Raw genomic sequence first — 72,089 nt, 5'->3', positions numbered from 1 at the left:
CTACAATTACTCATACTTACTAGTCTAGTATTAAATCCTCAAATCTCCAATTAGTTGTGCCGGTGCGACTTTCGAGAAACTTTCAACGCGCGCGCGATAAAAGCTTAATTTAAGAAAAATTCATGCAAAAATAGTAAAATTAAATAACACTAGGGCAAAATAATTATAAAATAAACTAAATTAAGAATAAAAACATGAGTCCTCACATTCATGATTTGGGTTTAGAGCCCCAAGTATTCAAGTATTCATGAGTGGAATCGTTGGCTGTGACCCAACGCTCACGCAAGTAAAGATTGGAGACGTTGCTGTCACCTAACGCTCCGTATTCAAGCATGTCGCAAGTTCAAGTCATGAATTCAAGTCACGAGTAAACAGGTTAGGAACTTCGTCCTTTACCCGAGGTTGCCCAACTTACTCGACCGCTCTAAGGCTGATCTCAAGCAAGAGGTCCAATGAGGGCTCAGTTTAACCGTTACCAACCTATATTCACGCATACGCATGAGTAACCCGAGTTCCCACTTACCCAACGTCTCGAATAAGGGTCCAAGGGCCCGGTTCAACCGCTGCAAGAAGAGATACAGCTGGCCTACATTCATGCACATGTACATGCAAGTCTGCACGCAAGATCAAATATTTTAAGTCAAGATACAGGTCACTTGTAAATCAAATTGCTTATACATGCATGAACAAGATACAAAAGTTTAGTCGAGTAAGGTCAACTGTGATAAAGTACACACTCGTCTAAGAAATGACAAATCAAGTGCTTAGCAATTTTAGCAATAAGTAGTATGGAATATGCAGTTGGAACACTAACCGGCTCAAAGTAGAGCAACGTTAAACATTCGCCTCCGAGTTATGCTTGTGGTTACCGTCAAACCCTAAGAGCAACCAGGACAAAAATATTATGGTCCAACCATCCAAAACTTAGGTGAACCGAGTTCACATTTTAGACTCAACTATGAGCCATACACCTATCCAAGTAGGCCTCCCAAAATCACAAGGGTTCAAAGACAAATTTGAAGGTACAAATCAAGGAAAAATCCAAGTACATATTAGGGCAATGATTCAAATATGGTTTTGGAGTGAAAAGAGAGCATTTAGACCCAAGAAACATGAGTAACCAAATAGTTCCTCATTCTATATCATGGTTGGAAAATTCCAGCAACAAAATAGTGAAGAAAAACAAGGTAGTTCACCTCTTTAAGTTATGATATTCGCTCCAATTCAACTAAAGTTTTAGCAAGTGAAATGAGCAAGATTGAGTCCAAAAGACCACCAAACCAAAGGACTTTAAGGCTAAAAGACAGCAGGGTATACAACTGCCTTGCCTACCAGAAATTTCCAGCAATGAAACAAGCACAATCATGAGATTTTCACCTTCCAAAATACATGGTTTTCACCCAAGTTTAACATACAAAAGTCTTAATCAGTGTTTGGAACAAGATTTGGCGACACTCATCATGAAAAGGTTGAGTAAAAATAAGGTAAAATGCATCACTATCAACTCGGCCAACAAGCAAAATCGCAGCCCTAAAAATTAGAGAAAATCACCAACAAAAGTCCTCCGTTTCATCTAAAATTCAACACATAAGTAAAGCTTAAAGGTTTACCAAGTATCTTGGGCAAATTTACCAAAAAATCACTCCACAATCAAAGGAAACCAAGATGATTCCAAATTGGACAGCATTTCCCGTATTTCTCCTTAAATTTTCCTCCAAATTCAACACTTAACTTCATGGCAAATCCACCTTAACAAGACCTCAAGTTATAAGCTATAGGAGGTACTTATTTTAGGCCACAAAGCTAACCAAATTGGACATAAAACTAGCTCTTATACCATCATACCAAGGCTGGAAAAACATAAACCCTAAGCTGAAATTCATAACCACAAGTTGGAAATTTCTATAATGAAGCTAAAAGAGCATATAAAAGCTAAAAAACCACATGACAAGGCTAATAGGTCATAGCAAAGCTGAAATTAGCATAACAAAGCTGGAATTCCTCAATCAAAACTGGAAATTTTAATTTGCTACACAAACTATGAAATTTTTCATAGAATCTACCATAATCATTTCTTAAATCTACTCAAGTGCAAGATAAAAGAGAAAAGTTAGTTTCTAGACATAAATACCTTTAAACCCTATGAAGAAATGAAGAAATGCAACCAAGAGCTTCTTATCTCCCCAAATCTCTCCACAAAAGCCCTTCTTTCCACCTTAATACAACTTTCTATGGATTGGATTTGGATTGTAGGATGAATTTCTCAAGGATTCAAGTAAGGAATCAAGGTGAAATTTGGAGTTTCTTTTCTCTCTTTTCTTGCTAAGAATTTCGGCCAAGAGTAGGAAGAAAGTGAAGGAGTTTGTCCAACTTTTCAAGATATAGACCAAGACTAGTCTTGGTCAAAGGATAGTTGGACAGCCGACAAGTGTCAGCTTAGGGTTTAAAACTTATCCCTTTGTCTTTCCTTTGTCTCTAGTGGCTAATCTATATTGTTTTCCTCTAATTCACTCTTAGGACTTCTAATCACATAAACTATCTTGTAAAAATACCCGTTTGTCTACTAAATTTAATACACACCTCACTAGTGGGTCCCACTTTCAAAACGCAATACGAACTTAACATGCACTAACATATAGATGAAAAATGATAAAAATCTTGACTCATTTATAAAAATATCTAAGAAATTAAGACAATAAAATAAAGTAAAGAAAATGTATTCAAAGAAACAAAATAAAATATAAAATAATTTTCGAGTCCTCACATAAAGCAACTGAGGAGAGAAGGTAAAAAATGAAGGAAAGATGACACCAAAAGACACACAAGGGAAAAACCATTCCAGCCAACTAAAACGCAAAGAAAAGAAATTGTAGGGCCAAAACACAAAACTAATGAAATTTATGAGAAAAAAACAAAGATATCAGAGGTTGAAACCACTGAAAGTATTGGAAGAAACCGTTGCTGGGACAACTACAAGCCTATACACATTTAGTTACAAGTCGAAATTATAGATCCCGTTACACTTTTCGGATTAAAGTGTTAAAATCGATCATACAAAATCATTAGAAAAGTAATGGAAATACAAGAAAGGGCAAACTATCGGACTTGGCAGAGTTATTGCAGTAATGGTCACTTGAATGCTAATTAGCCTCATTCAATAATAGAGAACAAAACTACCAAAAGGCCAACCAACTTTTATAGTTTGAACATCGGAAGGGTTAACAATTTCATTTCACTAAAACTTGAAGTATCAATAACTTGTAACCCATGCAAGAAACATATGTCAACCTCATACTCAAACAACTAACTTGCTCCAAAAGGAGGCAGTCAAATTTCAAGCAACCGAAACCCAGACTGGTTCTTATATAGTATAAGGATTTACCTACCATCAGGATTTGTTACTTTATTTGTACAATTAGTATGGTGTGGTTTCTGAAAATAAATTCAGTAAAAGATCAGATTATAGAGTTGTTCTTACACATTTTTTGCTTAAAAGTGTTTACGGCTATTTGGTTTAAGACACATAAAATCATTTTTTTTTATGTTTTCTTAACATAATATCTATTTTAGTGTGTTCAAACTACAGTCTACATGTACAACTTAACTAGTTAAATTAAAAATCCAAGAGGTGTTTTCATTTTTTTGGTGAGAATCAAGATGGTGGTCAAGATTGAGATCTCAATTTTTAGGGATCCTAATTCTTAATTAGTTTTTGTTCTACCAAAATATATTGAGTGTTCATCCATCATGTATGGATTAGATTTAGTCTGAAGGTCTGTTCTCAACTAATTCTGATTTTGTAAAATTGATCCTTGAAAATAAGACTTTTCAAAATAATTCATGTGTTCTCATTTACTATTTAAAATGTTAGTTCAACAAATTCATAGTTGTTCTCGAACAAAGTTAAAAAATTGATTTTGATAAAAAATATGACCTAATTACCTTTTGTATGCTACATAATACATTTTTTGCTAATTAAATAATTTTTTATTTAACTAATTACTTTTCTTGTGAAAATTAAATATTGGATGAAAAAAAGAAATAGGAATATAAACGAATGTAGAAGTGGGATGAGAGGAGGAGGAAGATAGAGAGGCATGCAACATAAAAAGTTATCTAAATTTTAGGTGGTTTAGTAATTATGTTGAGATTTGAAGAGTATTTTTGTTTGCATAAGAAAGAAGGCCAGAGTCAGCTAGTTAGTCAGAATCCAAAATCATCGCAACACATGTTTCTAGTTTTCAGCTTTATCTAAAATTAGATTTTCAAAATCAATTGAGAACACAATAAAATAGCTTTTCAAAAATCAAATTTCTCAAATTAGTTGAAAATTGGGCTAAGCTTGGGATGAGTTGTATCGGTCTAGATTGGAAAGAAAAAAGATATAAAAAGGAGTATAACTGTACCATTCTCTGTGTATTTAATTAAAAAAGTTTGAAAAACTAACTAATAATAGGGCTGACCAATAAGAGGACCATACTTTATTCGCAAAACTACCTATCAGTGTTAGGTAAGTTTTTAGGTGGTCTATTTGTTACTTTATTTGTAAAATTAGCATGATTTTTTCCTGAAAAATTCAGTAAAAGATCGTATCTTGAATTATAAATTTGTTATCACACATTTTCTCTAAAATGTTTAGGGATTTTTTTCCCACAAAAATTTGCAATTCTACAATTGCTAATACATTTATCCACCCCACAAATAACATTGACAATATCATTCATCCATCAAGTATGGAATAGGTGTAGTCTAACTACATGATGAGTTGTATCAAAAAAATATATAAAAGAGATATATCTGTACAGTTATCGATATAATTCTTCAGGTATTGGTCCTACAAATTTTAAAGAATGCCTATAATGTTGAGATTGAACTACAGCCAAGCGCTAGTCTAGCAGCAGCAGTGCAACGAATGCCTAAAATAGCACATTTTACGTTGCAATCCATTTGTTTAATATGCATCCACTGCTTTATTACAATTACAATAGCTCTTCGTTATAGATGCAAACTTGATGCATATGATATGAACACCAGTCATTACTCCAGAAAATGGTCCAAATCTTTATGCCCAAAGGCGATTATGGTACCAGGACTGGGAAATAAACTCAGCTTCAGTTCCGAACATATATAAAGTTCAAAACGGCAGCAAATTTCATCTGGCTGCATTGTGAAGTCATTCACTGATGTTTTGACTAGTACGATGAGTGCTCTTTGTCAAGTACCAGATGTGGGCTCTATTGGTACTCATAGAGGTGAACCTGCTGTGGTTGTGTCGCAGGAGGAACTCTCAAAATTGGCTGAGCCTTTCCAAAATGTTCTGATTGGAAGGTTTGCATTTGGTAGGCCTTCTATGGAGGATATTCGATAGTTTTTCGTTTCGCTAGGGTTCAAGGACGTTTGTTCGGTTGGATTTTTGGACTCCAACCATGTTCTAATCAGTCCAACCAGGGAAGATGATTATACGCGTCTATTTATGAGGCGTGCATGGTTTGTCCATGTAACGACCCCATTTTCCCCAAAGGCGAACCAGAGGGGTCAACGGGCCGTCTGCCCAGCTCTCGCCGGGACTCAGTCGATCACTACAGTCCTCAAGCAAATACAAGATAAAATCTCACATTTACCTCCAAAGTCAAACCCAAATATCAAGGCAAGCCCAAACTTTATAACAAATTACATCAAAACTCAATGTGTACAAGAGATATCCGTCCATCCCAATTCAAACAATCACCCTAGCTCAATTATTACACAAACGAATCCAAATCTAAACTATACAAGTTACATGCCTTCCGGCACACAAATAATGAAATACAGGCGCTTCCTTTGCCTCGATTCCTGTGGGGAGAAGAAAACATTTGGGGGTGAGCTAGAAGCTCAGCGAGTGAACAGTAAAATCAATAATCAAATAAACTTTACAGTAGTGCATGTAAATGATGTCATGATTCAGTGATCAAAGATGCGTATATTGCTCTTTGGAGCCAGTGAAATCCTTGTACTTAAATATCCAACGTTCCCTTAAATCAAGTAACAGGTAAACAGACATAAAGAGCCATCGTGCTCCAAAAGATGCATAAACAGTAGTGGAGACGTTAGTTCTAAGCACAAGATTTTCCCAAGATCTCATCGGAGCCAAAATGCGATGGCACACACACATACACAATGAGGTGCAATCGTGTAATCAATGCAAGATTGAGTTCAAAAGTAACTTTCAAAGAAATAGTTAAGGTTCACTCACCAACCACGGCACACGAACCTTTTCCAGCATACATCATGACCTTGCTCAAGTTAGCATCCTAGATTACAATATCAAGTCAAATAAGAGGAATTCTAAACTTAACGAGTTCCTGCCACCTGTTGGCATTTTAATCATAAGTAAAGCTACACTTATCCGATCGAAACAAATCTTATGGCGTTACGAAGCTAAGACATATGCCAACATTTCTTATGAAGACTTCCAAAGTCAAAACGTACAATTTCAGGGTCAAATATCGAAATCTAGGAGAAAGAACGAAAACTGTCATAAAACAGGGGTTACGGGGCAGTCATGGGTATTTCGGTCAATGCACAAGCCACAGTACTCCAATAAATCTGAAATTTTGCAGGCAAGTAGTCAACTCATATATCTACAAGTTCCATGTTTTAAGCAAAAGTTGATTCGGTCTACAGGACAGAGAAAATGACAGTCCAAGTTCAGTCCAGAAACAGGGAAAAACTGAAATTACCCTTCTTGACCCAACCGTTGCATATAACCATCACGAATCACAATTAAGGACTAGAATCCCCACTTAACATGAGACTAGCCTATACAAATCATGTACAAGCCAAAACAAGAATGAAGTAATATAGAACTTAATCCTCCCAATTGCCAACTCACAAGAATTTCCATAAAATGAATCAAGATCAATTCAAAGTCAAAACAAACACATACTCTCAAAAATTGGGCGGCATAACCCCTAGATTTTACACATTTCCAACCTACCATTCAAATACCAATTCTCATAACAATTAACCATAGTCACCCATGTGGTTCATACACAATACCATACATTCAATTAAGCCATAACTTCCTTCAATCAAAGCCAATCAAAAGCTTATAAGTCATCCTTGGAAAAATCCCCAATTTGAAACCCTAGAAACCGGAAATCACACTACAAACATAAATTTTCTGCAATCGATCACAATTAACGCATAAGAGCTTCATTTATCACCAATTCAAACCATCAATCCAACATTAATCATGCCTATTATATAAAATCAGAAAATGCTCAATACATTAGAAATTCACCATAATTTCCTTAAACCCACAAAATACTCCACAAAATGATACACATGGCCACCACAAATCATTAATTAACCAATATTAAAACCAAAGGAAACTTGCATATCCAATCTTACCTCAAATTCAAGAGAACTATCAACTTATAGCTTCCCCTTGAAAACCAATCCATCAAAAGCTTTGAACCACCCTAGTGAGCCCTTGTGTGAAATATTTTCCAAAACCATCGGTGAAATCACAAGATTTTGGTAGAAATTGCAACTAGAAAATTGAAGAGGTTTTTCCTTTAAAAGCTCACGGAAGAACCAGGGAAGAAAAATGAGATATTTTGGTTGTAAAAGTGGAATAAAAAGGGAGCAAACAGCCGGTCAAAGCTTCTGACCGGCTGTGCCACGTCAGAATCCGGCCGGAATCTGGCCGGATTTCCGACCGGATTCTTGGCCGGATTCAAGGCAGTGGCTGATCAAAAATTTTTTCAAAACGGCTGGGCAATCCGGCCAGCTATCCGGCCAGAAACTGGCCGGATTTCCGGCCGGATTTGGTCCCCTTCACATTTCCAAAATTTTTTCTTCTTTTCCAAGTTTAAAAGCTGCGCTCCTCCGCTCGTCCAACAAAAGATCCATAAAATGAAAACCCTAATTTTCGGGGCGTCACAATCTTCCCTCCTTAAAAGAATGTCGTCCTCGACATTCCAACCCATATACATCCGGTCAAGATATTGCTCAGTAACCAGTCAAGCATTAGAATTCAATCTAATCCAACTTGTATTCACCAGGTGCAATTTATTTTTCCCCAAGGTCAGTCAAATACTAGGAATCATTTTAATCTCACTTATCGTAATTCATGATCCAGTAAAGCATGGCTTATATAATAATCACTTATCAAATTCAAGTACCAAATATCACGCCAATCCAACTTATCCAATAGTCATGATCCAATAGGGAGTTAAACGCGTAACCAGATAAAACAGGCAAAAGGCTTGATGCCGGACGTAAAGTCCCAGAGATTTGGAAGAAATTCTGGATACAACGAAGCTTCAAATCAAAATGCATCTCTGGTGGTGCTGGACAACACAACAAGCTAGCACAACGGCTAAGCTTCACCAAAGAATTTCAATTCAGTACGTTGGCCCTGGTGGTGATGGACAACACAACAAGCTAGCACAACGGCTATACTTCACCAAAAGCCTCAGTTCAAGTATTTGTCCCTGGCGGTGCTGGACAACACAACAAGTTAGCACATCGGCTAAACTTCGCCAGAGAGCCTCAGTTCAAGTATTTGTCCCTGGCGGTGCTGGACAACACAACAAGTTAGCACATCGGCTAAACTTCGCCAGAGAACCTCAGTTCAAGTATTTGTCCCTGGCGGTGCTGGACAACACAACAAGTTAGCACATCGGCTAAACTTCGCCAGAGAACCTCAGTTCAAGTATTCCATCTCTGGTGGTGATGGACAACACAACAGGCATGCCTCGCCATACGAATGGTGGTGCTGGACAACACAACAGGCAATGCCCCACCAGAGAGGTTCAGTTCAACCGCTACAAAAGAGTAGTAGCCGGTCTACAACCACACCAGTACGAATGAGTTCAAGAGCAGGGTCAAAGCAGAGTCAAACACTTCAGGTTCATGGTGCATGAGTACGAATAAGAGTATAAGTTCAAGTTCAAGTGCAAGTTCAAGTTCAAATCCCAGGATCATGAGTAAGAGCAAGAACACACTGGCCTAACCTCTGTCCAGCAATTCACATTCGTAAGCAGTCACAAAATTAAGTCCACATTCAGGTCACATACTGATCACATTCCGTATATTCAGTCAAATTAAGTCCATTAAGGTACGTAAGAGCACACTAGCCTAAACAGGTTCAAGTCTCAAGTAAGCTCAGTCCAATCGGTTCCAGACAGTTCGAGTTCTCCTATCAACCCAATACAATGCTTTCGGAGTTCAACTTACTAAGGTTGAAGTATTGGCATAGAACCAACTATAACATATGTTGCGCACAAGAAAATCTCACCAAGTTTTCAATTCATATTCAGTCCTAGGGACCTATTAAATTACCAGACCATCCATCAATTTCTCCCATGAACACGGAGTTGGCTAAACCCTCGGTCATAACCCTTTACTCCCAGTCCTGCTACCATACTTAATAGAAGTCTATAATCATAGGAAAACGGGCATAACTAAGCATAAAAGAGCTTAACGCGTATACAAGTTGCAAAACATTAAAAATCAGGTCATGATTCATTACATGTATCAAAAGTTATAGCATGGTTTAGAAGTTACAAAACAAAACCAATATGTCCAATATTGCACATAGGAAATTAGGTGCCACCAAGATAGAAAGTATATATAAGCAGGATATAAATGGCCTCCCAGCGTGCACTACCCTTTCTAAGTCCATAGTTAAACCAAAGGGTTCAACTATTGCTAATTTCAATCAAATCATACACCCTTACGCAATTAGATCCAATAAAGCCATAACGCAAGCGGAAACCAAAGGGTATCCCTTCAAAATTCAAAATCTTTAATAAGCAAGCCACCAGCCAGAGCACTCTCATCCCCAAAACAACCAGGCTCCAAGTTAGAGTCTCAGCTCCAAGTTCAACCCAAGAGTAAGTACAACTTGCCAACTTACGTGTCAAATGGAAACCAAATCAATTCACACTAACTTGTACTCTTGGATACAGTCACTCTATATCTTGAAGTTCCTCAGTCCGTACATTTTAAAAATTGGCTCGCTCTTCTTGAAAGTCAAGAATTTTAGTACATAAGAAGAGTATTCAAGTAACCAGAAATCTTATCAAGTTCAAGATTCACATTATTAAACATAAGCTTGCCATTCTTTCAAACATTCGGGATAGATATATATATGTTTTTTTCCTTCGTGTAAAGCGTGGACAAATTCAAGTGTGAGACTATACAATCAAGGGGAAAAACTTAGTTTAGAAATTGTTATCCTTGTTTTAACCCATCATATGTCAAATTAAGCAAGTCATCAGTTATTCACAAATTTTCAAATTTGAACTTCAAGTAAAATTCACATTTTTACTAAAATCGGCAAATTACACATACTTAAAGCGTATATATCTTATTTCCAATCATCGCTTGCAAATAAAACTAGTACATCCTAGTTTTTCTTTAAAATCCAAAGCATAATTCCTTTAAAAGGTATGTGGGCGGAACAATACATTTTATTTCTTTGGTACCTTTTTATCTTGGTTCAAAATCATCATACAGGAAGTTTGACTATCGAATCTCGGTCTCTTATTCTCCATAGCCCGTACTACCCAGTACCTCAACTCTTTCCACAATTAGAAGTATACGGAGAATTCAAATTCGTCTAATCCCATATTTTCCTTCCATAGAAATTCCAAGTAAGAAACTCCCAAATATTCCATTTCTTTAACCCCTAGGAGACGATAGATCCTCGTTCACATACTATTCAAATGAATCTCACAGTCAGGCATCCTAATCATTCACTCTAGGATACGCTACAAAGATCTGAAGCCTAAGCTCTGATACCAACTGTAACGACCCCATTTTCCCCAAAGGCGAACCAGAGGGGTCAACGGGCCGTCTGCCCAGCTCTCGCCGGGACTCAGTCGATCACTACAGTCCTCAAGCAAATACAAGATAAAATCTCACATTTACCTCCAAAGTCAAACCCAAATATCAAGGCAAGCCCAAACTTTATAACAAATTACATCAAAACTCAATGTGTACAAGAGATATCCGTCCATCCCAATTCAAACAATCACCCTAGCTCAATTATTACACAAACGAATCCAAATCTAAACTATACAAGTTACATGCCTTCCGGCACACAAATAATGAAATACAGGCGCTTCCTTTGCCTCGATTCCTGTGGGGAGAAGAAAACATTTGGGGGTGAGCTAGAAGCTCAGCGAGTGAACAGTAAAATCAATAATCAAATAAACTTTACAGTAGTGCATGTAAATGATGTCATGATTCAGTGATCAAAGATGCGTATATTGCTCTTTGGAGCCAGTGAAATCCTTGTACTTAAATATCCAACGTTCCCTTAAATCAAGTAACAGGTAAACAGACATAAAGAGCCATCGTGCTCCAAAAGATGCATAAACAGTAGTGGAGACGTTAGTTCTAAGCACAAGATTTTCCCAAGATCTCATCGGAGCCAAAATGCGATGGCACACACACATACACAATGAGGTGCAATCGTGTAATCAATGCAAGATTGAGTTCAAAAGTAACTTTCAAAGAAATAGTTAAGGTTCACTCACCAACCACGGCACACGAACCTTTTCCAGCATACATCATGACCTTGCTCAAGTTAGCATCCTAGATTACAATATCAAGTCAAATAAGAGGAATTCTAAACTTAACGAGTTCCTGCCACCTGTTGGCATTTTAATCATAAGTAAAGCTACACTTATCCGATCGAAACAAATCTTATGGCGTTACGAAGCTAAGACATATGCCAACATTTCTTATGAAGACTTCCAAAGTCAAAACGTACAATTTCAGGGTCAAATATCGAAATCTAGGAGAAAGAACGAAAACTGTCATAAAACAGGGGTTACGGGGCAGTCATGGGTATTTCGGTCAATGCACAAGCCACAGTACTCCAATAAATCTGAAATTTTGCAGGCAAGTAGTCAACTCATATATCTACAAGTTCCATGTTTTAAGCAAAAGTTGATTCGGTCTACAGGACAGAGAAAATGACAGTCCAAGTTCAGTCCAGAAACAGGGAAAAACTGAAATTACCCTTCTTGACCCAACCGTTGCATATAACCATCACGAATCACAATTAAGGACTAGAATCCCCACTTAACATGAGACTAGCCTATACAAATCATGTACAAGCCAAAACAAGAATGAAGTAATATAGAACTTAATCCTCCCAATTGCCAACTCACAAGAATTTCCATAAAATGAATCAAGATCAATTCAAAGTCAAAACAAACACATACTCTCAAAAATTGGGCGGCATAACCCCTAGATTTTACACATTTCCAACCTACCATTCAAATACCAATTCTCATAACAATTAACCATAGTCACCCATGTGGTTCATACACAATACCATACATTCAATTAAGCCATAACTTCCTTCAATCAAAGCCAATCAAAAGCTTATAAGTCATCCTTGGAAAAATCCCCAATTTGAAACCCTAGAAACCGGAAATCACACTACAAACATAAATTTTCTGCAATCGATCACAATTAACGCATAAGAGCTTCATTTATCACCAATTCAAACCATCAATCCAACATTAATCATGCCTATTATATAAAATCAGAAAATGCTCAATACATTAGAAATTCACCATAATTTCCTTAAACCCACAAAATACTCCACAAAATGATACACATGGCCACCACAAATCATTAATTAACCAATATTAAAACCAAAGGAAACTTGCATATCCAATCTTACCTCAAATTCAAGAGAACTATCAACTTATAGCTTCCCCTTGAAAACCAATCCATCAAAAGCTTTGAACCACCCTAGTGAGCCCTTGTGTGAAATATTTTCCAAAACCATCGGTGAAATCACAAGATTTTGGTAGAAATTGCAACTAGAAAATTGAAGAGGTTTTTCCTTTAAAAGCTCACGGAAGAACCAGGGAAGAAAAATGAGATATTTTGGTTGTAAAAGTGGAATAAAAAGGGAGCAAACAGCCGGTCAAAGCTTCTGACCGGCTGTGCCACGTCAGAATCCGGCCGGAATCTGGCCGGATTTCCGACCGGATTCTTGGCCGGATTCAAGGCAGTGGCTGATCAAAAATTTTTTCAAAACGGCTGGGCAATCCGGCCAGCTATCCGGCCAGAAACTGGCCGGATTTCCGGCCGGATTTGGTCCCCTTCACATTTCCAAAATTTTTTCTTCTTTTCCAAGTTTAAAAGCTGCGCTCCTCCGCTCGTCCAACAAAAGATCCATAAAATGAAAACCCTAATTTTCGGGGCGTCACAATCTTCCCTCCTTAAAAGAATGTCGTCCTCGACATTCCAACCCATATACATCCGGTCAAGATATTGCTCAGTAACCAGTCAAGCATTAGAATTCAATCTAATCCAACTTGTATTCACCAGGTGCAATTTATTTTTCCCCAAGGTCAGTCAAATACTAGGAATCATTTTAATCTCACTTATCGTAATTCATGATCCAGTAAAGCATGGCTTATATAATAATCACTTATCAAATTCAAGTACCAAATATCACGCCAATCTAACTTATCCAATAGTCATGATCCAATAGGGAGTTAAACGCGTAACCAGATAAAACAGGCAAAAGGCTTGATGCCGGACGTAAAGTCCCAGAGATTTGGAAGAAATTCTGGATACAACGAAGCTTCAAATCAAAATGCATCTCTGGTGGTGCTGGACAACACAACAAGCTAGCACAACGGCTAAGCTTCACCAAAGAATTTCAATTCAGTACGTTGGCCCTGGTGGTGATGGACAACACAACAAGCTAGCACAACGGCTATACTTCACCAAAAGCCTCAGTTCAAGTATTTGTCCCTGGCGGTGCTGGACAACACAACAAGTTAGCACATCGGCTAAACTTCGCCAGAGAGCCTCAGTTCAAGTATTTGTCCCTGGCGGTGCTGGACAACACAACAAGTTAGCACATCGGCTAAACTTCGCCAGAGAACCTCAGTTCAAGTATTTGTCCCTGGCGGTGCTGGACAACACAACAAGTTAGCACATCGGCTAAACTTCGCCAGAGAACCTCAGTTCAAGTATTCCATCTCTGGTGGTGATGGACAACACAACAGGCATGCCTCGCCATACGAATGGTGGTGCTGGACAACACAACAGGCAATGCCCCACCAGAGAGGTTCAGTTCAACCGCTACAAAAGAGTAGTAGCCGGTCTACAACCACACCAGTACGAATGAGTTCAAGAGCAGGGTCAAAGCAGAGTCAAACACTTCAGGTTCATGGTGCATGAGTACGAATAAGAGTATAAGTTCAAGTTCAAGTGCAAGTTCAAGTTCAAATCCCAGGATCATGAGTAAGAGCAAGAACACACTGGCCTAACCTCTGTCCAGCAATTCACATTCGTAAGCAGTCACAAAATTAAGTCCACATTCAGGTCACATACTGATCACATTCCGTATATTCAGTCAAATTAAGTCCATTAAGGTACGTAAGAGCACACTAGCCTAAACAGGTTCAAGTCTCAAGTAAGCTCAGTCCAATCGGTTCCAGACAGTTCGAGTTCTCCTATCAACCCAATACAATGCTTTCGGAGTTCAACTTACTAAGGTTGAAGTATTGGCATAGAACCAACTATAACATATGTTGCGCACAAGAAAATCTCACCAAGTTTTCAATTCATATTCAGTCCTAGGGACCTATTAAATTACCAGACCATCCATCAATTTCTCCCATGAACACGGAGTTGGCTAAACCCTCGGTCATAACCCTTTACTCCCAGTCCTGCTACCATACTTAATAGAAGTCTATAATCATAGGAAAACGGGCATAACTAAGCATAAAAGAGCTTAACGCGTATACAAGTTGCAAAACATTAAAAATCAGGTCATGATTCATTACATGTATCAAAAGTTATAGCATGGTTTAGAAGTTACAAAACAAAACCAATATGTCCAATATTGCACATAGGCAATTAGGTGCCACCAAGATAGAAAGTATATATAAGCAGGATATAAATGGCCTCCCAGCGTGCACTACCCTTTCTAAGTCCATAGTTAAACCAAAGGGTTCAACTATTGCTAATTTCAATCAAATCATACACCCTTACGCAATTAGATCCAATAAAGCCATAACGCAAGCGGAAACCAAAGGGTATCCCTTCAAAATTCAAAATCTTTAATAAGCAAGCCACCAGCCAGAGCACTCTCATCCCCAAAACAACCAGGCTCCAAGTTAGAGTCTCAGCTCCAAGTTCAACCCAAGAGTAAGTACAACTTGCCAACTTACGTGTCAAATGGAAACCAAATCAATTCACACTAACTTGTACTCTTGGATACAGTCACTCTATATCTTGAAGTTCCTCAGTCCGTACATTTTAAAAATTGGCTCGCTCTTCTTGAAAGTCAAGAATTTTAGTACATAAGAAGAGTATTCAAGTAACCAGAAATCTTATCAAGTTCAAGATTCACATTATTAAACATAAGCTTGCCATTCTTTCAAACATTCGGGATAGATATATATATGTTTTTTTCCTTCGTGTAAAGCGTGGACAAATTCAAGTGTGAGACTATACAATCAAGGGGAAAAACTTAGTTTAGAAATTGTTATCCTTGTTTTAACCCATCATATGTCAAATTAAGCAAGTCATCAGTTATTCACAAATTTTCAAATTTGAACTTCAAGTAAAATTCACATTTTTACTAAAATCGGCAAATTACACATACTTAAAGCGTATATATCTTATTTCCAATCATCGCTTGCAAATAAAACTAGTACATCCTAGTTTTTCTTTAAAATCCAAAGCATAATTCCTTTAAAAGGTATGTGGGCGGAACAATACATTTTATTTCTTTGGTACCTTTTTATCTTGGTTCAAAATCATCATACAGGAAGTTTGACTATCGAATCTCGGTCTCTTATTCTCCATAGCCCGTACTACCCAGTACCTCAACTCTTTCCACAATTAGAAGTATACGGAGAATTCAAATTCGTCTAATCCCATATTTTCCTTCCATAGAAATTCCAAGTAAGAAACTCCCAAATATTCCATTTCTTTAACCCCTAGGAGACGATAGATCCTCGTTCACATACTATTCAAATGAATCTCACAGTCAGGCATCCTAATCATTCACTCTAGGATACGCTACAAAGATCTGAAGCCTAAGCTCTGATACCAACTGTAACGACCCCATTTTCCCCAAAGGCGAACCAGAGGGGTCAACGGGCCGTCTGCCCAGCTCTCGCCGGGACTCAGTCGATCACTACAGTCCTCAAGCAAATACAAGATAAAATCTCACATTTACCTCCAAAGTCAAACCCAAATATCAAGGCAAGCCCAAACTTTATAACAAATTACATCAAAACTCAATGTGTACAAGAGATATCCGTCCATCCCAATTCAAACAATCACCCTAGCTCAATTATTACACAAACGAATCCAAATCTAAACTATACAAGTTACATGCCTTCCGGCACACAAATAATGAAATACAGGCGCTTCCTTTGCCTCGATTCCTGTGGGGAGAAGAAAACATTTGGGGATGAGCTAGAAGCTCAGCGAGTGAACAGTAAAATCAATAATCAAATAAACTTTACAGTAGTGCATGTAAATGATGTCATGATTCAGTGATCAAAGATGCGTATATTGCTCTTTGGAGCCAGTGAAATCCTTGTACTTAAATATCCAACGTTCCCTTAAATCAAGTAACAGGTAAACAGACATAAAGAGCCATCGTGCTCCAAAAGATGCATAAACAGTAGTGGAGACGTTAGTTCTAAGCACAAGATTTTCCCAAGATCTCATCGGAGCCAAAATGCGATGGCACACACACATACACAATGAGGTGCAATCGTGTAATCAATGCAAGATTGAGTTCAAAAGTAACTTTCAAAGAAATAGTTAAGGTTCACTCACCAACCACGGCACACGAACCTTTTCCAGCATACATCATGACCTTGCTCAAGTTAGCATCCTAGATTACAATATCAAGTCAAATAAGAGGAATTCTAAACTTAACGAGTTCCTGCCACCTGTTGGCATTTTAATCATAAGTAAAGCTACACTTATCCGATCGAAACAAATCTTATGGCGTTACGAAGCTAAGACATATGCCAACATTTCTTATGAAGACTTCCAAAGTCAAAACGTACAATTTCAGGGTCAAATATCGAAATCTAGGAGAAAGAACGAAAACTGTCATAAAACAGGGGTTACGGGGCAGTCATGGGTATTTCGGTCAATGCACAAGCCACAGTACTCCAATAAATCTGAAATTTTGCAGGCAAGTAGTCAACTCATATATCTACAAGTTCCATGTTTTAAGCAAAAGTTGATTCGGTCTACAGGACAGAGAAAATGACAGTCCAAGTTCAGTCCAGAAACAGGGAAAAACTGAAATTACCCTTCTTGACCCAACCGTTGCATATAACCATCACGAATCACAATTAAGGACTAGAATCCCCACTTAACATGAGACTAGCCTATACAAATCATGTACAAGCCAAAACAAGAATGAAGTAATATAGAACTTAATCCTCCCAATTGCCAACTCACAAGAATTTCCATAAAATGAATCAAGATCAATTCAAAGTCAAAACAAACACATACTCTCAAAAATTGGGCGGCATAACCCCTAGATTTTACACATTTCCAACCTACCATTCAAATACCAATTCTCATAACAATTAACCATAGTCACCCATGTGGTTCATACACAATACCATACATTCAATTAAGCCATAACTTCCTTCAATCAAAGCCAATCAAAAGCTTATAAGTCATCCTTGGAAAAATCCCCAATTTGAAACCCTAGAAACCGGAAATCACACTACAAACATAAATTTTCTGCAATCGATCACAATTAACGCATAAGAGCTTCATTTATCACCAATTCAAACCATCAATCCAACATTAATCATGCCTATTATATAAAATCAGAAAATGCTCAATACATTAGAAATTCACCATAATTTCCTTAAACCCACAAAATACTCCACAAAATGATACACATGGCCACCACAAATCATTAATTAACCAATATTAAAACCAAAGGAAACTTGCATATCCAATCTTACCTCAAATTCAAGAGAACTATCAACTTATAGCTTCCCCTTGAAAACCAATCCATCAAAAGCTTTGAACCACCCTAGTGAGCCCTTGTGTGAAATATTTTCCAAAACCATCGGTGAAATCACAAGATTTTGGTAGAAATTGCAACTAGAAAATTGAAGAGGTTTTTCCTTTAAAAGCTCACGGAAGAACCAGGGAAGAAAAATGAGATATTTTGGTTGTAAAAGTGGAATAAAAAGGGAGCAAACAGCCGGTCAAAGCTTCTGACCGGCTGTGCCACGTCAGAATCCGGCCGGAATCTGGCTGGATTTCCGGCCGGATTCTTGGCCGGATTCAAGGCAGTGGCTGATCAAAAATTTTTTCAAAACGGCTGGGCAATCCGGCCAGCTATCCGGCCAGAAACTGGCCGGATTTCCGGCCGGATTTGGTCCCCTTCACATTTCCAAAATTTTTTCTTCTTTTCCAAGTTTAAAAGCTGCGCTCCTCCGCTCGTCCAACAAAAGATCCATAAAATGAAAACCCTAATTTTCGGGGCGTCACAGTCCACAATAGCCCCATGATAATTTTGAAGTGGACAATTGATTTTAATGCTCATCCAGAGTCCTCAATCGCCCCTCTTTGGGTTAATTTTCCTGGACTGCCACTGCCTTCTTCGACATGAAGTTATTACACAAGTTGGGATCCCTACTTGGTAGACTGTTTCAAGTAGATTCTGCTTCGTCCAGTTTGAAGTGGCTATCAGTTGCTCGAATTCTAGTTGTGGTAGATGTTGCAAAGCCTCTTGTTCAACGACTTTACGTTGGTGATGAAGTCCAAGGACAATGGCAGAATGTGACATATGAGAATTGGCCATCATACTGCCCTTTTTGCAAGCTCATAGGTCACTTGGAGGATGAGTGCTTCAAGAAAAATCCCTCCCTCAAGCCTGCTTGGATGTCGACGGCTGTTAATGTCAGGAAGCAAGCAAAGCAGATTTATATGCCATTTTCTAAGGAGGATAAAGGAAAAGACAAGGTGTTAGATAGTGAACATGTTGAACAACAAACTTTAAGATTAGGGGAGTTACAATTGCGTGAGCTCAGGCCAAATCAGTTTGAAAACAACTTGGTGGATACTGATGCAAGTGAGTCGAAAAAATGGCTCACAGATTCAGATAATGGCCCCATTGAGCATGTTGGGACATTAGAGAGGAAGAAGTAGGTTTTTGGGCCGGTCCCTAAGGAAGACAAAGGAAAAGAGGAGAAGTTAGATGGTAACTGTAGTGGGGCCAATATATGGATGACACGTGTCAGCTCAGCTAAACCATGCCTGAGCTCGGCCACAGATAACCGACAGCTCAGATACATTAGTTCGGGAAAGGGAGAGGGCCAGCTCGGCTGAGGCCGCCGCCTTTCCATGAAGTGGGCCTTGTGGGCCGCCGCCTCCGGACCTTTAGGGGTCATCATACGAAACCCTAGAAAGATTCCGAACCCTAAGGGGACTCTGACTCATATATGAAAACTACCACCCACAAGCCTATAAATATGGCATCACGCGACAACACAAGGTACGCTATCTACAGTGTTGTATACTGTTACCCTACTCATAAGCTCTATTGACTTGACCGTCGGAGTTGTTCCGGGGAACTAGCTCCGCCGTTTGTCTATTTGCAGGTCGGTTAGCTCACCTCGCCTGCTCGCTCCCTCTCAGCTCGTTTAGCCGTTTTAGCTTAACTTGGATCGTGTTTTTGGCAGTCACATCAATTGGCGCTGTCTGTAGGAAACATGTAATTCTTCTCTTGCGAATCATGCCCAGGACTAGGTCTCAGAGGAACGCTGAAGGATCCAAGGGGAATGAGCGAAGTGGCCCCCAAAATCCCCCTCGGGGTCCGACTCTTGGAGACGAGGGGACAGGCTCTCACGAATCCCGCCTAAACAGCTGGTTCAGATGGTGGCGGAAAACCTACCTACCTTCGAGGCAATCATGAACTACCTCAAAGGGCAGACGGGAGGTCATCATGACCAGGAGCCTTAGGTCCAAGGAGTGGAAGGAGTTGGGCTGTCAGAATCCCGAATGGGGAGTCCTAATCCCCGGCCGAAGCGGGCGCGCAGGGAGCTCACGCTGGAACAGATCGAGGTCATGGAGCCTTTCCACAAGAACTCCCGAACTGAGTACCCGGAGCCCTTCCAAAGGTTATCAAGGGGAGAGCTCTCCCCACGAAAAGAGCAACACCAAGTGCAGGACGAGTTGGACCTACTCTTAGACCCTGAGGCGGATAGGTACATTGCTTCCCCCTTCGTGCCCGATATTGAGGACTACCCGGTGCCTGCGAAGTTGAAAATACCGAGCATGAAATCTTACGATGCAACCACGGATCCGGAGGATCACTTGTTCGCATTCCTGACGCAAATGCGCCTGCAAACAGCCGCGGATGCAGTCAGATGCATGACCTTCCCAATGTTCCTGGAGGGAAAGACACGTCAGTGGTTCCAGGGACTTCTTCCCAGGTCGATCCGATCTTTCAGCCAGCTCGCGCGACTGTTCTTAGCACAGTTCGTTTCGTCGCGAGCCTTATCCAAAAGCACTGCTCATCTGATGACTATCCAGCAAAGGCCCGAGGAGTCACTGCGCGAGTACATGGTACGCTTCAACAATGAATCCCTCCAGATCCGGGACCGGGATGACAAGGTGGTCATGGCCGCTTTCATCAATGGCCTGCGTAAGCAGAAGTTATACACCGAGCTCGTGGAAAGACCTCCCAAGTCCGTTCTGGAGATGCCAGACCGAGCTCACGAGAAGGCCAATGCTGAGGAGGCTAATCGCCTGAAGAGCGCGCAGGAAAGACAGAGGGATGACAAACGCAGAAGGAGTGCCGATCAGGAAGACGGGCGGCACAACCAGGGGCGAAAGAATACCTACGACCACCTGCCTAAGAGGCAGCCCTTGGGAGGTGATAAGCCCTGGACCTCTCTCACAGCGTCCTGAGCTCGGGTCCTCGCTGTGATGGAACAAGAAGGGCTCTCCCGGCCTCCCCGACCCTTGGCCGGGGATAAAAGTAGATGGGATCAGGGTTTTTACTGTGTATATCATCGTGATATGGGACATGATATAGAGGATTGCCGCCACCTCAAGAAAGACATTGAAAAGTTAATCAGACGAGGCCATTTCGGACAGTTCATACGTGACAAACGAGCCGACCAGAGGCAGGGGAGGCATAAGCAGGAGCGCCTGGGCTACTCCCGGGACCGACCTCAGAGGCCCCGTGGCCGAACTCCTGAGCAAGAAGTTCAGAACTTAGCTGGGATGATTAATACCATTACAGGAGGACCAGTTGGAGGAGATAGTCACACTGCTCGACGGCACAACCGACCTCCACCCAGCTGAGAAAGCTCGAGCAAACGACTGAAAATGTACAAGAAGATCATCTATGGACCAGAAGATGCAGTACCCCTGGCCTCTAATAACCACGAGGCCATCGTGATAGAGGTCATCACATGCAACTATAAGGTGAAAAAGGTATACATCGACAATGGAAGTGCCATCGACGTGCTGTACTACAAAACCTTCAAAGAGCTGCAGTTGGAGGACAAATAGCTCGTCCCTGTCCGAACTCCATTGGTCGGCTTCGCAAGCCCCCCGATAAGGATAGAGGGAATGATAACCCTCATGGTCACAGTAGGGGCATCACCAAAGTGCCAAATTGTTCCCGTGAATTTCGCGGTGGTAAAAGAGCCTTTATCGTACAACATGATTTTGGAACGGCCCACCCTGAACGCCCTCCGAGCTGTCTGCTCGACCTTGCATCTCAGCATGAAGTTCCTTATGCCTGCGGGGGGGGTGGCAGAAGTGCTCGAAGATCCGGAGGTAGTTAGAGCCTGCTATATCGCGACTCTCAAGGGCAAGGAAAAACTAGTTACTCAAACAACTTGTTTAGAGCCCTGGGAGCCCGAGGAGAAAAGGGAGAGATTGGAGACAGATGAGGGGTTGATCGAGCTGCCGGTTCGCCCAGAACGACCGGAGCGCACAGTCAAGGTCGATACCTGCCTAAGCGAGCTGACTCGAAACTCGCTAGAATCCCTTTTAGAAGAATACGCGGAGATCTTCGCCTGGAATGCGGAGGACATGCCAGGGATCCCCTCCGAGCCAGCGGTTCACAAGCTACACATGGACCCCAACGCCCAACGTGTGAAGCAGAAAAAGAGGAATTTTGCGCCAGAGCGAAATAAGGTCGTCAAAAGCGAGGTAGGCAAGATGTTAGAGGCCAAGATCGTGAAAGAGGTCTATTACCTGACCTGGCTGGCCAACTCAGTGCTAGTCAAGAAAGAAGAAAGAGCTTGGAGGATGTGCGTCGATTTCACTGACCTAAACAAGACTTGCCCTAAGGACTGCTACCCCCTTCCGCGGATTGACCAGCTTGTGGACTCAATCTTGGAATACGAGAGTTTTTGCTTTTTGGACGCCTTCAAAGGGTATCATCAAATAGGCCTGGATGAGGAGGATCAGAAAAAGACCTCGTTTATCACCGAATACCGCACCTATTGCTATGTCACCATGGCATTTGGGCTGAAGAATGCAGGTGTGACCTACCAGAGGCTGGTCAATAAACTGTTCAAGGGCCAGATCGGTCGAAATATGGAGGTCTACGTGGATGACATGTTGGTAAAGAGCCGGACTCAGGAGTAGTTCATCGCTGACCTTAGGGAAATCTTCGATGTCCTTCGGAGTTCACGGATCCGGTTAAACCCCAAGAAGTGCACATTTAGGGTCAGGTCAGAAAAATTCCTAGGCTACATGATTTCCAACGAGGGGGTAAGAGCTAATCTGGATAAAATCAAAGTTATCATGGACATGGCTCCTCCCCGAACTATTAAGGAGGTACAACACCTGGTTCGGAGGATGGCCGCTTTGAATAGGTTCTTGTCCAAATCGGCGGTTCGGGATTCTCCTTTCTTCAAAACCCTGAGAAGAGGTCCGCAATTCGAATGGAATCTGGAGTGCCAGAAAGTATTTGATGAGCTGAAGGTCCACCTTGCCCGGCTGTCGACCCTAACCTCTCCCGAACAAGGTGAAACCCTGTTAATCTACTTAGCTGTAGGAGAGGAGGCCGTTAGCGTGGTGCTGGTACGGGAGGAAGACAAGGTCCAGAAGCCCGTATACTATGTTAGTCGCACCCTACAAGGGGCGGAGGCGAGGTATTCTGCAGTAGAGCGGTACGTCCTGGTGTTAGTTCATGCAGTTCGAAAGCTCAGGTCGTACTTCCAAACTCACCCAATTGTGGTAGTGACGGACCAGCCCTTAAAACAGATTCTCTCTAACCCCGACGTCTCAGGGCAGATGGTGAAGTGGGCTGTAGAGCTGTCGGAGTACGATCTGGGGTACCAGGTGAGGACGGCCATCAAGGCACAAGCACTGGTAGACTTCATAGCGGAAGGCGTTTTCTTCGGGTCACACGGGACAAAAGTCGACCAGGCCAGAGAAACAGCTGAGGCCGGGAGGGCCAGAGAAGCTGTCGAGGTCACACCTACCAGACAAGCAACCGAAGCCCGACGACGCGAAGAAACTACCAAGGCCACGCAGATCCAAGAAGCCATAGAGGCCTTGCAAGTTGAAGATGCTGCCGAGGTCACCCAGGTTAATAAGGTAGCAGAGGTCGAACAGGCCGGTGAAGCAGCTAAAGCCGAGCAGGCCAGAGAGGATGTCGAGGTCAAGCTGGCCGGAGAAGCAGCTAAGACCGAACAGGCCATAGAGACTGCCGAGGTCGTGCATGCTGAAGGAGCAGTCAAGGCCGAGCAGGCCAGAGAGGCTGCCCAGGCAAAAAAGGCTGTAGAGCCTGCAGGACGAACTGGTCCGGTCTGGATGTTGTACGTGGATGGCGCGTCAAGCAAAGAAGGATGTGGGGCCGGCCTCTTTCTAATCAGCCCTACAGGAGAAGAGCTGGCCTACACCTTGAGGTTCGACTTCAGAGCCTCTAATAACGAATCTGAGTATGAGGCCCTGATTGTGGGGTTGGTGATGGCTCGAAAATTGGGGGTTGAATCAATAAACGTCTACAGCGATTCGTAACTAATAGTAAATCAGGTGTGGGGAAGTTACGAGGTCAAAGAAGAGCCACTAAGGAAGTACGTCGCCAAGGCACATGAGCTGAGGGACCAATTCAAGTAGTTCATGCTCGAGCAGATCCCGCGGAGCCAGAATAAGTGAGCTAATGCCCTGTCCAAGCTGGCCTCTACCTCGTTTAGCACCCTAAACCGAGAGATACTGGTAGAGGTCGTTAAAAATCGGGCGTATGAACAGTTAGACACCACAGTCATTCAGATAGTCATCTCCTGGATGGACCCCATTATCCAGTACCTAGCCAACAGAGAGTTTTCCCCAAGAAGAACAGAGGCCCGCAAAATCCTTCTCAAGTCACAGAAGTACGTGCTCACGGAGGGAGTGCTATATAGGAAGTGCTACCCCAGCCTTGGCTAAAGTGTGTAACACCAGAAGAAGGGAACTATGTCTTGCGCGAGTTGCATGAGGGCATCTGTGGTAATCACGTCGGCCCGAAAGTCCTGGCCAAGAAAGGGATGTTGTCTAGATACTATTGGCCCACCATCTTTCGGGACTCGACAGAATTGGTGGCAAGGTGTAGGTCATGCCAGCTGCACGCTCCAGTTCACCACGCCCCGACTCGAGAGATGGTTCCCCTCCATAGCCCGTGGTCGTTCTTTCAATGGGGAATCGACCTGCTAGGCCTCTTTCCCCGAGCTCCAGGAGGTTACGAGCATTTGGTGGTGGCAATTGACTACTTCACTAAATGGGTAGAGGTCGAGCCACTTAGCACAATTAATAGCATGGCGATCCAGAAGTTCCTTTAGAAAAACATAGTTTGTCGATTCGGCATATTACAGGTCCTAGTCTCGAAAAATGGCCGACAGTTCGCTGACAGTTCCCTGCAGGAGTGGTGTTCCGAGCTCGGTATTCGGCAGCACTTTACCTCCGTGGGGCACCCGCAAGCCAACGAACAGGTCGAGAATGCCAATAGAACCATTTTGCACGGCTTGAAGACAAGAATAGAGTCTGCCCGAATTGGGTGGATAGATGAGTTGCCTACCATACTGTGGGCTTACCGAACTACACCCCGGACGGCCACCCAGGAAACTCCGTTCGTCTTGACGTATGGAGCTGAAGTAGTAATTTTGGTAGCAATCGGAGTACCTTCGAACAGAGTGCAGCATTTCGTGGCCCAGAATAATGAGGAGGAGATGCGGTTTAACCTAGACTTGCTCGAGCATCGGAGAGAAGAAGCGGTCAATATAATGGCTAAGTACAAAGGGCAGGTCAAGCGATACTACAATGCTAAAGTAAGACATCTGGCCTTCAAACCAGGAGACCTGGTGCTGCGGAGGAATTCAGTAAGCTGAGCTAGGGGCACGGGTAAGTTGGACCCAAACTGGGAAGGTCCCTACGTGGTGAGAGAGGCTGATCGCGCAGGGTACTGTAAATTAGCTCATCTCAATGGGGATGGAGTCCCACGCACTTGGCACAATTCGAATTTGAGGTTTTTTCCATAAAGTTTGTGCGTGGCTCGAGCTGACCAGGAGTAAGTTAGAAGAATTATCACGCGATGTTTAGGTAATAGCTATAAATGTCAGCTCGGTGATTTGTTGGCTCGGTGCTTGGGCTCATAAGAATGTATTCAGGATTCTATGAAGAAACAAAGAATTTTTACTAAGTGTTGAATGAAAAAATTATCTATTCCATTTCAAAAAGATGTACATAAGGGGGGCCATACAAAAAATGAGCTGGCCAACTCGGATCCTACCCTATCTACACCAATGCTAGGCACTACCTAATTTTCTCCCTGCTGCTCGTGCTCGTGCTCGGGAGAAGTCGTAGGCAGGGTGGGATCTGGCACCAGCGCGGCCAGGTCGGGTCCATGAGCGTAGCCCTCCATGAGCCTGTCGATCTGGTGAACTGCTTGGGGGTTGTACTCAAGCCATCTGCTCAGGTCGAACCCAAGCAAGTTCAGAGATTGCACATTGTGCATAGCCTGGGTATATCCGACCTGAAGGATTGGCCCGTTAAGAATGGCCAGGTCCTTCATGAAGTCCTCAGACTTCTTGAAGTCCCTGACGCCCAGCTGACGACCCTCCTCGCGAGCCACTTCAATCTGACCAGGCAGCTCAGCGGACTTCTTCTGCTCAGTCTCTAATTGCGAGGTCAGTTCCGCGACTTTTTTCTTCTCCAGCTCGCAGGCGGACTGGGCATCAGCAAGCTGCTTCTGCAAGGCTTCAAGCTCTGCTTCAGCTGCCTTAAGCTGGCTGGACAGCTTGTTCTTGGCTGCATCAGCCTGGGAAAGGTTCTCCCCCATGTTTTCGTACCGCTGCGACTGCCCGACACCCGCGACGTTAAGCTGCAGGTTAAGCACAGATTGAGTACAAAGTAAGAACCAACAAATCAAGGAAATCTCAACAAAACACAACTAGTTGAGGAGTTACCTGAGCTGCGTTAAGGTAGTAATGCTCTAGAAGCTCGGAGTTGGACGCGAGCTGGATGAAGTGGTGGTCGCGCAGAAGTACCGTGCCCCTAAGGAGCTTCTGAGCTGCTTCTGGGAACTGAGCTCGGTCATTCACCGACAGCCCCCACTTTGGACAGAAGTGCAGGGGGTGCAGATGTGCGCTCAACTCGGCAAGAGGCTTCAGAGGAGTCACGTAGAGAAAATGAGGAAGGAAGCTTGAAAGCGACGTTTGGGGGGGCCTATTTATAGGTTCCCCAGGCGGGAAGATAAAGAGTCCCGAATTGAAATTTCAAATTTATTACTTGAAAACCGTCGCCTCAGGAGACGGTTGAGTTGACAACCTCCATTATGGGGGAACGTGACCCCTGGAGTGCCGGTTACGCCAGCGGACGTGGCAGGTACGCGAATAAGGGCCACGACCAGGGGATTGTGGGTCCCATGCTGAACCAACCCGCCGCCTCGAAATTTGGTCCATATTCACGCGACCTTTCGGTGACTCTAGACTCAAAGGGGGGCTAGTGTATTGGGGCCAACATACGGATGACACGTGTCAGCTCGGCTAAACCACGTCTGAGCTCAGCCACAGATAACCGACAGTTCAGGTACATCAGATCGGGAAAGGGAGAGGGCCAGCTCGGCTGGGGCCGCCGCCTTTCCATGAAGTGGGCCTTATGGGCCGCCACCTCCGGACCTTTAGGGGTCGTCATACGAAACCCTAGAAAGACTCCGAACCCTAAGGGGACTCTGACTCCTATATGGAAACTACTACCCACAAGCCTATAAATATGACACCACGCGACAACATAAAGTACGCTATCTACAGTGTTCTATACTGTTACCCTACTCATAAGCTCTATTGACTTGACCGTCGAAGTTGCTCCGGGGAACTAACCCCGTCGTTTGTCTATTTGCAGGTCGGTTAGCTCACCTCACCAGCTCGCTCCCTCTCAGCTCGTTCAACCGTCTTAACTCAGCTCGGATCTTGTTTTTGGCAGTCGTATCAGTGACTATGCTAAGGAACAAGAATTTTCAAAATCAGGGGAGCTGCAATTGCATGAGCTCGAGTAAAGTCTGACTGCAAATAACGTGGTGGATGTTACTACTAGTGAGTCAAATAAACTTACCACTGAATCCGATAAATGGTACGTCTTGGGACAGTAGAGCAGTTGACGCTTCACTATAACGGGTGTGCTGCTACCATAGTTGGGTTGAAGGTTGTTACAGAACAATCGACGCAGGAGCTACGGTCGATTGAGGTGATAAACAAATTGGGAGAGGAACTAACTTCAGCAGCTCTAACTGATGCGAATTGTCAGTGACTTGCGGTGCTAGATCTTGGGCAGGTGGAGCTCTGGCAACAAAGTGCAGTGGAGGCTATAGATTTGGCCTTAGATGATGGAGAGCTACGGACCTCTAATCCTTTTTCTGTTCTGGGCAATCTAGAGAGCTCAGACTTGCAGCTTTCGAGTCTAGGAGGTTGTGGTAGCAGATCTATGGGATCTTCACCAGCTCACTGCTCTCAAGAGCAAAAACTTTCAGGTTTAAAGTGGTGGTGTGCAGGTGGTTTCGAAGCAGCAACTCTGCGATTTTAAGGTGTTCTTGGACAAGAATCAGGAGGGCTCTGTCTTGTTGCAAGATGAATATCCTCCGGGTGCGGTAATGGATGCAAAGGATGTAGAACTCCTAAACAATCTTCATAAAAAATCCTGGCGACTAACAAATTATAATAAGAAGCTAAATCGTTTCTTCTCTCAAGCTAAGTCCTCACTGATTTTTGATGATTAATCCAATAAATTTATTAGTGTGGAATGTTAGAGGCGTTTCTCATTGTGACACTCAAAGATATCTTAATAAGATAATTGTTGATAACTCATTGAGCCAATGTCTAATATTGCTCAATTGGATGCTATATGTCGATTATTTCATTTCTCTTATGCCAGATCTTTTTTAGAGGGTAAGATTTGGATATTCTGGTTAGACATCTTAAACTTGTCTTTTCGTGAGATGAGAGCGCAGTTGGTTCATATGGAAATCTTAGGGCCGGGTGCTATTTCGTTTCATATTTTGGCAGTGCACTAAAGTGGGGAGGGGGAGTCTGTGGGAAGCTATGGAGGCAGTGAAGAGGCCCAATGATCTCTGGCTAGTTGCAGGAGATTTTAATGTCATCACTTCGGCCAGTGAACATTCTGGTGGTGCCCCGCCAAATGCTCGCAATATGGAATATAGAAGAGTTCAATGATGCAATTTTTAATTGTGGGTTGGCTTTAGTTAGCTTTGATGGCCAAACATTACGCAACGGATCCTCTGTACCACACCCTGTCTCACACCCTATCCCACCTCTTCTAAACTTGCCAAGTGTTCTTTTATAAACCAAATCCTGAAATAACCCAACTCGAACCATATTTAATTAATTAACCGATTAGTCGGGCTGAGAAACTTAATCACTATAACCAAAATTGATTAAAATAAAAACCCAAAAAACAAAATTAAAGATTAAACAAGGCACAAAAAAAAGTGCCACAAGGCCACGAAATCATTATCCCATCAGATTTCACTCCTCCTCAAAAGCTTCCGTCAGATATCACTCATCAGCTCATCAGAGATCACTCACAATTCAAATGCCTGGTGGCATGATTTTGGCCGATGATCATATGCTATGTCCTCCGTCACGAAGTCGAAGGAAATCTGATCGTGGAATCGTGCGCCGTGTGAAAGCACAAAAATCGACGTTCTTAACCGAGACTCAGGTTATGCTCCATCTCAGAACCTTGTGGGGTTAAGAGTAAAGCATCCCAAGGTTGGCGCATCTCTAATAGCATGGAGAAACATTGGGAACCCCAATTTCGTGGTCATTCTTCGGAGCCCTTTCTTCAGATTATGAGTGATCAATTTGGACGAAACTCCCCACGTATTCAATCAAATGCCTAGGCGTCATGAATCATTTTTTCCGTAGGTTTTTCTTGCCTTTGTTTTCCCGCAGTTTTCTTTGCCCATTATTCTGTCATTCGGATTTATTGTGACTCCTTTCTGAAATCTGTTCTCAAATTATGGTTGTCATAGCCTTTAATTGTGATGGTTGGTTGATACTCACTTATATAATGATGTGCAGCAGATTAGTCAATTGAGTTGAATGATGAAGTTGATGATGTTGTCTACTTAGTTGATCTCTGTGTTGTTTCTATAATTCTTACATGTAGTTAAGTGCGATCTGCCATGCCAAAGAGGTTTTAGAGGAAAACGAGACATGATTGTTTTGGTGAGGACATGCTTGAGCCAAGGGAAATTGATATACTAGCTTTGTTTCTGGTCTTTGTTGTGCTTCCCCTGGTTACATATATCTTGCTAGGAAAATGGAGCGAGTCAACGAAAAAAAAAAGAGAGGGTTAGTTTGCTTACTCAGCAGGCAGCTGAAGAATCTCTTAGAGTTGAAGCAATGACTGCTACTACTATTGTCCCCGTGTTATGCTTGCCAAACAATTCAACTCATCAGTGTGCAGGATGCTTTGGTCAAAGTACAACTCGCTGTAAACAGTGCAAGTCTGTTTGGTACTGGTATGATCTTAGTGTTGGTTTTGAACACATTTGCATGTAATATGTATCTGCATATACTGTAGGAATATAAAACTTATCTTCGGTATGTGAACTGTGGTTAACTGCGGTATTCTATAATTCTTACTGAACAAGTTTTGCTAGAATGCATAACAAAATTACAGTGATTTAAAATAAAGGATTTGGAAAGATATATCTAATTGTTCTTAGTTTTATTCCTAAAAAATGTATCTAGTTGTTCTCTTCTGAGGCTTAAGAGCAATTGTTATGAGTCTAGTAAGTTTGAAAGAAGCATCATTTTTTGATTTGTCCCTGCTGATCTGTGATATTTACTTAACAATTGGTTATGAAACAGAAATTAATCGAACAAAGGATGCTGGCCCTTCACAAGGAAGTAATGGTGTTACTGGCATGGGAATTATGAAGATGATTGGCTTCATGAAGCCTTCAAAACTTGAGAGACTAGAGACTTCAGAAGTAAATTCTGACCAGCATAAGAAAGTTAAGGTCTGAATTATAGGAGCAGTTCTATTATCATTTAAACAGATAGAGCAAAAATATTAAATAGGAGTAATGCATCTGTTTGAAACATTTCAGCAAAGATTTTGATTGCCAGTTCTTAAGCTGCTTGATTGATGAATCTAAATGGTGTATTCTGGGCCTAGTCATTCATGAAAGTTTATGGATAAATTTTTTTCTTTTATTTCATAGATACTATTTTCGTATGAAGATTTTGTGAAGTTCTTTCAACATGAAGTTTTCAACATGTCTCCAAGAGGTCTTAAAAATTGTGGAAACAGGTATTTCTTCAAAATTTTTCCTGCTTTTCTTGTGCTTTTACATATCAATAGCTCTAAAATTTTTTTATAGATATAGGAAATGTACAGACTCTTAATGCAATAATGTACTGAAACAAATTTCATAGGATTTTTTATTATTTGTCAAGTATATTCAAGATTTCTTTCATTTTATTGTGCAGTTGTTATGCCAATGCTGTATTGCAGTGTCTGACCTGCACAAAGCCTCTCATTGTGTTTCTGCTTCAGAGATTGCATTCTAGACTTGTTACGATTGGTTTGATTTACAATGTCTTGCTTTTGCATTCTAGAGACTTCAGAAGTAAATTCTGCTTCAGAGATTGCATTCTAGGGGTTCATGTTATTTCGATCCACTACTATTACTGAATAAGGGGTTGGCATGCTTCCCTTCAGTGTTCGTGTGTTTTAAGCATATATTGTTGCAGTATCTTTGAGATGAAATAAATAGACTAGAGTTATGCAGACTCAAGTTAATTGTGTGTGAGATCATCAGCCTTTTGCTTTGATTGTAAGATGATAAGTGAAATCCCAAATACCTGGGAAGGTGTTGTGGATATTCCCCTTGTCTGATTGAGTGCAGCTAAGATGTTATTTCATGTCAAAGTTGAAAATTATTGGCTTTGGTCTCCATGGCTTGCTTTTGTGGCTTTAAAACATAACGTTATGGTTTGATTCCGCAATTCTAGTTCATTATGTCTTGCACGTCAATATAAATTTTGTATAGCAATTTTTTCATTCTAGTTCATTTTCTCTATGACTTTTAGCATTATTTGAATTTTGGTAGCATAATCATCAATTTCATTGTGCTCAAACCTCAGAAAGAGGAAAACAAAAAATGGAATGATGTGTATAAAAATCTATGATCCCTCTTTTACAAGGGAACAGAAAGAAAAGAGTGGATAGATTCCGAGGTGTATAAATGTATAACTTCACACCATCCAAGATTTTTGCACTGATCATTCATCTTTAGCAACTTGTTGATCACTATCATCATTCTTTCCCAGTTCTTGTGTCTACAAAAAACAAATGCTAAGTTAGCAAATGTATTGAATTATAAGTGTAACTTATCAAACTAATATATACAGAAAACTCTTCACAGTGCATACAGTGCATTATTCCTGATCCCATATACATATACCAACCCTAAATACATCAAATTTGGATGATCTGATTATGAAAAGCAGAAAAAGGTTATTGTCAGCTGTGATTAAAATATCACTATCATTGAGTTCACTACCACAAAAATATTCATCCTTATTGAGCTTCAACGTGCAAAAAGTGCATTATTCCTGATCCCATATACATATACCAACCCTAAATGCATCAAATTTGGATGATCTGATTATGAAAAGCAGAAAAAGGTTATTGTCAGCAGTTTTTTCGTTCGGTAGATCAACTTGCACCAGATTATCAAAATCATCTTTTACAGATTTGTTCACTCCACTTGACTTTTCTACATGTAAAATATAAAAACACCCCTACATTTCATTTTAATCACAGTTTGATAGCAAGGGAGTGATAGTGAACTCAATGAAGGATGAATATTTTTGTTTAGCTCAAATAATAAAAAATGTCAACAGAAGTGCCAATAATAACTCCTAATTTCATATCCAGAATAGTAACTCCTGATTATGAAGGATGAATATAAGATTAAGTAATTAATCAAGGTTTTTTCTTATTTGGACAAAACTCATTGACGCTGCTGGTGTGCTATTGAACTTGAAGACATCAAATCATAGCCTTGGTAGAAGTTAAGGTCCAATGTCTGCCCAAAAAATAAGAAATAGAAGACCACCCTTCATTATAAAAATAGCTATAAACTTGTAAAAGTATAATACTAGAAAAAATTAATATAAATAAGAAACAACATGCAACTAATGGTTGACATAATATCTACAAAAAGCATACTATTTGCTTACTTGCAATAATTGTGTCATGTTTTTGGGATTTCGCCTATTGTAGATGTCTTCTATTGGAATTCCAAATTCTTGATATAATTAAAGAGAGACGACCACAAATTAAAATTTTCATTGAAAAAAAATATCGTTAATGTAGTTTAGTCATCTAAAGAATAAATTATTCAAATAAAAAATTAAAATAAATTACATATCTACTATGCTATACAAGACAAAAATGACGAATAACTATACCTGCTGTGGTGGTAATTCTCGAACAAAACCTTGAATTGTAGCAGAATCCATACTTGAATAAACAACATTATTTCCAAATTCCTACAATCATTTTTATCCAAATTATAAATAAGGATCCTAATACTATTTCTATACTCATCATTCATCAGACAACTAAGGAACCCAAAAAAAGGTAATAGTCAAACAATCAAATAGCATTGTTCACATAAACTAAATAAATTGTCTAACCTGTAATCTTTTCGATGAAAACTTCTCTTTCACCTTGTACTTGCGTTTCTTAGTAGCCATTTCTAGTGCACTTCTTGGTCTCTTGCTCGACTTGTAGGTGACTTTTTCTTTCACCTTGATGCCTTTTATTTTATTATAAGCAATTTCAGATGGATTAGTGTCAACATCTTGATACGCACTACAATTTTCTTCAATACGCACTTCTTTCATTTTCTTTTTCCCTTGACAACATGCATCTATTTGTTCTGACATTTTCCAAAATCCATCTTTAGCAATTTGATAAGCTTCATCACATTCAAAAGCTTTTGTCATCAGTTACATATATAGATAGGATAACTGTTTGTAACGAAAACTTAATTTTGCCTTTAACTCCATTTCCGGGCTACTTTCACTGGAAACATGTACATTTCCTGTTTTAGCTGCTTTAGTCCATCTCTTCAATATATATGCATCCGAAATTGTTACAATATTCAGAGTCATCAATATTTTTAGTGCATGTGAACACAAAAATCCAGCAAATTCAAATTTCTTACAACTACAAGAAATTGAATTCGTGGATGAATCATAAGTTACAAGATGGTGGGAAGTCTTACATATGGTGGTAACTCTGTAAATCAGTTGATTTCCTAATTCACCATCAACTTCCCATTTACAATCAATCCCTTTGCATAGCTCCTCCTTAAATTTTTCATACACTTCATGTGTATATATACTTGCTGCATGCTGTAAAATCTTACAAGGAAATGTCATTGCCGGTGTACTTTGATTGCCTTTAAAATCTGCTACGGATTCATCATAGCGACGATCATCTAACAGCATTTGGAAGTGTTCAAAAAATTCAAGTCATGTTTATAACTTACATACTTCTTTATCACACTGTTTATGGACTCACTTCGTTGGGTCGTGGTCATATCAGCACAGAAGGTTTCTCTCCCATACACTAAAGCCCATTTCTCTTTTATATCAAACATTTTCTTCAACCACTTGTTGTCTTCTAGACCATACTTTTTTAGCATTTCACTCCATCCCTCAAAAAAATCATTCTCATTTTCATAGTCATATATGCAGTAACTAAAATCTGTCGCAAAATTTTGAAAATCTTTAAAGACATCAGCTAGATGCGTTGCTGCATTTTGATAGATATGCCATATACATAAGCGGTGATACGTTGTTGGCCATTGAGAAGCCAAAGCCGTTGCCATTCTTCCGTCCTGGTCTGTAAGAATAGTTCTTGGTATTTTTCCCATCATAGCCTTAGCAAATGTGTCAAATAGCCATTCAAATGTTCCAATTGTCTCATCATATAACAAAGAAGCCCCAAAAATAGTAGTTTGTTTATGATGATTTACACCAATGAATAATGCAATTGGCCTCCCATCTTTGTGCTTTCTATAAGTTGTATCAAAACAAACCACATCACCAAAATGAGCAAAATCCGTTCTAATCTTTGCATCAGTCCAAAATATACTAGTTATCAAGTCATCTTCATCTACTTGAATGGCGTAAAAGAAATTTGGATCCTCTAATTGCATCCCTTGTAAGTACTCTAAGACTCCTCCTGTGTCACCTTGCATCATTGGTATGGATCTTTTGGATCGTAAGTAATTTTTTAAATCGTCTCGAATGAATCCAAGATTTTCTCATCCACCAACTTGTTTCAACATCAGTTCAATCGATTGTTTTGGTATAATTCTGCAACTTCGGGCCATATCTATTTCAACTTTGTGTGCCATTGTCACGTGTCTATAAGATCTGAATAAATGAGTTTTGCGTGGAATTGATAGCTCATGATTATGTTCAGCAACAAATTGCATAATACGGTATTTTCCACCTTGTGTACAACTAATTTTCATCCTTGCACTACAATCACATCTTGTTTCTGGACGAGGACACTTAACAATCATATTGCGTTTGTCTTTTTGCTTTTTTCCTTCACGGGAGCAGCAAAAACCCTGTCCAACATCAAATCACTATTTTTGTCTTTATGTCCCTTACTCAATCAAGTTCCAAAACCAGATGCTTTAACATATTTTTGGTAAAATTTTTGGCTGCTACTTCAGTATCGAATTCCATGCCAAGTTTCGGGACCAAGTCATCTGGTATAGCCAAAGGAAGAAAAATTTGATTTCCTTGATTGCCATCAGTAATACAAAGAGGTAAGGCATTATCATTTATCTCCTGCAAGTCAACATCTTCAAAGTCCAATTTACGACATGATTGGACTTCATGAGTTGGCAAATCATTCTCCATATTCCCCCAAAACCCAACAAATGACCTGTATCATGGACCACAGGAAATGAAAAGCAGAAAGAAATTTGCATGCTAGTCACTGTAAGATGCATTACACGAAGAATTGTTAAGGACATAATTAAATACTATAGAGTGATGATTTAGTGTATAAAAGTTAAGGACATAATTGTCAATAATAGTATAGGGTGTGAATTTAGTATGCAGGGATGTGGATTTAGCCCATCCCACTTACTTATTATGCATACCCTATAAGTCTGTATACATATTTTTTTACTGTTGATATCAAATTACCGAATACAAATACATAATTTGTTACCCCCTTTGGTGATTCTATATTTAATATTCTTCTTATTAACCAAATTCTTCATTGTTTTTGTAATAGTTAAAAGCCTGCATAGATATTAAATTACCATCTATAAATAAATAATGCATGTCTTTGGTTCAGACTACGAAAAAGCATTTCAGATTATAGTCTAATTTGTGCTTGACAGATTTTTCCTTCATAAAGTGGAATACTTTTGTCCATTTACTGTGTATATAACCTTTCTAGATGATTAACAACTGTTCAATCTGTCGTTTATGATCTCATGCTACCGGTCTTGCTTCATAGTCTATTCATGCATGCTTTCTATGGTACAGTATCATTACTCATGAATTTTACTATTGAAGGTCCTCTTTAATGCACTTTTAAGTGTTTCTTACCCTTTTGTTCCAACTTAACGTATAGAGAAATAGATTGATCGTGTTTCTTGGTTTACTGCCCTACTCTTCTTCAACACCTCCCGGTGGAAAAACTATACGGTTTGCACTTATTCTTGTTTACAACTATTGTTTGACTCATATTATTTTAATGTTGCTATTCCTGTAATGTTCTGTTCGCATAAGTCACTCATAGATGAACAAAAGCAGGAAATGAAAAGCAAAAAAAAATTTGCATGCTAGTCACTGCAAGATGCAGTACACGAAGAAAGACATAATTAAAGTTTCAAACTAAAAATTCTTGTCGCCTAAATTAACTTATTAGACACAAAGGGTCATGATTTGGTATTCATGGATTACTGGGAAAACCATAAAGCCAATTCTTACTAACCAATGATCCAGAAAGCAAGGGGAAAACGTAAGCCATAGTCTGCCAACCATTGTAGTGCATAGAGAACAATCACACAAACAGATCATCTCATAACCATCTAACTCAACAAGAAAAAGGCAACCCAAAAAAACCAAACAGGACAAAAAATTCAGAATTTTTAATAGAAATGGGTATCTCCATGCAGACGGTAGGATGAGAATCTACGCCAATGGATTAACATCCCGCACTGTGAGAACCCGTAATTTTTATTTTCTAGGTTTTAGAATTTTTCATGACTTGTTTTCTGCATTTTCGTGAGTAGAAAATTTTTCTAGATAATTTTAAGGAGCAGATATAATTTTTAGATAATTTTTCTAGTAGCAAATAGATTTTGAGAACCCTAATATTTTCCCTAGGGTTTATTTCCCCTTAATTGCATGTTTTCGGCATTATCTGGTTTAGAAATATTTTCTTAGTGGATTTTATGAGCAATTATGGTTTTAAGATGATTTTTCTAGCATTGGTGAATTTTTTGAAAAGTAAGAATAGATATTGGATGTGGGACCCACTAGTGCGAAAAGTTAGGAAAAATTCGGCCAATAAGGTTAAGTTTCGGATACTGTGAGAAATTTATCGGGTGTTAAGTGATAAGAAGAGTGTGTGAAGTGATTGATGTGAGAGAGAAAAAAGAAAGAGAAGAATGCATTAATGAGTGTGACAAGTGTCACAATATGGTTGGTTGGACTTTAAGAAACACTATTCACTTTCTTGACTTTTTTGACCAAAGGATTAAATATCAAAAAATGCACAAAAATCACCATTTTTCTTCTCTTGTTGGCCGGCCATCTTGAGCAAAGAAGGAAGGAGAAACTCTTCAAGTTCTAGCTTCTACTTGGTGCAAATCAACCAAAAACATTTGCTTCCATCCATTTCACTCCATAAAATCCTACCTTCTAGTGCTAGTAAGGGTTGTAGTGAAGTTGTTTTGAAGAGCAAAGGTGTCCACAACCTCTCTTTCCCTTGTTTCTTGGTAAGTGATGCTACAACCTCTCCCCTATACCTAATGATGCTTATAATATGCTTAGAGGTGCCTTGGGTGATGAAATATATGATTTATTTCTTGATTTGAAGAGTTTTGGTGAAACTTTTATTTTATTGGGAATTTTTCTGGTTTAATATGAAATGAATGTTGTAGCTATCTTGGATGATTGGAAATGGACTATAATGGTTCTAGTGGGAGTGAATTGTGGATAAATGCAATTAATTTTGGATTTGGATGGAAAATTGGAAAGTTAGGGTTCATAAAATCCCAATTCTGTCCGGTTTTAGATCACTGGGTTAGAGGCCGAATTGGACTTTGCTCAAAACATGAAAGTTGTAGGTATTGATGATTTTAGTGTGCCTACAAAATTTCAGGGCAATTGGACTAGTGTAGAGTGAGTTATGCCGTTTTTACTGTTGCTGTTTTTGGTGCACAGAATGTCCGAACTGCGATAGTAATTGCCTGTTTTGACTGGAATTGGTTTGGATTTTGAAGTTGGTGTCTTCTTAGGAAATGTAGCTGGATGTCTTAGCTAACTTATGCCTTTGGAATTTCGGCATTTGGACCTGTGTAGGCTGAGATTGACGTATTACAGTTTTGTGTGTTTTGCAAACCTGTTGTGGGAATTCTGGGTTAGTATTTGGTATATTTGACCTAGTTGTGTTAAGAACTGGATTGAGTGGTCTTCTACATTGTTGTAGCCCTGTTCCATAGCTTCGAAACCGTGGGTCTTACACCCCCAACCGATATTTGTAGTGAGAGTTGTGCCATTACCGCATTATGACGTCAAAACCGGTTTTCTTATCAAGGCCTAAGTTAAAGCCCTTTCTTAATTTCTGGTTTGCTATCATGCTTATTTGTGCATATGAAACCCTATTGGGGTTGTGTTAAGCATTGCTATACGATTCGTTATCGAGTCTCATTGCATTTGTTGCGTGATTCTAGGACGTGACGGTAGTTCACGGCGGATTGGTGACCACGGTGTATGAAACACCACTTTCTTGCGTGGTGAGTTTACTACTCACTTGTGTGCTATTATATGGCTTTGCTACTTGAACTTGGTGCTTGGAATGTTAATTGCTTGAAGTGAAAGTGTACTTTATCACTCTCACTTATTGTTTCGCATGTTATTGAAAAGTTATTGGAATGTTATATGAAATGTTATATGAAATGAAATACAAATGTTATCAATGTTATCAATGACTTCAAATATTATCCATGAGCTCAATCCCATTGGAAATTGATTGAATCGAGCCGGCGAGGGCTTGGTCGTGCCAATTAATGTACCTTGGGCAACGTTATATGGAATCTTGTAGTATGAGAGACTCTTGATTCCGGTTTACTCGAGTAATACCACAATGCATGCGTTTGGATTTCGGGCCCGGTTGAGGAATGTTAGGAGGAAGGGAATGGAAGTTAAGTGAAGTCTACGGTTGGTTACTTTCAAACATTGACGGAGAGTCAATGAGATCCGATCAAGAATGCAAACGAGGAAAAGGGCTCTTGAGAGCCACCCGTATCCTTTATCCTCATTCTTAATGTGTGGCTTTACTTATTTTTGGTCAATTGGACTGTTCAACTTGATGCATCTATGAACTTGGTGGCTTGAGTTGTATTCTCACTGGGCAATTAGCTCACCCCGTTCCTTTTGTTTTCCTTACAGGATTATGACTCTTTTGGAAAGAATTTTGATAAATGGTTGCCGAATGAACTAGATAAATGACTCTTTTGTATTGTATATAAAATGGGACCCTAAATGTATCATTAGGGCCGTTTTCACTTTTGTTTTGGCAAACCACATATGTAGTGACTTTTGTATCACTTTTAAATGCCATTGTGGCTTGTAAATGTTTAATGTTATGTTGTATATGTATTTCGATGTTTGGTTGGGTTTCGGACGGGTCGGTTACTATTCATGACCGACTCCGGATTTCGTTTCTTTTATTTTGGGTTATTTTGCCCTTTTGCCTTGTTTTCGCGCGTTATAAGTTCCGGAACGTGATAGATCGCTCTATACTGCACCGTTAGTCCTGGCGAGAGCTGGGCAGGCAGTCCGCTAACCTCTTTGGTTCGCCTTAGGGGAAGGTGGGGCTGTCACAGGTGGTATCAGAGCCACTTCGCGTGGTCTCTGCGCGGAGTGAGCCTAGGGCCAAGTGGTGTTATGGTCCTGATTTCATGAATATGTCTAAGTGCTCTTTTGAGCATAAGTTATGAATCGGGCATGTCATAAGTGTAAAAAAATCTTTATCATGAAACTTGAGGAAGATAGATATGTATGTCGGGTAGGAATCTTTAGTATGGATGATTTACGCTTGGGACCGGCCGGCTCGAGTTGTGAATTATCTTAAATGGGATTCTTGCGCCCGGATACGAAAGAGACGAGAGTCTAGGTTAGAAAGAATTGGGCGAACTAGAAATTGTGATTTTGTATGTACCTGACTGACTGTTCTGTATACTTGTTGATACTGTTATGTGTTCTCTGTATATGTGTTATGTGTTTAAATGCTCTACGAGGGAGTGGAGTAGTTATTTGTTCTTGTTTACTTGTTCCTGTTTCGGGCTGCGAAAAGGAGGGGTTAGGTGCCCATTGCCCATTAACAGTATATTTATTTTGTGACCTAGATCGACTTAGATTGTATGGACGGTACACGTAGTGGACGGGGCCGTGGGCGCGGGAATAGGCAACCTACGCCAGACCGGGGTACTGGAGAAACCTCCTCTGGACCCCATCCTGAACCGAGAGTTGACCCTAATGTACAGATAGCTGCCGCTATGCAGCAAATGACAAACCTGTTGGCACAAGTGGTGCAGCAACAAGGCCAGAATCCAAATCCTAATCCTGGAAACCCTGGAAACCCTGGCAATCATGTTGAGAGCGAAGACAGAGCTCTGGAACGATTTCAAAAGTTTGTCCCACCCAAGTTCATCGGGGGACCTGATCCGGATGTTGCCGAAAGGTGGCTCGAAAAGATGGTCGATATTTTTGCCGCCCTGCACTATACCGAAGAACGGCAGGTGACTTTTGCCTTTTTCCAGCTGGAAGAGGCGGCCCGCTCCTGGTGGAATGTCATTCGGCAAAAATGGGAGAGGGAACAAACGCCCAGGACTTGGGTAAATTTTATGAGGGAGTTTAACGCGAAATTCTTCCCTCCTCTGGTTCAGGAAAGGAAGGAAGATGAGTTCATCCGACTCCGCCAAGGAGCTCAATCGGTGGCAGAATACGAGAGCCAGTTCACCCGCCTGTCCAAATTTGCGCCTGAGTTGATTGTGACGGAGCAACGGCGAATTAGGCGTTTTATCCAGGGCCTAAACGTGGAGATTCAGAAGGACCTCGCAGTGGCTCAAATCAATGCTTTTAGCGAGGCCGTTGAGAAGGCCCAACGGGTAGAGAGTGCCAGATTGCAAGTAAGAAATTTCCAGGCGAAAAAGCGAGGATTTCCTGGAAATAATTCGGGGCAGGGGAATGAGAGTACCCCTTCCAAGTTTGGGCGAGGAATTGGGGAAGAAAGGGTACCGGGAGTGTCACGAGAGAGCCTGTCACGAGGCAGCCAGTTGGGGAGAGGCCAGAGAGGAGGCTCGGCTTCTGCAGCACGCGGACCTTGCGGGTACTGCGGAAAGTCGAATCATTCTGAAGACAACTGCTGGAAGAAGGGAGACAAATGTCTGCGTTGTGGAAGCGCAGACCACAAGCTTGCTACCTGCCTACTTATGACGCAAGAAGGAAGGGGAGCTCAAACTACGTCAAAGACCCACACGGGACCGGATAAGGGGAATGGGACGAAATCTAAGGTAGCAGCTCGAGTGTATTCACTGGAGCCACAACAGGTCCCCGATTCTCCTGAGATTAAGGAAGGTATGATTGCGGTATTTCTGCGGAAATATTAGTAGATCCCGGTGTTACTCATCCATTTGTCAATCCCAATTTTGATGGACGAAATAGATACCACGCCTGCTTGTCTACCCTATGACCTGAAAGTAGTATTCCTATGGGGAAATCATTGTTTGAGCATTGGTGTGGGTTGTAAGGATCGCAGAGTTTGGGTAGGAGAGAGAATAGTGTTCATGCAGAAATCATGGGATAGAAGAGGCTACCTGGGAGGTGAAAAGGAATACCCTGAACTGTTTGTGAACCAAAGTGAGAAATTTCGAGGGCGAAATTCTTTTAAGGGGGAGAGAGTGTGAGAACCCGTAATTTTTATTTTCTAGGTTTTAGAATTTTTCATGACTTGTTTTCTGCATTTTCGTGAGTAGAAAATTTTTCTAGATAATTTTAAGGAGCAGATATAATTTTTAGATAATTTTTCTAGTAGCAAATAGATTTTGAGAACCCTAATATTTTCCCTAGGGTTTATTTCCCCTTAATTGCATGTTTTCGGCATTATCTGGTTTAGAAATATTTTCTTAGTGGATTTTATGAGCAATTATGGTTTTAAGATGATTTTTCTAGCATTGGTGAATTTTTTGAAAAGTAAGAATAGATATTGGATGTGGGACCCACTAGTGCGAAAAGTTAGGAAAAATTCGGCCAATAAGGTTAAGTTTCGGATACTGTGAGAAATTTATCGGGTGTTAAGTGATAAGAAGAGTGTGTGAAGTGATTGATGTGAGAGAGAAAAAAGAAAGAGAAGAATGCATTAATGAGTGTGACAAGTGTCACAATATGGTTGGTTGGACTTTAAGAAACACTATTCACTTTCTTGACTTTTTTGACCAAAGGATTAAATATCAAAAAATGCACAAAAATCACCATTTTTCTTCTCTTGTTGGCCGGCCATCTTGAGCAAAGAAGGAAGGAGAAACTCTTCAAGTTCTAGCTTCTACTTGGTGCAAATCAACCAAAAACATTTGCTTCCATCCATTTCACTCCATAAAATCCTACCTTCTAGTGCTAGTAAGGGTTGTAGTGAAGTTGTTTTGAAGAGCAAAGGTGTCCACAACCTCTCTTTCCCTTGTTTCTTGGTAAGTGATGCTACAACCTCTCCCCTATACCTAATGATGCTTATAATATGCTTAGAGGTGCCTTGGGTGATGAAATATATGATTTATTTCTTGATTTGAAGAGTTTTGGTGAAGCTTTTATTTTATTGGGAATTTTTCTGGTTTAATATGAAATGAATGTTGTAGCTATCTTGGATGATTGGAAATGGACTATAATGGTTCTAGTGGGAGTGAATTGTGGATAAATGCAATTAATTTTGGATTTGGATGGAAAATTGGAAAGTTAGGGTTCATAAAATCCCAATTCTGTCCGGTTTTAGATCACTGGGTTAGAGGCCGAATTGGACTTTGCTCAAAACATGAAAGTTGTAGGTATTGATGATTTTAGTGTGCCTACAAAATTTCAGGGCAATTGGACTAGTGTAGAGTGAGTTATGCCGTTTTTACTGTTGCTGTTTTTGGTGCACAGAATGTCCGAACTGCGATAGTAATTGCCTGTTTTGACTGGAATTGGTTTGGATTTTGAAGTTGGTGTCTTCTTAGGAAATGTAGCTGGATGTCTTAGCTAACTTATGCCTTTGGAATTTCGGCATTTGGACCTGTGTAGGCTGAGATTGACGTATTACAGTTTTGTGTGTTTTGCAAACCTGTTGTGGGAATTCTGGGTTAGTATTTGGCATATTTGACCTAGTTGTGTTAAGAACTGGATTGAGTGGTCTTCTGCATTGTTGTAGCCCTGTTCCATAGCTTCGAAACGGTGGGTCTTACACCCCCAACCGATATTTGTAGTGAGAGTTGTGCCATTACCGCATTATGACGTCAAAACCGGTTTTCTTATCAAGGCCTAAGTTAAAGCCCTTTCTTAATTTCTGGTTTGCTATCATGCTTATTTGTGCATATGAAACCCTATTGGGGTTGTGTTAAGCATTGCTATACGACTCGTTATCGAGTCTCATTGCATTTGTTGCGTGATTCTAGGACGTGACGGTAGTTCACGGCGGATTGGTGACCACGGTGTATGAAACACCACTTTCTTGCGTGGTGAGTTTACTACTCACTTGTGTGCTATTATATGGCTTTGCTACTTGAACTTGGTGCTTGGAATGTTAATTGCTTGAAGTGAAAGTGTACTTTATCACTCTCACTTATTGTTTCGCATGTTATTGAAAAGTTATTGGAATGTTATATGAAATGTTATATGAAATGAAATACAAATGTTATCAATGTTATCAATGACTTCAAATATTATCCATGAGCTCAATCCCATTGGAAATTGATTGAATCGAGCCGGCGAGGGCTTGGTCGTGCCAATTAATGTACCTTGGGCAACGTTATATGGAATCTTGTAGTATGAGAGACTCTTGATTCCGGTTTACTCGAGTAATACCACAATGCATGCGTTTGGATTTCGGGCCCGGTTGAGGAATGTTAGGAGGAAGGGAATGGAAGTTAAGTGAAGTCTACGGTTGGTTACTTTCAAACATTGACGGAGAGTCAATGAGATCCGATCAAGAATGCAAACGAGGAAAAGGGCTCTTGAGAGCCACCCGTATCCTTTATCCTCATTCTTAATGTGTGGCTTTACTTATTTTTGGTCAATTGGACTGTTCAACTTGATGCATCTATGAACTTGGTGGCTTGAGTTGTATTCTCACTGGGCAATTAGCTCACCCCGTTCCTTTTGTTTTCCTTACAGGATTATGACTCTTTTGGAAAGAATTTTGATAAATGGTTGCCGAATGAACTAGATAAATGACTCTTTTGTATTGTATATAAAATGGGACCCTAAATGTATCATTAGGGCCGTTTTCACTTTTGTTTTGGCAAACCACATATGTAGTGACTTTTGTATCACTTTTAAATGCCATTGTGGCTTGTAAATGTTTAATGTTATGTTGTATATGTATTTCGATGTTTGGTTGGGTTTCGGACGGGTCGGTTACTATTCATGACCGACTCCGGATTTCGTTTCTTTTATTTTGGGTTATTTTGCCCTTTTGCCTTGTTTTCGCGCGTTATAAGTTCCGGAACGTGATAGATCGCTCTATACTGCACCGTTAGTCCTGGCGAGAGCTGGGCAGGCAGTCCGCTAACCTCTTTGGTTCGCCTTAGGGGAAGGTGGGGCTGTCACACGCGCCCTACACTGCGATTCTTGAGCTAGCTTCTGCAGAATATCTACACAATGACCCTAATTAAATTTACAAGTTAACATGGAATCGTGCACCGTGTGAAAGCCACCACAAAGGTCTCATCTTTTATTTGACATATAAAAAGCAACAAGACGAATCAATAGGTACAATACAAACACAAAAAGCACAAAAATTTCTGAACAAAAAACATCTTAAGCAAATAGATCTTCAATCAACAGAGACCCAAAAAAAGAAATCCCGAAACTTAACGACTGAGGAAAGAGTAAGTATTTGAAGGAACCCATCAATCCCTTTGCATAAATTCTTTGAGTTCAGAGGCTTCAGGTTGACTTCAGAGGCTTGTGCTGATGTTTACATGAATAACACAATTCGTTGCATATGAAGCGGCACATGAATAACGCAATTCGTTGCATATGAAGAATACTTATTTGAAGGAAAACGTTGCATATGAAGAGTACTTATTTGCAGGAAAATTCACCTACGTACCTTGTTCCGTTGAAGACTAGCTTTAGTTTAGGAGAAAAGGCTTTAGTTCCTAGATGATGAAAGTGTTAATCTCTGGCCTGCTGCGTTGCGATGAAGCTTTTGAGGAGGAGTGAAATCTGATGGGATTCTGATTTCGTGGCCTTGTGGGGTTTTTTTTTTTGTGCCTTGTTTAATCTTTAATTTTGGGTTTTGGGTTTTTATTTTAATCGATTTTGGTTATAGTGATTACGTTTCTCAGCTCGATTAATTGGTTAATTAATTAAACATGGTTCGAGTTGGGTTGTTTCAGGATTTGGTTTATAAAAGGACACTTGGCAAGTTTAGAAGGGGTGGGATAGGGTGTGAGACAGGGTGTGGTACAGAGGATCCGTTGCACAAACATTATTCACGTAGATGAATGGAGTAGTATAGTGATAAGTGACTAATTTACGTTTTAATTGTATGGCATTTTATATTATTTTTAGTTATTTTGGTTATATTACTGGAAGAAAATGAATCATTTTGGCTATAATTGGTGAAAAATGCTTTTAAGTAATTAAATGAGGTTTTTATCACTTTTTACTTGGATTTTGTGCATTTTGACAGTTTTGACATATTTTCATATTTTGGCTATAACTTGAGCTATAATGATCGGATTGAGATGATTCTTAAACCAATTTGAAGATAAGAGAAAGATCTACAACTTTGGTGAAGACATCTAAATCTAGTTTGAAGGTTTTCTAGGTCAAAAAGCCGAATTACAGTAGCTAATTTCTATTGGTCGAAGCTGAAATAGGACAGTAAGCAGTCAAGGGTATTTTGGTCATTTCTCAACCTACATAGATCCAAATGAGATGATTCTTGATGCATTACAAAACTAACTCAAAGGGCTACAAGTTTTATGTTTTGGTCAAGGGCTAAATCAGCTTTTATCATCAAGAAAAGTTTAGTTGAAGTTGACACAAAATTGGAGCAGAGCTGGAAATTGAACAAATGTGCACCAAAATATCACTATAGCAATCCGGCCGGAACTTGGCCGGATTTTTGGCCGGATTGTGGTTAGAGAAGGCTACTCTTTACGCGAAAAACTTATTTTCACCTCCAACAAGTCATATGCAATGCCAAACATGTGAGAACTACTTTGCAGCTGTAAAAGGGTGGTGTAAGCCTCATTTTCTTGACTTCTTTCATCTTTATATAGCCAATACTTGCAAGATTAAAGGGAGAATAGAGAGAGATACGGGAGAAAGCTTGGAGTGCAGAAATGTAGCTCTTGCATTTTCTGAGTGTTAGGTTAGTTTAGTATAGAGTAAGTATAGTTCATCCATTCTTGTATATTGGCTAGATTAGGATGAAGATATAGATGAAGAAGGAGGAGTTGAAACTCAAGTGACATGGGTTATCTCTTCTCCAACTCTTTATCTTTTGTATCAGATTATTAAGTATAGTTAATATGCAAGTTCTAGATTTTGTATTCAATATGTGTCTTTAAAGTTTATGCCTTGGGTTTGGTTGAACTTTCTATGATTATTAGTATTTATTATTTGGTTATTTGATTGCTATTATTTGAACAAGTTATTTAGCACTTTGGCCCTTTAAATCATGATTAATCTGGTACCATTAATTGTGATTATCTAAGGTGTTGTTTCTGCAATGAAAATTGAGATTTAACACTAGATCAAGAAGTGCTAAATATACGGAGTATACTCATGAGAGTAGAGGTGCAACTATGTGGTTTTAGTGATTAATTTCGTGTAATTTCATTGAAGAAATGAACTTGTAGCTAATTTCATAACCATGAGAATAGGTATAGATTAGTTATGAGTATAGTTGATTCACTACGAAAGTAGGTTTCATATTTTAAGAAAATTACACTATAACTAGCCTAGATAGTAGTACTCAATGATCCAAAAATGACAATTGCATGAGTAGTTAGGGATACCATAACCTAAGTAACTTTCATTTGTTATTTTGCATAAGTTCAGTAGATTTCATTTCTTATAATACATTGATAGTCTAAATAATAGAGAAGCTTTAGTAGTGTCGGTAATTGCAATCTTCCTTGTGGGATCGACCCTTAATACCCTATACTCACTCACGATTCATATACTTGCAATAAATCGCGCGTGGGGTATTTAGGAGTTTATAAATGTAAAACTTGATTAGGATGAACTTAATGTTATATGTATACCCTACGCCCGTCAAGTTTTTGGCGCCGTTGCCGGGGAAGATTTGGTAATATCAGTGTGAAGAGCAACTTTATTAGTTTAGACATTTTATTAGTTATAGTGTGAATGTTATTTTTTGTTATTTTAGTGTTTATTATGTGTATGTGTTTTATAACCTATTCTTCTTACTAATTTTGCTCTTAAGTTGTTTAAAAACAATTGTAGGTAATGAGGAGGGTAGGCCAATTTGGAGGACAATGCTTGAGAAATGGAAGATTGGCAATGGATAGGTACGAAGTGCAAAACTCCTTCAATAGAGGTAACCAAGAAATTACTGAAGGTGTGTCTTTTGAAGATGGTTTGAAATACTTAAAGGCAAAATTTGATGTTATCATGTTACAAGTTCAGATGGACACAATTATACATGAAATTGAGCAAGGGAGGAATGTTAATGATTTTAATCTCATCATGTGATTTGTGACTTGTGTGGAGGTTATCATGCTACTCATACATGTAGGCAAGCACAAAATGTGGGGTATTATGATGAATTTGGGCATTGCAATCCTTATCTTGATTAATATAGTCCTAATTGGGGCAATTCTTGTGCTTATGGTTAGGATAATCAATGTGCTAATAGTGCTTCTTCTTGTTTATATGATTACCAATCCGAATGTGTCCACTATGAATCAAAACCATCTTGGGAATTGGCAATAGAGAAGTTAGCTAATGCACTTCTATCTTGGGAATTAGAAAGTGAACCATTAGCTAATGATTCTAATGCATGATAGGAGCTAGCTGTAGAAAATTCTTCTAATCAATTTGATTTAGCCATAGAAAAGCTAGCAAATGCAACCTCCAACCGTTTTGATAGGGTTGAGGAAATGTTAGATGAATTAACTTCTCACTTTGGTAGAATACAAGACCAATTGTATGCATTATGTGAAGTTATTTCCTCTATGATATGCAAAATGACCCTATTATGAATGGTGGGAATATTGCATGTGAAAATGGATTGCATTTTGATGAAAATGATGAATCTCAATTGTGTTTCAATGAGCAAATGTCCATTTCACATGATAATATCTTTGGAACTAACCTTGAACCTCAAGAGGTGAGTTTTAATGACTCATTTTTCACCCCTCTTGAGGAGTGCATTGAAGGTATAGGTTCTAAGGGTATTGCTATCCAAGATACTCTCATGACATTTCCTTTGGTAAGTTCTCAAGTGGTGCATATTTAAGGTAATATGTATGAAACACTTGGGATAGGTAAGTCACTTCCATTTCTCATATCATTAGATCATGTGGCTTTTGCTATAAAGTCGCCTTTTAATGATCCACCACGGCCTAAAATGGTGGATTACTCGTTAACTAAACCTGCTTGAAAAATGAGGTGATATAGTCAAGCGAATGACTATAAAAAAGCGCTTGTTGGGAGGCAACCCAACGATTTCTTGTTTTTAGTAGCTTTTAAGTTGTATAAACTAGTGTTTTTGTGTGTTTTATAGGTGGCAATGGCAAGGGTTCATGCAAATTATTTCAAATGCAAAAGAGTTTATAGGGAGTGGAGACCGATGTGAAAAAGGGAAGTTTAACTTTTATTTTTGAGTTTATAATGCTTAATTTCATGATATGAGGTTAAGTCAGTCTTTTGCATGAAGTTGAAGTGCATTCAAGTGTTTAAATGTGTTCATAACCTATTTGTACTCTTTTGAACCATTTGAGCACCATCATGTGCATTAGAAGTGTCAAGGGGACTATTTGGTCCAAGAACCTCAACCCTCAAATTGCATTCTACATGTTTTTGATTTGTTTTGAGGTGTTGAGATTCATGTTTAAGTCACTTTTCATGTGCGTGAAGTGTTGAATTATTAAAAATCTCATTGTAGAGCACGAATTGGAGAGTGTGTTTCAAATTAGGGTCAAACTGAAAATTGCAAAAAACTTGTGCAATAAGTGCAGATTCAATGGATCTGAGGCCTCGGATCCACTTCTGCAATCAGAATTTTTTTTGTAGCACAATCTGGCCAGAAATCTGATTAAATTTTGGCCGGATTCACGGTCGGATTAATAGGGGAGAACGAAAAAAATTTTTCTGACTCATTGGCCAGAATCCCTCCAATTTCTGGCCGGATATGAACAGTATCCAGCATAAGAAAAATCCTTGAACAGATTCCTCACAATGTTTCTCCCGTCTTCTTCAACCCCACTCACACACTAACACCTCAAACACATACCACTCACTAAAACACCACTTTTCACCATTTAATCTTCAAATAACCTTCACCAAATCACTTTCTCCAATCCTTTAGAGTGGATTTCATAGTTCACATTCTTTCAAAAACAATTCTAAAGTGGTTTCAAAATTACGATTAGTTGGGGTTGTACCTTCTTGAATCACTCAATTGAGGCCAAATTGGAGTAAGTTTCTTGGGGGTTTTCACATCATGTTCATCACTAAACATCACCAAACCATTTTGAGGTAAAAAATCTTCACCTAACCTTGTCATTTGAACTTTGCCATGATTGAATATTTTCTATTTTTAGGCAATTTTTATATGTGAAGTTAGGTGTATTTATTTGAGCTTATTGATGCTATTGGTGATTGTTAGTGATAAATAAATTTTGTGATTTGCATTTATTGTATTTATTTGGTGAATTATTGCTAGTTTTATGCTTAATTTGGCTTGATAACAAAGTTGCATATTAAGTAGCCAAATGTAGCATTTTAATTAGCTTAGTGGGAGTTTTTGATATTCATGTGAGTAATTTAGATTACCTAATGAATGAAAAGGTGCTTGGTTGAATGATTTCTTGAATTCTTAGGTAATTCTAAAGAAGTGATGAATTGAAGATGGCCTTAATTGATGAAATTCATAAATGCACTTATAATCTTTGTGGTTCAATGGTTTTTAGTATTTCATGAATTCTCACGAAGGTCATTTTGTGATAGCCCCACCTAACTCTAGGGCGTACCCAAGGGTTTGATAGACCACCTGCCCAACTCTTACCAGGACTCAGTCAAATAACATGAAGATTTACAAATAGACCCTCAAAAGAAAATGAAATTATTACAACCAAAGAGTCAAACTTGCCAAAAATCAAATCAAAAAAGTCGGCTAAACAACTATGCAGTGCTCACACTAGCAACTAACAAACTTAGAAGAAAACGAGGTCTTCATCAATTCAACCTCTCATGTTCTCATCCCTGCAAGGAAAACAAATGGCGTGGAATGAGTTAGAAGCCCAGTGAGGTTCCAAGTAATTAAGTAGGTAAAATACGAGACAAGATAGCATATTTAGACATCGAGAAACAAGTCAACTTCAATGAGATCATAATCCAGTATATAATTGAGCAAATAGCCAGATAAAACATGCAAAAGGGTGCAGCAAGGAACACATTCATGTCAAAGGATATAGGTTGCTCTCAGGAGCAAGTTCCACAGTAGCTTGATCAAGGTCCGTTGACTCTCCGTCAACCACGAAAGTATAATGTCCGTAGATCCCCACTTTACACCATTTTCCGTCAACCGATCACCTCCTATCGGGCCCGAACGTCCAACAAGTACCCAAGGTTCATTGATCTCCTCGACCAAACCCTTGTCGGATCGATTTGACCAACTAGCCCTGGGATTGGACTTATAGTCCCAGATATACAGTAATTTAGGATATGACTTATAGCCCCCAAGTATTCAGTAATCAAGATTGGAGTCGTTGGCAATTATCCAACACTCACACAGTAAAGCTTGGAGATGTTAGTTGTCACTTAACGCTCCGTATTCAGAAATAAACAATGGTGGTAATATTCGAATATACCAATTAGTCGAGAAGATAACACTCCACTCGACCAAACAGGATAGAGGTACTGAGACGGGATGAGAGGTACCTCCCACTCGGATGGAGTGTGGTACATGCGACCGCTCAACCCTAGTGTTGATGAGATAACTCTCCAATCGATTTAATCGGGATAAAAGTACTGAGACGGGATGAGAGGTACCTCCCACTCGGATGGAGTGTGGTACATGCGACCGCTCAGCCGTAGTGTCGATGAGATAACTCTCCAATCGACTTAATCGAGATAAAAGTACTGAAACAGGATGAGAGGTACCTCCCACTCGGATGGAGTGTGGTACATGCGGCCGCTCAGCACTTGCAAGTCAAATACAAGTACAAACACAAGTACAGGTCAATCAAGTTCAACTGAGTACAAGATCATTCAAGAAAGGGAGGCCAAGTGTGATAATGACACACTCGCCTAGCCAGAATAAAGTCGCAAGTAATGTCCAGTAATTCATATTCTCAAGTATTCTAAATATTTCAGGTCAATATATAAATCAAGTTACTTGTTCATGCGTGAACGAGATATCAAGTGTTTAGTCAAAGTCGGGTCAATTGAGTGTACATAAAAGTACACTCGCCTAAATAAGCTTAACAAATCATGTTTCAAGCATTTCAAGTATCCCAGGACCAAACAGTTGAAAATTGAATTGTTATGAAAACTTGATCAAATAAGAAAACTGGAAAAAAGCCGCGGAAATCAGAAACTTTCTCAGCAAGTCCGGCCACAAATCCGATTAGATGTTGGCCGGATTAAGGGCCAGATTGACAAGAAAAAAAAACTTAAAAATTTTGAAAACTCACTGCCTCAAATCCAGTCGGAAATCCGATCAGAAAGTAGCCGGATTCTGGCCACTTTTCAGGGGTAACAAAATGGCTAATACATGTTTTAACAAAATATCACAAGTTTAGTCGAGTTAGGTCAAGTACGAGAAAGTACACACTTGCCTATGAGACGAGAAAACAAGTACTTAGCATTGTCTAACAACGATGAGCGAGTAACACGTAAGTCGGTGGAATAACCACTCGAGGGACCAAGAAGTCAAGTGTAAAACCAACAAGTCAACTGCAAGACCAACAAGTCAAGTATAAGCAAAGCACCTCATTTCATAGTACTATCACGAAGTAAACTACAAAGGATCGAGTATGATAAAGTACATCCTCGTCCTAAAGGTTATCAATTCAAGAACAATTACTTTAACCAAGTAAGCATGTTATTCAAGCAAGGAGACATTCCACATAAATATTTTCATGTACTTGGAACACTCACCTGTCAAGCAATGTAGAGTTCAAACGTCAAGTTCCTTGGTTACGTTCACCACCGTTTCCCAATCCTAGGGCAACGAGTGAAATCATTAACAAACTAGGTTCAATTCTAACCCAAAAGTGAGCTCATTAGGTGACCAAGTGAGTGGTTAAATCTACTCAATTCACCATGCACGTTAGGCCCAAAATGTAGTAAAAGTTCATGAGCAAACAAGTTTGACAAGTGCAAGAAAGTTGGGCAAAAGAAAAGTTTCATCCAAGCTCAAGTTGTTCTTCGCGGGTAAAATAGTCGCTCCCACGCAGTCTTGGGAAAATGGCTATATCTCACTGTAGGAAGGTCAGAATCAAGTGCTGTTACCGGCATTGGAAACTAGACTCAAAGGGATTTCCAACGGTACCAAATACACACTCTAGTTCATCTCCTATCAGTACCAGTAGCTCAGACAAGATGGCTGATTTTTCAATTCTGATCAGCTTCAATGCCTTAACCAAGTTACACTAATTCTTGTTGCTAACTTCATTTGTTTTAGTTCAAACTCACCCAATTCAGTCTTCTAGGGTTCATAAACAGGGGAGTAGGTTAACTAGTACCATTTGAGCTAAAAATGCAATACACAACATAATTAAGAGGATCAAAACAGTCTAGCCAACCAAAGGAGCCAAATCAGTCCACTATTAGCTCATAACAACTACTTTTCTTGCTTTATTTCCACTTCAAGTCACACACAATCTTAACCAATGTCTAGCCAAGTTTCTTAGGCTTGATTAAGGTGCAAATGAACCACAAAATCAAGGAGAAACCTCTCCTTCCAAAACCAGTCAGCCAAGAAGAAATAAAACAGTCCACAAGTTCACTTATTTAACCAACCTTCATCCTTTCATGGTTTTCACTTGAACAACATGTCAAGTGTTAAATCTAACTCAAAAAGGTCTAAAATATGTTAATACTTCAAAAACCACCATGAACAAAGTTCAAACATTTCATCAAACACAAGGTAGGCAAACTAACTAACCCTACTACCACTTGTTTAGTTCAAGAAGATTAACCACAAATCTCATCCAAATAACTTGTAGTTTGCCATTAAAACTTAAAGTACTTGATATAACACCATAAAACCAAGATTTAAAGATTATTTACCTCTCTTGTAAGAAGCTTGAGTTACCCAAAACAACAACCAAACCAAAAGCTTCAAGCTTGGTGATCACACACTAGTGTTGGAAGTAGTTCACTCACTAACTCAAGTCCTTCACTTTTGATTTTTCTCTCAAGATCAAACTAGGTTTAGAAAGCATAAAAATGGAGTTTTCTTCCTTCCTTTGGAAGCTTCAAGGTGGCTTAAAATATGGTGGAGGAAATGAAGCAAAGTTGGTTTAAAATTCCTCTAATCCTTTGGTCAAACAAGATACATGGATAGGGTTTGGCCACTTGGCCCAATTCTTGTCCATTTCTTCCTTAATCTTTGACTAATGATGTTTCAACCCTTCCAAATGTCCCAATATCTATTTAACACCTCTAAACTCTCATATGAAGTCCCAACTACAAATAAAGACACTTGTTAAAAATGTAAGTGGTGAAATAATTAAAACCAACTCAAGAAAATGTTTCCATTCAAGTAAAAGAAAATGAAATGTAATGCAAGGAAATTGTTATAATACATGTAGAATGCAATGCAGGGGCATATTATAAGTGATTTAAATTTTAGGGTAAGGCATGTAGTTTACGAGAATTGTGTTTTAAAGCGAGGGTTCTCATACTCTTTCCCCCTTAAAAGAATTTCGTTCTCGAAATTCTCACCTTGATCACTGAATAGCTCAGGATATTTTGCACAAATGTCCTCTTGAACTCTCTCGAGTCCTGTGGTCACATACTATAGTTAAAGACTAGCAATACAAAGCCAAAATATAGCAAGGAATTGAGGTTCCAAAACTTTATTTAGAACATGCATCAATTTACAAGTTTTATACCCGTACAACTTATAAAAATATAATATTGGCTTGTTCCAATCGAGGAGTAATCCTCATGTACTCACAAATCAACATTGCCAAAAGTCATTTAGAGCACAAGAGTATCACTTATAGTCAAACGTTGGGAGAAATTAGAAAAGATGTTCAAAACACAAAGTTGGAAATTGTCCGACCTAAAATGATTTGAAGAAACTCATTTCCTTTCATTTAAACCTCAATTCCACTCATAAAACAATCTCAAAATAGTTTACCAACTCCAATCCTAAAGTTGGAACCAAAGTAAAAACAGTTCTAGGAAAATAGAAATTTCCCAGTTTTGCGCGATACCATTTAAAAATCATATCTCAAGCTTCTTAAGTCCAAAATTTATAAAATTTATACCGTCGGAAAATAGATTCAAAGGGAGAAGATACTATTGTAAGATTCTCTCCACAATTCAGTCAAATTCCAACCTAAAGTTGTTGTTTCACTCAGTAAAAGATAGAACTGGTATGCAATTTCAGTCAAATTTAAAAAATCACAGATATTCATGAAAATTGATGTTATTCTTGATCTTGATGATCACAAAGCACTTTGAAATGTTTATCTAATTCTCTTCAAATATAAGTGTTTTGCTTTTTAGAGAATAAGGTACAAAGGTGTCAAGGAAAGAAAATCAATCAAAAGAAGAAGCAAAAACAGGGCACTCATGTCGGACGTCCGAAAGGAAACTGTCGGACGTCCGAAAGGATGAAGAACATCAGGAAAGAAACTCCTTCGGACGCTCGTGAGGAAGCATCGGACGTCCGGGAGGATCGGATGCACTCTTCGGACGCATATCGATCTCGTTGGACGTCCGAAAAATTTCGCAAAGTTTTGATGACCTCTGGACGACGTTCGGACCAGATGCTTTCGGACGATAAAATCCCATCGGACGTCCGAACGACAACTTGGTGATTTTCGGACGATGGGATCGGACGATGATTAAGCTATCGGACGTCCGACAGCCCCAACGGCTAGCTGACTCTTCATCTGCTTTCTATCCGTTGGAAGCATTAATGAAGCCCATTTTTGGTCCCCTTCAAATACAAACGACTCTGAACGAGAAAGAGACTTTTGCACACTTTGTTTACAAGATCTCAAGAGATATTTTAGCTAGAAAATAGTCTCCTAAGCAAGATTTGTTCTCCAAGTAGTGTGAAGTTCGTGTATGCATTTCTCTTGTGTTTGGAATTTTCAATAGTGTATCTTTCTTGAGGGTTATCTGAGTGATAGTAAAACTTCCTAGCTTGACTAAGTGAGGCTTGGGGCAAGGAGGAAGTGATCCTTCCATTGTACATTGAGTTGATTATTTTTCATCAAAGAGAAGGTGCTCATCTTTGTGATTGGTCTTCAAGTTTGAGGAAAGTTTGGTAGACAATCGGTTTGATACTCTATCTTATTCTTTTTATTTAATAAAATTCTCATTGTTTATATATACTCTTATTTCTGATCAACATTGCTCTCTTCTTTAAATTTACTTGGCTGATCACTACTAGAAATGAAGATAAATTTTTATTAAAGAAAAAGTGCATAAACTCAATAAAGTATTTTTAATCAACCTAATTCACCCCCCTCTTAGGTTGTCTTTGGGCCTTACAATTGGTATCAGAACTTGGTCTCCTAAAGATTAAGCTCAAATGGCTTGGAGTAAAGATGACAACCAATCATGCCATGTTTGTTGAGGGGCAATCTGTCACTAGGCCTCCCATATTTATTGGTTCCAATTATGTTAGTAGGAAAGAAAGAATGATTATCTTTTTGCAATCCAATGATATTGAGCTATGGTTTATTGTGAATGAAGGACCGTATGATGCTAACGTTCTTGATGCAGATACAGGTTTGTTTCGGTAAAAAACAAGAGCTGAGTTGAATGCTCAAGATAGAACCAATCTCACATTGAATGCCAAAGCCATGAATGTTCTTTATAGTGCCTTAGACTCAAATGAATCAATTAGAGTAAAAGGATGTAAATCTGCCAAAGAAATGTGGGTAGTGACAACGTGAGGGTAGTGACAACGTGAGGGTAGTGACAACGTGAGAGAACAGAAAAAGTCTATCTTGGTCACAAAGTATGAATCATTTAAAATAGAACCTCTTGAGGATATTGACAAAATATATTGCAGGTTCAATGACTTGATCAAAGATCTCGAGGTGTTGGGCAAAGAGTACACCTTGGGAGAGAAAAACAGGAAAATTCTCAATGCGTTGGGCAAAGAATGGGAAAGTAAAGTGACTGCAATAGAGGAGGCTAAGGATTTGAATTATGTGCCTATTGAATCTCTCATTAACTCACTAACCTCCTATGAGTTAAAGTTGAAAACTAAAGTGCAGGAGGAAGAGGACGCGAGAGCAAAGAGAAACATAGCTCTAAAGGCAGCTCAAGGCGAAGATGATCCAGCTCTGTTGGATGATGAAGACTCGGATGGTGATGACAACGATCTTGCTCTCATCACAAAAAGTTTCAAGAGAATCTTGAATAAAAGGAAGTTTAGAAGGGGAGGACCTAGCAATCAATTCCAGAATCAGTCTCCAATCGCAAGGAACAAGGGAAAACAAGAATTCAACAAGAAACAATTGGACAAATGCTACGAATGTGGACAGCCTGGACACTACGCAAACAAATGCTCCCTGAAGAAAAAGAAAGATGGAAAAGCTGATCGAAAGCCAAGGTTCAACAACTTCCAGATTACATGGAATGAATGTAACTCCGAAGGCGAAGTTGAAGAAGAAGAAGAATCAACTCAAATGGCCTTCATGGCTATTGGAGATAATGAGGTAACTTCCATACACTCTCAATCTGAAATGATGATGAAGATGATGATGATCTTGAATCCTTTATTGAAAAATTGCATAATGCATTGAAGGAATCTTATGATAAAAACAAGCAGCTAAAACAAAAAATTTTCTTTCTCATTCAAAATAATGCAAGTCTTTTTCAACAAAATAAACAACTAAAGGCTGACAATGAGTGCCTTGTAAGAGCCGAATTTGATGTTCAAAATGAACTTGATAGAAAGACAAGTGTTTGTGAAATGCTGAAGAAAAGACATTATGATCTGAATAAAAGGATGGACAATTTGGATGAGACTTTAAAAGTTAGAAAACAAGATTATCTCAAAAAGGACATGTCAACCACCTTTCTTACTGCTCATGAAAGAACATTAGCACACAACAGAAATGCACATGATTTTACAACATATAGAAGGAGTGGATTGAGATTTATCAAATCATTACATGTTAAAGACTCTTCCATTATGTGTAGTTTTTGTTGTCAAAGAGGGTATTTGAAAGGAGATTGTTATGTGAAAAGAAATCTGAACAGAGGAATGGGATGCATGTGGTTAGTTAGACACAATTCTAACTATTGTGGACCCAAAAGTTAAAGGGTACCAAACACTCTCTCTTTTCAAGGAAAAGGCTCAAACAAGTCCAAATGGTTCATTGACAGTGGCTGTTCAAGGCATATGACCGGTGATCCTTCTTTGTTCATAAAGCTAAAATCAAAATCAAGTGGAAATGTGACATTTGGTGATGACGTGAAAGCTAAGACAATTGGAATAGGTGATATTGGTAAGGATGGTGAAACTTTTATTCATAATGTGCTCTTAGTTGATAACTTAGGTTATAACTTGCTTAGTGTTAGTCAATTATGTGATAAAGACTTGAATGTGTTGTTCAAAAAGCATGAATGCATTGTTCTTGACTCTAAATATATTGTTGTGTTCAAAGGTAAGAGGTTTAACGATATTTATATTGTTGTTCTTGATAAACTTGATTCATCTAGCTTCCAATGTCTTAAAGCCTCAAATGAAGATCCTTGGTTGTGGCATAGGAGACTTTGTCATTTTAACATGGAATTACTAAAGGAAATCTCGAAAAAGGAGCTGGTTAGGGGCTTGCCAAAAATCAGTTTTGAAAAGGACAAAATTTGTGATGCATGTCAATTTGGGAAGCAAACAAAGATTTTCTTTAAACCAAAGAGGTGTGTATCTACTTTTGGAACTCTTGCATCTTGATTTATTTGGTCCTACTCAAATTAATAGCTTGGGAGGTAAGAGATATTGTTTTGTGATTGTTGATGATTATTCTAGATATACTTGGGTGATATTCCTTGCTTATAAAGATGATGCTTTCAAGAATTTCACTTCATTATTTGCTAAAGTGCAAAATCTGCTTGGTTTAAAAATTGTTAGGATTAGAAGTGATAATGGGACGGAATTCAAGTTTTGTGATTTTTCAGAATTTTGTGATCATAATGGCATAACACATGAGTTTTCTATTGCAAGGACTCCACAGCAAAATGGTGTTGTAGAAAGGAAAAATAGGACACTCCAAGAGGCTGCTAGAACTATGTTGAGTGAATGTAATTTGTCAAAATATCTTTGGGCTGAAGCGGTAAATACCGCATGTTATGTGATGAATAGAATCCTATTGAGACCTATTTTGAATAAAACATCTTATGAACTGATTTTTGATAAGAAACCTACGGTTGGATACTTCAAAGTTTTTGGTTGTAAATGTTTTATTTTGAATTTAAAGGAACATCTTGGTAAGTTTGACAAAAAATCTGATGAAAGAATATTTTTGGGGTATTGTGAGAACAAAAGAGGATATAGAATCTTTAATAGAAGAACTCTTGTGATAGAAGAAGCTATACACATAACATTTGATGAAACTAATGATGATAATTCCAAAAGTTCGAGTGAGGATGATGATGTAGGTGTTCGTGAAGGAATGAAAAAGCTAACAATTGGAGATGAAGGAACCTCTAAACCGGAAGCAAAGGAAATGGAGGATGAAGCTCATGAAGATCAAGAAAAGGAAGATGAAGACAAGAATGATGATTCATTCAATGACCTTCCTAAAGCTTGGAAATTTAGCCAAAATCATCCAAGAGAGCTTATAATTGGTGATCCATCCGAGAAGGTAAAGACTTGTTCCTCATCTAAGAAATTGATAGACAATTTTGCTTTAGTCTCTCTTTTTGAACCTAAAAATATCAATGATGCCTTAAAGGATGAAAACTGGATTTTGGCAATGCAAAAGGAACTTAATCAATTTGAGAGAAATAAGGTTTGGACACTTGTTGATAGACCTCAAAATCAACCTATCATCGGCACGAAGTGGATATTTAGAAATAAGTTGGATGATAAAGGTGTAGTTGTAAGAAATAAAGCTAGATTAGTTGCTAAAGGATATGCACAAGAAGAGGGAATTGATTTTGATGAAACATTTGCTCCCGTAGCTAGATTAGAATCAATTAGAATGCTTCTTGCTTTTGCTTGCTTCAAAGGTTTCAAATTGTTTCATATGGATGTTAAAAGTGCCTTCTTAAATGGTTTTATTGATCGAGAAGTATATGTGGATCAACCCCCGGTTTTGAAAATACAAAATTTCCAAGTCATGTGTTTAAACTCTCAAAAGCATTATATGGACTAAAACAAGCTCCAAGAGCTTGGTATGAAAGATTGAGTGGTTTCTTGATTGAAAATGGTTTCAAAAGAGGTATTGTGGACACCACACTTTTTACTAAGCAAGTGTTAAATGATCTTCTTATTGTGCAAATATATGTAGATGATATTATTTTTGGTGCTACTAATGAGTATCTATGCAAGGATTTTTCCACCATTATGCAAAGTGAATTTGAAATGAGTATGATGGAAGAATTAACTTTCTTCCTTGGACTTCAAATACATCAAGCCCTAGAGGGAATTTTTATAAATCAAGCAAAATACACCAAGGAATTGCTGAAAAGATTTGGCATGGAGGACTCAAAGTAAGTTGGAACTCTAATGTGCACTTCTACAAAACTTGACAAAGATGAAGAAGGTAAACATGTGGATGAAAAGCACTATAGAGGTATGATTGGAAGCCTACTCTATTTAACCGCAAGTAGACCCGATATTACGTTTGCTGTTTGCTCGTGTGCTAGATTTCAATCTTGTCCAAAAGAATCACATTTGAACGCTGTTAAAAGGATTTTTAGGTATTTGAAAGGTACATTAGATTATGGTCTTTGGTATGCTAGATATTGTGAATTTACTCTATATGGATATTCGGATGCGGATTTTGGTGGTTGTCGTGTGGACAGAAAAAGTACTAGTGGAACTTGTCATTTTCTTGGTAATTGCTTAGTTTCTTGGTTTAGCAAAAAACAAAATGCAATCTCTTTGTCTACAACTGAAGCGGAATATATTGCCGCTAGTGCATGTTGTGCTCAACTTTTATGGATGAAGCATACCTTGAATGATTTTGAATTGTTATATGACTGCATGCCTATATTCTGTGATAATAGTAGTGCAATCAATTTGACCAAAAATCCAATTCAACATTCTAGGACAAAACATATAGATATAAAGCACCACTTTATTCGCGATCTTGTTCAAAAAGGTGAAGTTTGTGTGAATTATGTTTGTTCCAAAGATCAAATTGCTGATATTTTTACAAAAGCTTTGCCATTGGATCAATTCATTCATCTAAGATCAAAATTAGGGATTATCGAAAAATTATCTTAAATTTTTCTTTTAAAGCTTTCGGACGTCCGATAGCAGATGAACGGACGTCCGATAATGTTCTTCAGCTGTTTTCCCAGAAAGCACCTGTTCGGACGAAACTGTCGGACGCAAGACTTCGTTCGGCCGTCCGACAGTGCAACGGTACACTTTTTAAAGTAACTTCCCTCCTCATTTGCTTCAGACTCTTCTTCTTCTCTTCTCACTCGGATGAAAACTGTCTTCCCTTTCACTCTCAATTCCTGCTATTCTGAAGCACTTATTCCAAAATTGATTCAACCAAAAACCTTTCCGGATCATTGCGAGTTCATTTTCCTAATTCTTTCACCAAATCTCATCACATTTCGACAGTTCCCAAATTTCCCTCAAACCCTATTTTCCCCTAGCCATTCTGTTCAATCATCTTCAAGGCTCGTTTATCCCAAAATTCTTGTGTGATTCACTCCCATGCTACTGTGTGCATCATTAGCATCATACATCTCACGCATTTCACACAATGGTGAAACTAAGAGGAGGAAAAGTGACTGCCGGACGCAAATACACACTCAGGGATGAAGATGCTGATTCTCCTAGGGCCAAAAGATCATCCAAACGTGTCAAAAAGGGGACAGTAAAGGCTCAAATTTCACAGCCTTCCGCTCAGCCAGAATCCGGACAAGGAACTTCTTCTCAACCGCCCTCCAAATCAACCACTGTCTCCCCATTCTTTGATGATGCTGCCAAAGAAAAACACTCCTGGATATCCCAAAAAGGTTTCATTCCTCAACGTACCATAAATCCCTCTTAAAGTTCATTCTGCGTCTCTTTGAATTTCAGAAATGGTCACATATCATTTCCATGCCTAACGTTTATTTCCCTGAAATGCTATATCAATTCTTTGCCAATCTTAGGAAAGGCACTGATCACACTGAAATTATGTCCAGGGTAAATGGGGTAGATTTAGTGTTTGATCCTGAGATTGTGAATGCTGTTTTAAATACTGTTATAGAACCAGGATGCAAAAGTAAAATTGCCAATTTCTTTTCTTATGAAGAGCATCCTACTGCTGATAATCACTTTGATAGTGCTAAGATGTTGTCTTATTTTCAAATGAAGTTTTCTGCCCCTACTGATGCAAAACTAAATGACCTTGCTCCTGTGAATCTCATTGCTTTCTCAATCATTTCAAATTTGCTTGTGCCTACCGATGGTCATAGGACAGATGCCAATAAAATGGAGCTGTATCTGTTTTATTGTTTTCGAGAAAAAATTCGCATTGACTTTGGCTTTGTCATGTGCAAGTTTTTACTCCGCTTTACCACTGATTCTCGTAGAAAACTGTCTTATGAAAAATTTCTTCAGAAAATTTTTGAGTTTTACAAAGTACCCATCCTTGCTGTTTGTCCCAAAGAAACGTTTTCTTCTGCCTTTACTAAGGCTTATTTTGAGCGCAAGAATCTTGTCTTTAGGGATAATATGTGGGCTTATAAGGGGGCCACGTCTAATGAACCTAGATCTAAGGTTGCACATGATCCCCTTCACACTTCATCCTCTATTGCACTGACTTCTATTCATCCTAGGAAGACTGCCACTAAGGCATCTTCTTCTTCAAATTCTGAAGTGGTTGAGCTCCTTCGAGATCTTAAACAACATGTTCTACTTCTTGAACATGGTCTCATGCTCACCATGTCATCTGAGCAACAAGCAGACTTCCTGGATAAAAAGAATCTTCTCTTTCCCCCACCTGTGGTTGAGGAAGTTCCTCATGGCAAAGAGCCACGCTCTAATGATCCAAGTTCATCAGCTCCTACTCGCTCTATGAGTCCTGCTCCCATCGACCTCACCTCTACTCCCGTGCACCTCATGATCCTTCCATAACTGACAAAGGCAAGAAACCAGTTAGTAAAGATGCTGAAGATGATGAAGACACTGAGGAGGAGGATCTCTCTCAGTATCTGCTTACTCGAAGGACGCCTGGATCCACTTAGTTTACCATTTAGGATCACTAGCCCTATTAGGATCATTTGTATTCTGTTTGCCTGATTTCTATTTGCTGGATGTTAGATGGTTGCATCGGATTTTTTTGTTTTTGTTTTTGTTTTGTTTATTTGATTCTGGTGCTTGTAATGTTCAAAACTGGATATGTGGATGTAATGGTTGTGATATTTTGTTAAGAATGTTTAGTTCTTTTTCATACCCTTTGACTTTTGTGATGACAAAAAGGGGGAGAGATATGAAGAGATATGTTGGTAAAATTGGCTGGACAGTTGGTAAAATGTTGGTTGCTGGATGATTGAATAAATTTGTGTAGTAGCCAAGTGAGAGGGAGTTTTTCAATTTTTGTTCTACAATTGACTAAGTAAGGGGGAGCTTTTGTCAAATGAGAAAGGGGGAGCCTATTTGTAATCATGTTCTACGATTGACTAAGTAAGGGGGAGCTTTTTGTCAAATGAGAAAGGGGGAGCCTATTTGTAATCATCAAATTTCATTTCAAACCATTGTTTTGTCATCATAAAAAAGGGGGAGAATGTTATTCTTGATTTTGATGATCACAAAGCACTTTGAAATGTTTATCTAATTTTCTTCAAATATAAGTGTTTTACTTTTTAGAGAATCAGGTACAAAGGTGTCAAGGAAAGAAAATCAATCAAAAGAAAAAGCAAAAACAGGGCACTCATGTCGGACGTCCGAAAGGAAACTGTCGGACGTCCGAAAGGATGAAGAACATCAAGAAGGAAACTCCTTCGGACGCTCGTCAGGAAGCATCGGACGTCCGGGAGGATCGGACGCACTCTTCGGACGCATATCGATCTCGTTGGACGTCCGAAAAATTTTGCAAAGTTTTGATGACTCTCTGGACGACGTTCGGACGCAGATGCTTTCGGACGATAAAATCCCATCGGACGTCCGAACGACAACTTGATGATTTTCGGACGATGGGATCAGACGATGATTAAGCTATCGGACGTCCGACAGCCCCAACGGCTAGCTGACTCTTCATCTGCCTTCTATCCGTTGGAAGCATTAATGAATCCCATTTTTGGTCCCCTTCAAATACAAACGACTCTGAACGAGAAAGAGACTTTTGCACACTTTGTTTACAAGATCTCAAGAGATATTTTAGCTAGAAAATAGTCTCCTAAGCAAGATTTGTTCTCCAAGTAGTGTGAAGTTCGTGTATGCACTTGTCTTGTGTTTGGAATTTTCAATAGTGTAGCTTTCTTGAGGGTTATCTGAGTGATAGTAAAACTTCCTAACTTGACTAAGTGAGGCTTGGGGCAAGGAGGAAGTGATCCCTCCATTGTACTTTGAGTTGATTATTTTTCATCAAAGAGAAGGTGCTCATCTTTGTGATTGGTCTTCAAGTTTGAGGAAAGCTTGGTAGACAATCGGTTTGATACTCTATCTTATTCCTTTTGTTTAATAAAATTCTTATTGTTTATATATACTCTTATTTCTGATCAACATTGCTCTCTTCTTTAAATTTACTTGGCTGATCACTACTAGAAAAGAAGGTAAATTTTTATTAAAGAAAAAGTGCATAAACTCAATAAAGTATTTTTAATCAACCTAATTCACCCCCCTCTTAGGTTGTCTTTGGGCCTTACAATTGAGAACAATGCTGCAATTTCATGATTGATAGTACTCTGAATCTAGTTTCAAACTCAATAAACCGAACTCAATTCTGATTTTTCTACATCAAGATATAACAGATTTCCTAAAACTGCCCAAGGTTCCCTGTGGATAAATTTTCAGCGGCATTTCCTTTGTGTTTACTAATTTTTCCAGCCAATCCAAGGCTTTATCCTTCCCACAAAATCACTTCAACTCAAGCATATACATACCCAGCCAATAACTCACTTAATCAAGCATATAACTGTTACCTACTTAAGTTAGAAAATGAAACCCTAAGCTGAAATTCCTAATCACAAGTTAAAATTTTCTTTAGGCAAGTCAAACTAGCATATAAAAGCTAGCTATTTCACATAGCAAACCTACCAAACATGGCCAACACTTAAGCATCATGCGTGGGTAGAAAATTACCATAAAAACTGATAATTTTACATTACAACTTCACACCATGAAATTTTCTCATGAAACTACTGAAATTGAAACCCTAAACCACTAGTTTGCATATATTTGAAGTAGAGGAAAGTTTATTGCCAAAGTTACCTTGTACCTTCAAGAAAGATGGAAGCTTAGTGTTTTTTCTCTAAAATCTCTCCACTCATGCCACTACCACAATTTATTTAGGAAGGAAATCGTAATAATGCAATGGCTAAAACACAATGCTAAATAAAATCAGTGAAGATATCAAAAGGTGAGAGGTGACACAAACTTTAATCTCGAAGAAAAGAAGAGTTAAAACTTGGTTACTATTCTTGCCAGCTCTTAAACCCATACACTGTACATTGAATAATTTCCTCTTTTCGAACCACAAACGAAAAATTTTCACTTAATTTAAAGACTAAATTATAGTAATAGACTCATGGATAAGGACCCAATAATGCCAAACCACCAATGTTTTAATAGCACTTATTAAAACAGCAGGTACCAAATCCACTGTTCCTAATGGAAATACAGCTTACTACATAAAATTTCACTACGCATAGTCCAATGGTTACAACTATTTTAGGCAAAACCTCACTAATGGCTAATTTTGATTAGAAATGTCTTAAGATGCTATTCGACTAGGCGAATGCACTAATTCAAACTTATTCCGTACCTCTTCTGGAATCCCTTCGTATTTCTTTTTCAATTCTATGTTCTGGTGCAGTAGTTCAATTTTCGCCAAGTATTCTTGTTCCCATCGTCCTTCTTAGTGCTCAGCTAATCTCTTTTGGAACTTTACTTCCTTTCGAATATTCTCTATTTTCTTATGCAGATCAGTCACATTTGTCATCTCGCTGATTCACTTAACTCGATGATAGCTTGCCAGGCAAATCAAAGGAGCAGAATAAGTAACTAATTACAATTGAAAACTCTAGTCATATAACTTTTAAGTTCATTCACTTCCAATCCAGCCACGAGGAATTAAACATAGCTATTCTCAAATGAGAAAGACAAGGAAGTAGAATACAGGTAGGGCAATATCTCAAAATATTATGCCACTTATTCTTATTCCGGGAGTTTAACACAAGGAGTATTCTTATCACTTGTGTACATAATGAAATCCTAAAGTGTAATTCGTATCTCAAAAGTTCCACACCCTATCTCAAGCTTTTGCATACAGGTATAGGAGCCAACTCTTTTTCTCAAATCCCGTACATAATTCTAAAATTCTAGATCTCAACACGGTAATAATCAAGCCAAATCCATACTTTGACATTAGTGGATAGGTGTCAAGGAAGTATAGGCAAGGGTAGTTCATCGAGGACCAAACTACAGGTACCAGATATCACAAGAGAGGTAGAAATACCCATATAGTTGCAGTTAATACTGTCTCCAAATCCAATAAACATTTATCAAGTCCTCACAGTCATAGGAGAAGGAAACAAGTTTTCAGTGCAAATTTCTCGACGTACACTACAATCCAGCCACCATCTATAGAAACCCTAGTCAGACTCTTACTAGATTAGTCCATGATAACCTTCCGAGATCCGTTCCCTCGATCAGTCCAATTACTAGGTCAAATGTTAGAATCTTTCGCGCCATGGCCTTTGCCATCAAAACCTACCTCAAGAGCAAGCAAGATACAGACCCTTATTCTAGTGCTCTCTACTTTAGTACTCAGATACAAGAATCCAAAATAAGATAGTTCACAACTCGAGCCGGCCGGTCCCAAGAGTAAATCACCATATTAGAGATTCCTACCTGACGTACATATCTATCTTCCCCAAGTATCATAAAAAAAGATTTATGCTTATAACAGTAATGATTCATAGCTTGCGCCCAACAAGAGCACCTAGTCCTTTCCACTTATTCACCTAATCGGGACCATAACACCACTTGGCCCCAAGCTCAACTCGCTCAGAGACCACGCGAAATGGCTCTGATGCCACCTGTGACAGCCCCACCTAAGCTTAGAGCGTACCCAAGGGTTTGGCATATCGCCTGTCCAACTCTCGCTAGGATTCAGTCAAATAACATGAAGATTTACAAATAGACCCTCAAAAGAAAATGAAATTTTTACAACCAAAGAGTCGAATTTGCCAAAAATCGAACTAAAAAAGTCGGCTAAACAACTATGCAGTGCTCACACCAGCAACTAACAAACATAGAAGAAACCGAGGCCTTCCTCAATTCAACCTCTCATGTTCTCATCCCTGTAAAGAAAACAAATAACGTGGAATGAGCTAGAAGTCCAGTGAGGTTCCAAATATTTAAGTAGGTAAAATACGAGACAAGATAGCATATTCAGACATCGAGAAACAAGTCAGCTTCAATGAGATCATAATCCAGTATATAATTGAGCAAATAGCCAGATAAAATATGCAAAAGGGTGCAGCAAGGAACACATTCATGTCAAAGGATATAGGTTGCTCTCAAGAGCAAGTTCCACAGTAGCTTGATCAAGGTCCGTTGACTCTCTGTCAACCACGAAAGTATAACGTCCGTAGATCCCCACTTTACACCATTTTCCATCTACCGATCACCCCCTACCGGGCCCGAACATCCAAGAAGTACCCAAGGTTCATTGATCTCCTCGACCAAACTCTTGCCGGCTCGATTTGACCAACTAGCCCCAGGGTTGGACTTATAGTTCCAGATATACGGTAATTTAAGATATGGCTTATAGCCCCCAAGTATTCAGTAATCAAGATTGGAGTCGTTGGCAATTATCCAACACTCACATAGTAAAGTTTGGAGACGTTAGTTGTCACTTAATGCTCCGTATTCAGAAATAAACAGTGGTGGTAATATTCGAATATGCCAATTAGTCAAGGAGATAACACTCCACTTGATAAAACAGAATAGAGGTACTGAGACGGAATGAGAAGTATCTCCCACTCGGATAGAGTGTGGTACATGCGACCGCTCAGCCCTAGTGTTAATGAGACAACTCTCCAATCGACTTAATCGGAATAAAAATATTGAGACGGGATGAGAGGTACCTCCCACTCGGATGGAGTGCGGTACATGCGACCGCTCAGCCGTAGTGTCGATGAGATAACTCTCCAATCGATTTAATCAAGATAAAAGTACTGAGACAGGATGAGAGGTGCCTCCCACTCGGATGGAGTGTGGTACATGCGGCCGTTTAGCACTTGCAAGTCAAATACAAGCACAAACACAAGTACAGGTCAATCAAGTTCAAGTGAGTACAAGATCATTCAAGAAAGGGAGGCCAAGTGTGATTATGACACACTCGCCTAACCAGAATCAAGTCACAAGTAATGTCCAGTAATTCATATTCTCAAGTATTCTAAATATTTCAAGTCAATATACAAATCAAGTTACTTGTTCATGCGTGAAGGAGATATCAAGTGTTTAGCCAAGTCGGGTCAATTGAGTGTACATAAAAGCATACTCACCTAAATAGGTTCAAGTCACAAATAAGTTCAACATATCATGTTTCAAACATTTCAAGTATCTCAGGACCAAACAGTTGAAAATCGGATTGCTACGAAAACTTGATCAAATAAGAAAACTGGAAGAAAGCCGCAGAAATCAGAAACTTTATCAGCAAGTTTGGCCACAAATCCGATCAGATGTTGGCCGAATTAAGGGCCAAATTGACAGGAAAAAGAAACTTAAAAAGTTTGAAAACTCATTGCCTCAAATCCTGCCAGAAATCCTGTCAGAAAGTAGCCGGATTCTGGCCACTTTTTCGTTGTAACAAAATGGCTAATACATGTTTTAACAAAATATCACAAGTTTAGTCGAGTTAGGTCAAGTGCGAGAAAGTACACACTTGCCTATGAGACGAGAAAATAAGTACTTAGCATTGTCTAACAACGATGAGCGAGTAACGCGTAAGTTGGTGGAATAACCAGTTGAGGGACCAAGAAGTCAAGTATAAAACCAACAAGTCAAGTGCACGACCAACAAGTCAAGTATAAGCAAAGCACTTCATTTCATAGTGCTATTACGAAGAAAACTACAAAGGATCGAGTATGATAAAGTACATCCTCGTCCTAAAGGTTATCAATTCAAGAACAATTACTTTAACCAAGTAAGCATGTTATTCAAGCAAGGAGACATTCCACGTAAATATTTTCATGTACTAGAAACATTCACCTGTCAAGCAATGTAGAGTTCAAACGTCAAGTTTCTTGGTTATGTTCACCACCGTTTCCCAATCCTAGGGCAACGAGTGAAATCATTAACAAACTAGTTTCAATTCTAACCTAAAAGTGAGCTCATTAGGTGATCAAGTGAGTGATTAAATCTACTCAATTCAGCATGCACGTTAGGCCCAAAATGCAGTAAAAGTTCATGGGAAAACAAGTTTGATAAGTGCAAGAAAGTTGGGCAAACGAAAAGTTTCATCCAAGCTCAAGTTGTTCTTCGCGGGTAAAACAGTCGCGCCAGCGCAGTCTTGGGAAAATGGCTATGTCTCACTGTAGGAAGGTCGGAATCAGGTACTGTTAGCGGCGTTGGAAACTAGACTCAAAGGGCTTTCCAACGGTATGAAATACACACTCTAGTTCATCTCCTATCAGTACCAGTAGCTCAGACAAGATGACTGATTTTTCAGTTCTGATCAGCTTCAATGCCTTAACAAAGTTACACTAATTCTTGTTGCTAACTTCATTTGTTTTGGTTCAAACTCACCCAATTCAATCTTCTAGGGTTCATAAACAGGGGAGTAAGTTAACTACTACCATTGGAGGTCAAAATGCAATACACAACATAATTAAGAGGATGAAAAAAGTCTAGCCAACCAAAGGAGCCAAATCAGTCCATTATTAGCTCATAACAACTACTTTTCTTGCTTTATTTCCACTTCAAATCACACATAAGTTTAACCAATGTCTAGCCAAGTTTCTTAGGCTTGATTGAGGTGCAAATGAACCACAAAATCAAGGAGATACCTCTCCTTCCAAAACCGGTCAGCCAAGAAGAAAGAAAACAGTCCACAAGTTCACTTATTTAACCAACCTTCATCCTTTCATGGTTTTCACTTAAACAACATGTCAAGTGTTAAATCTAACTCAAAAAGGTCTAAAATATGTTAATACTTCAAAAACCACCATGAACAAAGTTCAAACATTTCATCAAACACATGGTAGGTAAACAAATTAACCCTACTAACACTCGTTTAGTTCAAGAAGATTAACCACAAATCTCATCCAAATAACTTATAGTTTGCCATTAAAACTTAAAGTACATGATATAACACCATAAAACCAAGATTTAAAGATTATTTACCTCTCTTGTAAGAAACTTGAGTTAACCAAAACAACCACCAAACCAAAAGCTTCAAGCTTGGTAATCACACACTAGGGTTGGAAGTAGTTCACTCACCAACTCAAGTCCTTCACTTTTAATTTTTCTCTCAAGATCAAACTAGATTTAGAAAGCATAAAAATGGAGTTTTCTTCCTTCCTTTGGAAGCTTCAAGGTGGCTGAAAATATGGTGGAGGAAATGAAGCAAAGTTGGTTTAAAATTCCTCTAATCCTTTGGTCAAACAAGATGCATGGCTAGAGTTTGGCCACTTGGCCCAATTCTTGTCCATTTCTTCTTTAATCTTTGACTAATGATGTTTCAACCCTTCCAAATGTCCCAATATCTATTTAACACCTCTAAACTCTCATATAAAGTCCCAACCACAAATAAAAGACACTTGTTAAAAATGTAAGTGGTGAAATAATTAAAACCAACTCAAGAAAATGTTTCCATTCAAGTAAAAGAAAATGAAATGTAATGCAAGGGAATTGTTAAAATACATGTAGAATGCAATGTAAGGGCATTTTATAAGTGGTTTAAATCTTGGGGCAAGGCATGTAGTTTAGGAGAATTGCATTTTAAAGTGAGGGTTCTCACACTCTCTCTCCTTTAAAAGAATTTTGTTCTCGAAATTCTCACCTTGATCACTGAATAGCTCAGGATATTTTGCACAAATGTCCTCTTGAACTCTCTCGAGTCCTGTGGTCACATACTATAGTAAAAGACTAGCAATACAAAGCCAAAATATAGGAAGAAATTGAGGTTCCAAAACTTTATTTAGAACATGCATCAATTTACAAGTTTTATACCCATACAACTTATCAAAATATAATATTTACTTGTTCCAATTGAGGAGTAATCCTCATGTACTTACAAATCAACATTGCCAAAAGTCATTTAGAGCACAAGAGTATCACTTATAGTCAAACGTTTGGAGAAATTAGAAAAGATGTTCAAAACACAAAGTTGGAAATTGTCTGACCTAAAATGATTTGAAGAAACTCATTTCCTTTCATTTAAACCTCAATTCCACTCATAAACCAACCTCAAAATAGTTTACCAACTCCAATCGTAAAGTTGGAACCAAAGTAAGAATAGTTCTAGGAAAACAGAAATTTCCCAGTTTTGTGCGATACTATTTGAAAATCATATCTCAAGTTTCTTAAGTCCAAAATTTATAAAATTTATACCGTCGAAAAGTAGATTCAAAGGGTTACAACTTTCTAGAAGATACTATTGTAAGATTCTCTCCACAATTTAGTCAAATTCCAACCTAAAGTTGTTGTGTCACCCAGTAAAAGATAGCACAGGTATGCAATTTCAGTCAAATTTGAAAAATCACAGATATTCATGAAAATTGAGAACAATGCTGAAATTTTTACGATTGATAGTACTCTGAATCTAGTTTCAAACTCATTAAACGGAACTCAATTCTGACTTTTCTACATCAAGATATAACAGATTTCCTAAAACTGCCCAAGGTTCCCTGTGGATAACTTTTCAGCGGCGTTTCCTTTGTGTTTATTAATTTTTCCAGCCAATCCAAGGCATTATCCTTCCTACAAAACCGCTTCAACTCAAGCATATACATACTCAGCCAATAACTCACTAAATCAAGCATATAATTGTTACCTACTCAAGTTAGAAAATGAAACCCTAAGCTGAAATTCCTAATCACAAGTTGAAATTTTCTTTAGGCAAGTCAAACTAGCATATAAAAGCTAGCTATTTCACATAGCAAACCTACCAAACATGGCCAACACTTAAGCATCATGCGTGGGTAGAAAATTACCATAAAAACTGATAATTTTACATTACAACTTCACACCATGAAATTTTCTCATGAAACTACTGAAATTGAAACCCTAAACCACTA

The 72,089-nt window shown here is 39.1% G+C and overlaps 2 protein-coding genes and 2 long non-coding RNA genes across 4 annotated transcripts; 3 read left to right on the top strand and 1 right to left on the bottom strand.

The window, feature by feature from the left end:
- The first annotated feature begins 24,650 nt into the window (after nucleotides 1-24,650).
- On the top strand, nucleotides 24,651-25,376 carry LOC140005602 (uncharacterized). Its single transcript, XM_072046610.1, has 2 exons — nucleotides 24,651-24,773; nucleotides 24,864-25,376. The coding sequence occupies exons 1-2, from the start codon at nucleotides 24,651-24,653 to the stop codon at nucleotides 25,374-25,376; spliced, it is 636 nt and encodes a 211-aa protein (XP_071902711.1).
- A 6,420-nt stretch (nucleotides 25,377-31,796) lies between these two features.
- LOC113740952 (protein FAR-RED IMPAIRED RESPONSE 1-like) lies at nucleotides 31,797-34,795 on the bottom strand. The gene is made up of 5 exons (XM_027268460.1): nucleotides 34,111-34,795; nucleotides 33,812-34,027; nucleotides 33,219-33,502; nucleotides 32,991-33,071; nucleotides 31,797-31,853 (listed from the first exon to the last, which is right to left on the bottom strand). The coding sequence occupies exons 1-5, from the start codon at nucleotides 34,793-34,795 to the stop codon at nucleotides 31,797-31,799; spliced, it is 1,323 nt and encodes a 440-aa protein (XP_027124261.1).
- A 3,698-nt stretch (nucleotides 34,796-38,493) lies between these two features.
- On the top strand, nucleotides 38,494-39,472 carry LOC140005774 (uncharacterized). Its single transcript, XR_011813341.1, has 2 exons — nucleotides 38,494-38,587; nucleotides 39,243-39,472. It is a non-coding gene; the product is annotated as an uncharacterized lncRNA (long non-coding RNA).
- A 3,989-nt stretch (nucleotides 39,473-43,461) lies between these two features.
- LOC140005773 (uncharacterized) lies at nucleotides 43,462-44,443 on the top strand. The gene is made up of 2 exons (XR_011813340.1): nucleotides 43,462-43,558; nucleotides 44,214-44,443. It is a non-coding gene; the product is annotated as an uncharacterized lncRNA (long non-coding RNA).
- The last annotated feature ends 27,646 nt before the right edge of the window (nucleotides 44,444-72,089 follow it).

This window comes from Coffea arabica, chromosome 4e (assembly GCF_036785885.1).
Source record: "Coffea arabica cultivar ET-39 chromosome 4e, Coffea Arabica ET-39 HiFi, whole genome shotgun sequence".
NCBI classification, from domain to species: domain Eukaryota; kingdom Viridiplantae; phylum Streptophyta; class Magnoliopsida; order Gentianales; family Rubiaceae; genus Coffea; species Coffea arabica.
Note: the sequence above shows the minus strand (reverse complement) of the source record. Positions and strands in the feature narration are given on the sequence as shown.

Coding starts and splice junctions, on each gene's coding strand:
- LOC140005602 (XM_072046610.1), top strand. CDS start 24,651: ATGGTTCCCCTCCATAGCCCGTGGTCGTTCTTTCAATGGGGAATCGAC. Junction 24,774..24,863: donor TTGACTACTTCACTAAATGG/GTAGAGGTCGAG, acceptor GGCATATTACAG/GTCCTAGTCTCGAAAAATGG.
- LOC113740952 (XM_027268460.1), bottom strand. CDS start 34,795: ATGATGCAAGGTGACACAGGAGGAGTCTTAGAGTACTTACAAGGGATG. Junction 34,028..34,110: donor TATGACCACGACCCAACGAA/GTGAGTCCATAA, acceptor AAATGCTGTTAG/ATGATCGTCGCTATGATGAA. Junction 33,503..33,811: donor TTACAGAGTTACCACCATAT/GTAAGACTTCCC, acceptor AATGTGATGAAG/CTTATCAAATTGCTAAAGAT.